We start from the raw sequence: 72,089 nt of genomic DNA, 5'->3' as shown, positions 1-72,089 counted from the left end.
CAAGGCCTCACTGGAAAAGTGCAGCATCACACAGTCACCTTGGAATCATTGGCCAAGAGTGGCCAAAATTGAGGAGGAGCATCTGGGAAGGCATCGAGCACCTTGAGACGTGCCGTCAGGAGGAAGCAGAAGCCAGGCGGAAACAGAAAAATGAGCATGCTGCCACACCAACACCCTACACGGCAGCTGCCATGACCACCTTCTGTCCCAAGTGTAACAGAGCTTGCAGTAGCCATATTAGTCAGTGTAGCTCCACACTGACTCACCCTGAGAGTGAAAGAGAGCCATCCTTGTCTGCGAAGAACTGCCAGTGATGATGATGAAGAGGAGGAGGTTCAAGACAGCATACAAATTATTTGTTCTTCTATGAATGATGCCATGTAGTTTTTTCGCATCTGAACCAATAGGTGAGACAATAATTTAACATCTTATCTGCAAAACAACATCTCCAAAAATGCAGCATTTTATCAGTTCTGCAATGAAGTATCAGTCTAGATGTGCTCATGCTCTTAGAGTGAAAACTAAATCCATCCCTCTGTGCCTCATCAGCTGCAATGGCATTTACTGCATAAAACAGTTATTTAGAGTTTCTATGTGCTTGCTATACCTCAACATCAATTGCTGCAAACTGCAAGAGATAGAGTCGGACCAACTCGAAACCTTTAAAATTGCTGGCCCAGATTTTGTGGTTAGTATCAAAGCAAAGGCATTTAAGCTCACTTAAGGAAAGTTGTCTGTGGGGACGTAGCTATTTTTATGGTGAAATTATGGACTTTCTTGACATGCAAATAATTAATGTATAGATTAATGGTTTTCCAAATGGTGAGCTAAAGTAATAACATCAAGCTGTCCAAGCAGCCAATCAAATTTAAGAATTTCATGATTCGGCACCAAGGGAATGAAATGCATTCAGTTCAAATGACTACAAACTATTTTTCTTTCACAGAGTGAAGTGTATATTGGAACATATACTTAGGGCTAAGTTGAGATATCGCAAGCAAGGTTGAATACACCATATATTCTTCTTTAAAAACATATTTTTAAATTCAAGTAATTAAGCATAATCAGAACATTTAATAACAGTCCCTTCATCGTTGCTGGGTCAAATTCTGGAATTCCCTCCCTGAGGACATTATGGGTTGGCCCACACAAGTCCAAGAAAGCAGCTTACCACCAACTTCTCAAGGGCAACTAGGAACTGGCAATAAATGCTGCCCAGCCAACGATGCCTACATCCCACAAAATGAATTTTAAAAATTACAAATGAAAGAATTTTTTACAGCCAGATTTGCTGTTTAGCTGCATTTATAATCAACATCACAATTAAACACATAATTTCATTGAACAAAACATATCTTTTTATGGAGTTGCGAACAGTGAAATAAAAGCAGAGATCAATTGATTCCGCTGACTGACAATGTGGGATTGGGGATTCAAAGTGCAGTGAAGCATGAGACACAAAATACATCTTCAGAAGTTGTATTTTATACTACATTTTTAATCTCACACATGTACTTCAGTTGAGAGAGGCAATATCCGTGAACAGTGTCAGTTCAGCATTAAAATGTCTCAGAAATTCTGTGCTAATATTAAACTGGCTAATACAGACATGAACTTACCCATCTGCCCTTCACTAGTATTAAAAGTATAACTGTCACTGGGGTGCGTGTGTACCGAACAACAGAATAACTAATGCTTTGGAGATGTGTACTGCTGTTACTTCAAAACTTCCTGCAAAACTGAAGGAAATGTAGAGTATTTATTTTATCTTTTTTAAAGCCATATTAGTGCTAAAAAGGCCTGGATTAGTATTCAGCATGAGTTCTACACATAACAAAGCATCCTCTGGCTTCTGAAACAGTTTGAAAAGAGCATTGCCTGTCGGTTTGGTGTAGCAATGCATTTCAACACCAAATCCCCTATTGAGCCCTTTTACTGAGACTGCTAATTTAGTGCTAATTACTGTTGAATTATGGACAGTTTGTATTGCATACGTATGCCTCTGAGGAGCTGGATTCACTCTGTCCAAGCTTTTTTTTAAACTTGTACTTTTACAGCTGGCAGAGACACTAGACTGTCATCTATCAAATTTTGGATTGGATTCAAATCCAGAGATTTCTAAATGGCTGATAATGCACTGTGATACCTGGACTCTTCACAATGTAAAAAATGAAATTCCTCTAAGTAGACATAATATAGAAACACAAGTACCTGCACCAGTTCCTACGATAATTTGCAGACACTGATACACTGATCCTTTTTTTGGTATTGTCTTTTTGCCTAAAAAAAGCACTTTCAGCAAGTAGGTCTCTGGCCAGGAATCACACAATTACTTCAGCAGGCATCTCAAGTGATGTAAATTAAACACAGTGAATAGTTAAATAGTAACAGCATGAACTGCAATATGAAAAACAACAGCCTTCTGAGTACTGAAATGCTGTTTGTCATATTGTTACAGAATGCCTGTCGAACTAAAACACTGCCCTGAGGATTGTAGAGTGAGCATTAAAGTGAAAGAACAGTTGAAGCTGGAGGCTGAGGACATAATTGCATACAAGAACTCACACATAAAACTGAAGGACATTATTTAAATGCTGCTACGAGAGACTATCGTTTCAACCAGTCCCTCATAAATGATCACCATTGGCTGTATACTCTGCTAAGTGAATACAATAACAAACATTTGTAAGGCACTCTTGACGTGCACGAATGCCTTGAGTGTTTCACAAGGAGCTAGCGATAGAAACTAAAAAGAAGTAGAGGAATGGGAGAAGGGCAAAACTGAGGTCACTGTAAGTTTGGAAGAATGCCAGAGGGCAGGAATGCATATGGCTGAAAGATTAACCTCTGCCACTGGAGTAAAAGGAAAAGCGAATGAACATTAATCTAGAATTAGAGAGATGGAGGGGAATTTACGCAAATTCTTCTTTGCTCGTATTTAAATCGATGGAACACTTTTTATTTTTGGGAGTTGTTTTTACAGTCTATTCTCTGAATACTGACTTGTACTCCCTTTGGAACCTAATTGTCATATGGTTACATATGTAACCCCATACTGGATAGATGGTCCATAGATTTAACGTGCTTAATTTACCTTCTGAGTCATTTATACATGATCAGTGTCCACGGGACTCATCCTGCTCTGCTCATTTCCAGGCGCACGTTACATAAATAGACTCCAGGTCAATTTTAAGTGCGCACTTCCAAATTCTTGTAATTATGATATGGAGATGACGGTGTTGGACTGGAGTGTACCAAGTTAAAAATCACACAATCCCAGGTTATAGTGCAACAGATTTAATTGGAAGCACTAGCTTTCGGAGCGCTGCTCCTTCATCTGGTAATTGTGACAACCACCTGATGAAAGATCAGCACTCTAAAAGCTAGTGCTTCCAAATAAACCTGTTGGACTATAACCTGGGGTTGTGTGGTTTTTAGCATTCTTGTAAGTAATATTTACGATGCTTGGACTACTTAGAAATTTAGAGTATTTCTCCAAACATTAAACAAAATGTTAGGGGCTATGTTTAAGTAACTTAAGGTCAGCTGGTGTAAAGTAACAATTGAGCATGGACCAAAATAAAAGCAAAATAATGCAGATGCTGGAAATTTGAACCAAGCAAAGCGAATGCTGGATAAATTCAGCAGACCTGGCAGCATCTATGGAGAGAGATTAAAAAATAACACAACCTCAGGTTACAGACCAACAGGTTTATTTGGAAGCACGAGCCTTCGGAGTGCTGCTCCTTCATCAACCACCTGATGAAGGAGCAGTGCTCCGAAAGCTAGTGCTTCCAAATAAACCTGTTGGACTATGACCTGGTGTTGTGTGATTTTTAACGTTGTACGCCCCAGTCCAACACCGGCTCCTCCAAATTATGGAGAGAGGGCCAGAGTTTTATCATTTCTAGTCTGGCAGAACTCTCTCAGATCTGAGTTCCTTGCTCCACAGATACTATCAGACCTGCGGTGTTTCTTCAGCATTCTCTGTGTTTGTATTGGCCAGTTGGGCCAAATGGCCTGCTGCTGTGCTGCCTTTTTTAAAGGCAAGTCTTGATAATTCATTCCGATGCAATGTAAAACCACTGGCAGAATTATCTTTTTCCCAAGAGACACAGGTTATCATACAATCCCGAGTTAATGAACGTGTTTCCTCTCCACTTGCTTTGCATTTTGCACAAAATTTTCTGTTGGCCACGTAACCTTTAAAACGGGCTTCATTTTCCATTCAAACACAATGCAAATCAGTGCTTAATGAAGAGACTTGTGAAATTCCTCACTTTTTGCACCACACATGCAGTGAGCTAAGCTTGCATGTTTCCGATGGATTTTAAAGGTCAGCCAAGTTTTTGCCTGTAGGAAACAAATCCTTTCAAACTCGATTCTTCATTGTCTTTTTGCTGACAGTCAACTGCAACATTACAGAGATGTCATTCCCAGTATTTTTAATGGATGAGGGTGAAGAGCAAAGAAAGCATGCCAATGCTATTGAATGGCAGTTGGACTGAACTCATTCCCAATAATTATACCTGCAGAAACTATTTCCATAGGCTCAAGTTCAGCACGTGGAAGTTATAGAACATTACCACCTGCTTCAAAGATTCCTGCACTAATGTTGGGCGTAAAGGTGGCAGTGATAGGGGTCATCAGGTTCACCACTATGACCCTCGATTTTTATGTCAGTCACACAAATGTAGCCAACATGCACCCTACTCATGATCATGTAGTTGGTTAACATGAGAAAGATTTAATTGTAAATTGCAGCTTAACTCTTTGTCCTACTACATAACAACCAAAAGGCTAAAAGAAATTTGAATGTTTCAGGTGTGGCAGCAGTGAAAACTAGCTGCCAATTTTGAGTTTAGCAGTAAGGTTAGCGTAGTCCAATCATATCTGAATTATTGAATTGGATTTACAGTTGGATTCTGAAGTTATTAGGGCCTTCTACCAACCCATAGAATAATGGTATAATTTTGTACATTTTTCACATTTATTTCTTTATCCTTCAATTATTTTTGTTGTTTGTTTTATCCCCATTAGTGAAACCTATCTGCTCAATACACTTCTCCAGCTGCCTGCTCTCAGTAGTCACACCCTATTCCAATTTTAGAAATGTTTTATGTGATCAGAGCTTAATGGTGAGGGATGTCAATATTATTTTCTGGTGTTGTGCATTTGATTCAAGGACTTAGGTGATAAGGGGAATTTGTCATCTACAGAATATAACATCTTGCCATATCATGACTGACTGTATGATACCGACATTCATAGATATACAATAACTGACATCATGTTGTAAATGAATACAACAGAAAAAATGTATTTGTAGTGAGCCCATGAAGCTATAACCCCCTCTCCCTACCTCTCCTCTCTTACTGAATATCATTAATTAACTCTAATATTGTCAAAGCAATTATGACTTCTATTGATTTCAGAATTGCTTTGTCTATGTTTCACAGAGCTAGATTAGAAATGAATTATGAGCCAAATGAAGGACAGGGTTAAGGTCATTAATTCTTAGGCAGCTACATTTTCTGTTAGATGTCCTGTCAAATTGTGGGTTTTTAACTGAGATTGTCTCCTTGTCCATTAATGGAAAGAGTGCTCCCAGATTCGTTAATACTTTACTCATCTGAATTAAATAAGGATAACTCAAGAGCTTAGAAAATGAAATAATTGCACATTTTAGTAATTAAATAACAAGTTGAGGAAATATGTACAAAAACAGTTATCAAGCATTCTTCTAAGTATGCATCAATAGTCTATCATACCTCCAAATTATTGTTCTATTCATAGTAATGAAGTGCAGCATCTTTCACCTTGTAATGTGCCTGCAGGGTTAAATGATTTCATTATTATTAATGAGTCCATTCTAATGCAGCCTGGATACTAGGAATGGGAAATGTACAGCTCTAAGTAATAGTAATTACAAACTTAATTATTTCCTTTCCAACTACATTTATCCTTCAGTAAGGGTGAAATTTTTTTGTGTGTGTCATTTTCTATTTTCCCGTAAGACAAATACATGCTGGAGTTGCAAGATTTAAGTATCTGTTATAGACTGTTATTTATGTCAAACAAAGCTTTATTTTTCTATTTTATTCTCAAAACATCTTGTCGATGCATTTTTTTTTGGTTCATTCCTGAGTTAGTTTTCCTTGCCTATCTTGGCTTTTCATTCTTCTGTTAGCTTGGCAGGTAAATGGTCAGTATAGCTCTTTGTAACTGTTTCAATGCTGGATCTGTAGATGTTCTGTGACCTAGGCACCAGTGTATACCTTTGAAATTTTTATGTGCAATTGCTTTAAACTATTTTGCTTGGATACTTATCACAGAACAAAGCCTGCATGGCACCTTCCAGACAGCTGCATAGATCAATGGAAACATTAGTTGGTCTTTTATTCATACTACAGATGAAACATCAACTTGCATACATAGCTACAAAGCCAAGTGGTTTAACATGGGACACTACCCAAACTATGAGAGTTTAGCTCTAATATCAGACAAAAATTGAAATCAATGTCAATTTAGTTGGTTACATGGAACAAAACCAAAAAACAAATGTTAGCTTAATAGTTAGGATTTTTCTTCCAAAATGAAATGGAGTTCATTCTTTGTAGTTTATCAACTGGCTGAGAGTGTTTAACAGTTTGCATCTGATCTGGATTAGTCTTGGATGGACATTTGTTTAAACAACAGTCATGTGTTTTACGTAACTGAGAATTTTATCGGTAACTTACATGTCTCTGGGTTCAAGTTTCTTAAAGTTTATCCTTTCCTTCAAAACAATTTAACTCTGTTTCTGTGCCTGTCATTTGTGTATTTTGCTCAAAAAATCATGTTATGACATTTTATCTCATCATGTAACTTGCAGTCATACTATACCACATTGATTTTTTCTAACTCATTTAAGAACTCGTGTTCAATGAGCTAAATGTGGGTTAGAACTATGTGCACGCCTAAATATCATGTAAGATAATCTTCACTTTAATACATTTGTTAGAATATTTCCACTTTTGCAAGTTATGGGTCTTGCAAACAATGGGGTGAACTGACTTATTGCTTTAAAGGAATGACACAGGCAGAATGAGCTGAATGACCTTTTTCAGCTCGCCCCTGTCCTCCCATGTTAGAAAAATAACCTGATCTCAGATAGGTCAGGACAAGTTCCAATCAAACCAATCAGAACTACCTTCATTCTCAAAACTTACTAATGAAAGCTAAGCTATGCATCAAGATAGTCAATCCATGAATGCCAAATAGTCAACCTCTTCTACCATGCAATTCCATGGGAATTCAGCAAGGTGCATAATTTCTTCAAAGTGGAGTCACAGGTAGGCAAGGTGATGACGAAGATGTTGAAGAAGGTGTTTGGTATGCTTGCCTTCATAAGTCAGTGCATTGAGTACAGGACTAGGGATGTCATGTTGTTGCTGTACAGGAAATTGATGAGGCCGTTTTTAGAATACTGTGTGCAATACCGGTGTTCCTGCTATTGGAAAGATGTTGTTAAAATTGAAAGGGTTCAAAAAGATGTGCAAGGATGTTGCTGGGACTGGATGATTTAAACTACAGGGAGAGGCTGAAAAGGCTGGGGCTTTTTCCCTGGAGTATCAGAGGCTGCAGGGTAACCTGATAGAGGTTTGTAAAATCATGAGGTTCACGGATAGGGTGACTAGCCAAAATCTTTTTCCCAGGGTAAGTGAGTCCAAAGCTAGAGAGCATAGGCTGAAGGTGAGAGGGGAAAGATTTAAAAGGGACCTAAAGTGCAACATTTTCACACAGAGGGTGGTGCGTGTCAGAGGAAGTGTTGGGAGGCTGGTATAATTACAACATTTAAAAGGTATTTAGATGGGTATATGAATAGGAAGGATTTAGAGGGATGTGGGTCAAGTGATGGCAAATAGGACTAGGTTGGCATGGAAGATTTGGATCTTTGAGTCTGTTTCATGCTGTATATCTCTATGACTATAATAAACACTAAGACATCAGAAATCTCTTTCTGAGACATACCTTTCTGTTATCGTCACAAAGGTTGGTAATATTCGTCCATTTTGTGATTGTTTGCCTACATTATAACGAAGTTAATCACTAAATGTAGTAGTAGATGAATCCAGAAGGACTAATTATTTGAAGTATAGCGTGCTAACTGAAGAAGACCTGGACTTTGTTCCCCTCGTATAGCATTGTCAAAGGTCTTCAGCTTTATTAGATTTACTTAAAACCAAAATTATGAAACTGTATCAAAGTGAAAAATCATGTTTACATAATCACTCAGGCTGGATCAGAAGTAAATGAAATTTATAAACAAATGCTTGTTTAGGTTTATGCAGAGGATACCAGTAGATTTATGGATTTATATATAGGAAGTATATAGACACAAAATACATAATGATAATAATAAACAACTTTCTTTTATGAGGTTGGATTTTTGCAGAATGAAAAAATGTGAACCTTTTTAAAATGGGTGAGGGAAATAATTCAGAAGTCCTATTCCCATTTCTGAAGGATTCCACATTCTTGAATAGGCAGAAGAGAGCAGTATGTAGCTCATGAGGAAAACACAATCTGAGCAAGCCCATTAGAATTTGAGTATTTTTTAAAAAAAAGACTTTTAGCAATTTAACAATAGTGTCAGAATTCGTAGAGTAGATGCTCATGAAGAACTGATAAGATGTATTGAAACTGTGCAATATGAAATTGTTTAAATCCCCAGACCTTTAAAACAAAAAAAAACCTTTTTGTGTCAATGGGAGTAGAAAGACCTTTGTTGTAACAGTCACAATTGGTTTTTTTGGCCTCATTGCCCCATAAACAATAATTGTTATTATTAATGCGTGGTTGTTCTCTACAACCTACAATTATCTGAACAGGGGATACTCTCAGATCATCTGGTTATTAAAGGATTGTTGTCTTCGATGAGTTGTGAATAAAAATGTTTGTTTTTATGATGGGGTTAAGCACTTGAGGAATTTTACATTTTAAATGTAGTTTCATGAATTAGATATTTTTATAACATATTGAAAATTGTAATGGATGTTTAGACCTTTAAACATTTCACTTTAGCATAGCTTTTCCTGGTGGGCTGTTTTAATCTGAAGATATACTTACTAATAAGCCTGTTCAGAAATATTATTACACACCTCTAGAGCAATATTGTGAGAGTTAACATGGAGCATGTGAAGGCAAAGAGTTGTGGGTGTGCATTGCATGGCATATGCTGGCATTACATTAGCTTTGATGTATATGGGCCCAAAAGAGTGAGGGGGGCATGGGTTGGCAAGCTTTAGCATGCAGAGATGGATGTAACATGTGGAGTCACATGTTGATGTGGGAATGTGGGCTAAATGGCCTAAAATCCAGGCAAACAACTGAGATAGAATTCCAGATCATTGAAGCCAAACAGCCTGTCTAAGAATCTGCAAGCTCTATGACTCTCTGATCTGTGTACAGTACAGCAGGCATGACTTACCGCACAGACACCAGTCAACTCCACCATTCAAAAATCGGATCAAATGGGACACTTTCACCTCGGGTGGCTAGAGCCAGTCATGAAATTTCCCAACTCGTGCTGCACAGCTCAGAGGTGAAAATTCAACCTCTAGCCTCTATAATTATTGGGAATAAAACCAAAGACTGCTGCAGGCAATAGTTAGTTTTGGATTAAGGGTGTAAGTCTAAAGGATGAAATCTGGGAAATCAGAATACGATTTGGTATAGAACAGGTATATATCAGGCTTTGTGATACCTTTGGAAACTGTTTCATTTTATAGTGTTTTCTGCTCACCTTAGTATCACCATTTTAAAAAGGAGACGTTTTTCTGATTAAAAATCTGGTTATACCTACGTGAATAGCTGTATGCAATTACCTTGTAATTGGTGGTAATGTTCTCCCACATGTTTGCCTAATTATTTACTTGAGTAATTATTCCATTGATGTGGGTAAAAATATGTTTCAAACAATATTCTCTGAGTATCTGTGAATTGGCTCAGATAGGGATATTTTTTGTTCTAAACGATTTCCTGTATATTTTAGGACTCCTTCAGAATTTTCAATATGCTGTTAAATCTGCATATGAGTCATTCATATCTAAAACGGGGTAAATGGATTTTAATAAAGTACAGATAGCATTCATGAACTATATCTAGCAATTAGGCACACTTACATCAGTGGATCACAGACTAGTTGATCCATTAACATTTCCAAATCACCAACGTCTTGGAATGCATATGTAATAAACACTGAGAAATTATATTTGAACATTTTTTTGTCTGCGAATGAGTTATCTTGCGAGCAATAATTATAGACGGAATTGGCCATTTACATTGAACATAATTACTGAACAGGGGATACTGAATTGCTTTGAAATTGCATTTTTTTTTACTTGAGAGTCTGATTATTGTGAAGCTTGTGGGTGATATTTTGAAGTGAAATTTTTCATTGCTTTGACTGACATGCTGCATGACCTTTACTTAGAACTTTGCAACGACTTTGAAAATAAAATGCAGTCGCCATTATTCCTGCTTACTTGTTAAGAGAACATTCGTTCAGTTCTCTTTATCTGGAAAGAATATCATTATATCAGTTGCTTGCCTGACCAATTATATTTTTTCCCCTTTTTAGGTCAGGGTTGATTGCAGCATAGAACCTTTCAAGAGTACCAGAGACATAATGGGAAGGTTTTTAAAACTTACAAGTGAGGAAATTTTCATCGAGAATTTTTGTTTGTCCCTCTTGAAACAAAATGTGAGATATTTACTCATTCAGGCTCCATCCACTTGCCCAGACTTAAAATCAGGCACAATTAGACTCCTTCTGGGGTTTATTCATGTATGTTCTTATGTGTGAATTACAGCGTATTTCCTGCTGGGAACTTCCCTTGATGCATGTTTATGTTTGCATTAATAATAGAAATCTGGCCAAGGTCATTAAAGGCTGCATTCAGTTCTGCACTGGTCTAATAAACGTTTAACTAATCAATGGTGGGTAGGCAGCTTTTTACTTCCCACTGTCTGCCAATCTTTCATTGACTTTAGGATAATATTGAGAGATCGCCTGCTGAAATTCCAGGCATTTTTGTCAATCTTTTAACTTAAGCACTTCTATATTTAATGTGCACAAGAAAATCTGATATGCGGACAAAATCTGACAGAATAGATGTTAATGACAGAGCTTGAGTCAGCTCTGCTAAAAGCAAAACCAACAACAGCCAGCACAGTGGCGTGGTGGGTTAGGGTGACAAGCTCAAGAATAAAGCTCATGGCCTGAAGCTGTGATCCAATGTTGAGTCCAGAAGGTTGTGAAGTGTCTAAATAGAGCATGTACTGTTCCTGTGGCTTGCCTAGGGTTCACTGGAACGCTGCAGCAGGCCGAGGACTGAAATGTGAGAAATATGATAATGTATAAAGTTGCAAGCAACACATTGGCTCAGTGGTTGGCACTGCTGTGTCATAGCACCCGGAAGCCGGGTTTAGTTCCAGTCGTGGGTGACTGAGTTACGTTGGCATATTCTCCCATATCTACATGGGTTTCCTCTGGTTCTCTAGTTTCCTCCCACAGGCCAACAATGTGCAGGTTAGGTGGACTGGCCATGCTAAATTATCTGTAGTGTCCAGGATGTGCCGGCTGGGTGGGTTAGCCATTGTAAATGTGGGATTATGGGGATTGGGTGGAGTTTCTGCATCTGGCTGGGATGCTCTTCAGTGGGTTGGTGTGGACTCAATGGGCCAATGGCCTCTTCCCTCTCTCTGTAGAGATTCTATGAACTAAAAGTTCAGTGTCATGCTCGCGAACTAAGCTGTAGTGTTCTGAAAAGTTATAATACAATTTGCTTTTGTAGAGGAGACCATGTTGTGAGCAGTAAATACAGTAGACTAGAGTAAAAGATGTACAGTCAAGCAAATTGCTATTTGGCCTGCAAGAAGTGTTTGGGCTCTTGTACAAAAAGGAGGGAGAAGCTAAAAGGACAAGTGCTGTACCTCCTGTGATTGCATAGGCAGTTGGCATGGAAGGGAGATGAAATGTTGGAGATGGTCGGTTTCTCAGATGGAATTCTCCCAATGAAATGCTGTCGGTAGGGGAGGGGAATATGTGATTAGCGGTGGCAAGATGCTGGAACTAGCAAACGTGAAAAAGAATGATCTTTTGAATATAGATACTGATGGGGTGGAATTAGGGGTCCTTTCATGATGCTGAGAGAAAGGGGTGAGAGCCAATGTGCAGGAAATGGGCTGGGTGTGGTTGAGGGCCCTGTTTACCACAGTGGAGGGGTAAGATCCTCAGTTAAGGATAAAGGATGATATGTTGGAAGAACTATTATGGAATGTGCCATCATTGGAACAGATGCAATCAAGAATGGGAGACAGAGAAAGTGGGAGCATGGAATTTTGTCCTGACAGAAAGCAGGGCATACAAAACATTAGTGCTGTAGCTGTGGGAGTTACTGGATTTATAATTAATATTAATCAACAGCCTGAACTACCCGGAACGGAAGCAGAGAAGCGCAGGAAGGAAAAAACATCAAACTTACACCAGCTGAAGGTGACAGAAGCAGTGATGTTTAAAAGATTTCTTAAATTCAGCTGGTAGTGATCCTACAGATACGATATATTAGCATTCCTGACATAAAATTGCTGACAATGTGAGTGTTTAATATTCCTGGATCATGGATGACGGATGAGGTGAGTTGGAACTTTACCAGGTTGGGGCAGGAGTACAAAGGTAAGTCAGCATTAATAAGTAATCAAGGGGCTAAGGAATTTACAGATCATCTGAGTCCAGGTGCTTATAATGAGACAATCCTGTTATAATATAAATACACAGTGACAGTTGGAAATTAATGTACAAATAAGCCACAATTAGTGCAAATGTCAAACATTTGGAGAAAACTCAACTTTGCCCTTATCATACAAGTAATGAAACCATGAACATCAGATGTGAACATCAGGTCACAGTCCAGAAAGTGATAGTGTGAAAAAATATATACATTTTGTGTTTGAAATAGTATTATCATTTTGGCAGAGCATAACAAGTGGTAAATGTTACCATCTGATTTTGAGGTACTACCACTGACTTGACCAGGTGCTCAGAGCAACTCCACATGTGTGCCATTGTTTATCAGCATCAGTTATTTGAACTGAATACTCTGCAATACCAGCATGGGAGTGGCATCAGAAAAATGATTCCAGAAGATAGCTGTGGTGCATCGAGATGCTTGTCTAATAGATTTTTAAAAAAGTTTTATGCTTTGGGTGTGTGTGGCGCAGGCAAGACGTTATATTTTAGTCCATTCCTGGTTGTTCCAAGGTATTGAGTATCAACCGTGCAATGTGGGACTGGACAATGTGCAGGCTAGACTTGTCAGGAATTGCACAGTCCCTCCAGTGATGATATTGGTGAAGCATTCGAGTTACAGGGGTTTATTGGAGCAGGTTTCCCTGCATGGGATCCCACAGCTCTTTGTAGGTGAATCTATGTTCACATAATTGAAGCATGTATCTGTGGCATGTATCACATGATCCACAAATTAAAGAAAGATATTCATGTAGTCATGTACAGGCTGGTCCTCTCCCTACTATTAACCATGCTATATGTTCCTAGGTGCTGCCTTTTCTCAAAAAGAGCTTGCATGACCAATTTCCAGTCGTCCCTGGAAGGATGAAAAAGTCCGGAAATTTACTGAAATTATCTTAGAATATTACAATGCAGAAGGCGTATATTCATCCCATCATGTTTGTGCTAGCCCTCAAGATTTTTTAAAATGTAGATCCACTCCTCTCCTCTCTTTCACATTGTAAAGCTTTTCTTTTCCAGGATATATTTACTTATCCTATTTCATTCCAAATGTGACTGCTGAATCGGTTTTTACTGCACCCTTGTAATGATCACATTTCAAGTGTTAGATTGTAAAGAGTATTTGCATGACTATGACTTGTATGTTTTTATCAAGTTGACAGGGGGTCAAATGAAGGTAGCCTGTTTGAGTAAAGGGGTACAATTTGAAAATTTGATCTGGTGAGATCAGGTAGCACATTGTCATGAAAAGAATAGGAAGCCTCTTTCAAACAATCCACAATATCTCAGAGGAGAGCTAGTGAGCGACACATCCACAAATCACTTTGAAAAATCTGACTGAACATAGACTAGCTAATTGTAAAGTCCCTTTTTAACTATAATACATTTTTCCTTGACTGCTTGTTTCTGTTTATGAAACCTAGACCCAAAGTCTAGGTAGCCAATGTTCACTCCAACAGAATGCAGAGCTGGCCCTGGGTGATGGTAACAAAGGTAAACTATTCTTTCTCATCCTTCTTAATGTGTTTGAAGCCTCCAACATAGCTGATCACATCATCTGTCCCCATGGCTGTCCACAATTATCCATCTAATTGTGACTTTTTAAAAAAACAATCTTATAAATGGGATATAGGTATCGCTGGCCTGGTCAACATTTCTTGCCTATCCCTAATTGCCCAGAGGGCAGTTAAGAGTCAAACCATATTGTTGTGGATTTAGATTCACATGTAACGCAGACAAGGTGAGGATGGCCAATTTCCTTCTTTAATGTGTATGACTGAACCAGATGGATTTTATAATACTCAACAGGGTAGTATGGCCAACGATTTTTGTGCAGACTTTTGTATGGCCAGATATCCTTCATAGGAGTTGCACACTCTGCAGAATCCCTGTTGTAATAGACTTGAAGGGAAAATTTAGACTATTAATCTAATTAACTGAAGAAACTATTCAACTGGCACGTCAGTTCACCCAACACATCCTCAGCGACACCTCCTTGACCCCAATACCTGTGGACACTAATTAGAAATTCCCAGGAACTAGCAACATTCCCCTATCTAGGACCAGATGTTGCCCGCTCTGCCTCAGACTCAACAACATTGTTCCATCTGAGACTCAGTGCCCACCTTTCTGGCTGGGACCTGAAGCCTGGCAACCCTCTCTCCTTGCTTTCTCTTCAGGACCTAACAATACCCCATCTGTCTGCCTTAATATCTTCTTGTGTGACACAGTGCCATATAAGCCTCTGTAAAGCATTTCAATACACAGGTTGTTGTTGACTCTATTTCAATAATCTGATTTGTACTGTATTCTGTGTTGGTGGGCAATGATATCTGTTTCGGAAGAAACGTGGCTTTGGAAATCAGCACTACAAAAAGCTTGCACACTACTGATGATTGACTTTAACAAAATAAATATTTGAAGGTCAGACAAGAAGAGGATGTGTGCTAAGTTCACATACCACTATTCCGAAGAGAAAGAGTATTACAATTCTTTGTGTGTTGCATTAAGTTTGCAATTGTTTTAATGTTTTATAAGATTAAAAGTGGGAAATAACCTGTTCTAAGAGGACTGTACAGAGAGAAGAAACTGTATAAAAGAAAGTTTTAGACTGTATTTGGCTTGAGGCACCCAACCCTAGACTGAGTGAAGTTGCTCCTTTGATCAGCTAACATTGCAAAGGGACTCAGTTGTTTTATAACATTAAGACAGGCACCTATTATCTAGGATCACTGGAAAAGTATTCAAGGGTTTTAGCTTTGGGGAATAAGGGCTGTGGAGACTGACAGCATTGAGAGACAGTGCGGCAAACTGAAAGAAATGGTGCTTGATCTGGAACGGAACGTCGTGGGAAGGATGATTTTGTGGTTCAGGAGGACTGGAGTGGTGGTTGTGAAGTATCAGTTGATCTAGATACTTTCAGTAATGATGGAGTCGGGCCCTGATGGATTGATCTTAGACTCCTTCAGATTGACAGGTATTTCACATCATCACAGCCACCATACAACCAAATCACATTCCACCAAAATATCCATAGTCACTTTTTATCTATCATCATTCTGTTCCTATACTTAAATCTTGCCTTCAAGCATTTCATCTACAGTCAGTTCTGCTGTAATATGTATTTTTTCAACACGAATTGGCTTTAACGCAATTGAAGAATTTAGACCATTATTTGTGGAATATAATGTGATTCCAGTCCCATTAGTTTTTCACTGAAGTTAAGATGCAATATCTCAGACAGCAGGAATTCAACAATCAAAATTAATTTGCCAGTTAGATCTACCTCACTTGAAAGAACAAACTTGAATCAACTTGCCACCAGAAAATGAGAATCTTTTAATCTATGTATTATATTCTAATATAAATTAAAGCATGATTTTAGTGACATTGACAGATCATGAACCAATCATAATCAGAAGTTGGGCTGGGACGGAGGATGATAATAGAAATCTTGTCGCCACTATGATTACGCATGTTAAGAGAATGGATCATTTTAGATACACACACATTCATAGAAAAGGAAAGACAAATTAACTTTCAACAAAAATGATCACAATATTTTGATTAGATTACTTAGTGTGGAAACATCCCTTCAGCCCAACAAGTCCACACTGAACCTCCGAAGAGCAACCCACCCAAATCCATTCCCCTACACCTCACACTACAGGCAATTTAGCATGGCCAATTCACCTAACCTGCACATATTTGAACTGTGGGAGGTAACCGGAGCACCCAGAGGAAACCCACACAGACACAGGGAGAATGTGCAAACTCCACACAAACAGTTGCCCAAGGCAGGAATCGAACCCGGGTCTCTGGCGCTGTGAGGCAGCAGTGCTAACCACTATGCCACCATACTGCCCCTAATTTGCTAACGAAACCTGAGAATGTAATTTTTAAAAAAAATTTGTGATTTACATGTGCAAGGAGTGAAACTATCATGGTCATTCTAACAGATGAAAGTCTCAACAAACAATCAAGCTATTTTTCAATATATAGTTTCAGTTACTGTAATCTTTTGCTATAAATTCTGTGTCTTACTATTGTGTCCTCCATAACCTCCTGATGAAGGAGCAGCACTTTGAAAGCTAGTGCTTCCAATTAAACCTATTGGACTATAAGCTGGTGGTGTGTGATTTTTAACTTTGTACACCCTGGTCCAACACCGGCATCTCCATATCATATATAATATTCATTCGTGGAGAGAGAAAGAGAGCTGGAATTAATGTTTTGAGTACAATGTGACACTTCACAAAATCACACTTTTTTAATGGCACACAAAGAGACATGAAAGAAAGAGGCTATTTAAATAATCATCTAATGTTCTGTTGAATGCCATGATTGAACTTGCCTACACCAGTACCTCTAGGCATTGCATCCAATTCCTAACTACTTGCTGCGAGAAGAAAATTTTTCTCACATCACATTTATTTCTTTTGAAAAGTAACTATCTGTGCTCTCTCATTCTCAATCCATTTATGACAGAGTAAAGTTCTCCCTAGCTCATCCTCAGGTGCTTTTGAAGATTTCATCAAGGAAAAAATAGTCAAAACTCTTCAAATCTATTCTCAAAATTGAAATTACTCATCACCAGAATCTTTCTTCTAAGCCTCTCTTGCACTCTCTCCAGTGCATTTATATTCTTTTCTAAAATGTGACACCCACATCTCTACCCAATACTCTAGCTGAGATCCAATTAGTGTCTTTTATAAGTTCAGCATAACTTTGCTCTTAATTAATGAAGCCTGGGATTCTGTACACTTTATTAACTGTTTGCTATATCTGTCCTGCCATCTTTAATGGCACATACTAATAGAACCATGACTCTGTCCCCCTGCACTTCCTCGAGGGCACACTTTTAGTTTATGCTGAATCTCCATTTTTTTTCCATCAAACTGTATCATTTTAAATTTTCTGCACTGCACTTCATCTGGGTGACACGGTGGCTCAGTGGTTAACACTGCTGCCTCACAGTACCAGGGTCCCAGGTTTGATTCCAGCTTCGGGTGACTGTCTGTGTGGAGTTTGCACATTCTCCCCATGTATGTGAGTTTGCACTGGTTTCCTCCCACAGTCCAAAGATGTGTGGGTCAGGTGAATTGGCCATGCTAAATTGCCCATAATGTTAGGTACATTAGTCAGAGGGAAATGGTCTGGGTGGATTACTCTTCAGTGGGTTGGTGTGGACTTGTGCTGAAGGGCCTGTTTCTACACTGTAGGGAATGTAATCTATTCTGTCACCTGCCTGCACACTACACCAACTTGTCAATTTTATTTTGCAGGTCTTTCTGTATTTACTAGCACATGTATGAGGAGTAATCTGGAGAATTATTACTTTTGAGGTCCTGTTTGAAAAGTCCTGCTCCCTAAATTCTGATTACAAGTCCAGATCCCACCACCCCTCACCCCTCCACCACCAGCAATGCTTCCTATGGCATTGATACCAATGTGAATCATGCCCTCTAGCTGTTCACCATCACTTCTAAAGAATTGCCTGCAGCTGCTCTGTGACATCCTTGACCATGGAGACCATTAGTCATAAGGGCAGATATATGCTGTGAGATCATGACTATTCTGATAATACTCGGTTTTACTTTCCTGCCTTTTTCCCCAGAACACTTGATTCCCTTGCTGATTAACACTCTGTTTACCCAAGCCTCGGATAAAGTGAACAACCTAACTTTCACAGTCCTTGCTATAAACAATTCCACAGATGACTACCATATCAGAAAAGAAATTGTTCCTCATCTCTGTGATTGATCTCACACTCAGAAACAGAATTCTCTGGTCCTAGACTCTCCCTCAAGGGGAAACAACCTTTCAACATCTGCCCTGTCAAGTCCCCTAAGGATCTTCTATGTTTTAATAAGGTTGCCGTTGATTCTTCTAAACTACAATGATTACGGACCCAACCTCCTCATAAGGCAATCTTGCCACATTCGAAATCAATCATTCTGTCGACTGCCTCCAATGACAGTATATCTTTCCTTAGATAAGTCATGCAAAACTGTTCAGTGTTCCAGTAGTGGTCTATCTAGTTCCTTATATAGTTTTAGCATAACTTCCTATTTTGACACTGTATTCTCTTTGAAATAAGATGAACATTCAATTTGCCTTCCCTATTACTTGCAAGCTTTCATGATATTGCATGAATATTCCCACATCTCTGTGGTACACTTTCTCCAGTGTTGCTCCAGCTCTTCTTTTTTTCCTCCACTATATCCCAGCTATCAGGATTTTTCCCATTCTCTTATACTGGCTGTATCTCTTGATCAGGACTCCCATCCACCGTCCAAGGACCCTTCTCCCACCTCCAACATACTTCATTCACTTGGGCACCCCATGCCGGTCTGTTACCTGCCTTCAACCTCTTTATCTCCAACTGCTGCCATGACATTGACCAGCTCAACCTGTCCATCCCTCATACCCACTCCAATTTCTCACTCTCACAAAGCGCAGATCTCCACTCTAACCCCAACCTCACCATTAAACCAGCAGAAAAGGGGATGGGGGCGCAGTGGTAGTCTGGCGCACTGACTAGGCACCAACACACAGACAGCACCTCCCACTGTCCCGTCGACCATGGCCTTACTGCCCATCACCAAACCATCATATTCCAGAGCATCCACAATCTCATCACCTCAGGGGATCTCCCATCCACAACCTCTAACCTCAGTTCTGGAACCCCACACTGCCCGGTCCTACCTCCTACCCAAATTTCACAAGCCTGACTACCCCAGTTGACCCATCATCTCCATGTGCTCCTGCTCCACCATACCTTGATATCATCCTGTCCCCCTTAGTCCAGGAAGAGTCCACATACATTCTCCACACCACCCATGCCCTTCACCTCTTCCATGGCTTTCATTTCCCTCACCCCCAATCTTCACCATGGACATCCAGTCCCTGTACACATCCATCCACCATGGCGAAGGCGTCCAAGCCCTCAATTTCTTCTTCTACCGCCAACTCAACCAGTACCTCTCCACCAACACACTCATTCAATTGGTGGAACTGGTCCTCACCCACAACAACTTCTCTTCTGAATCATCCCACTTCCTTCAGACCAAAGGGAGAGCCATGAGGACCCGTATGGGTCCCACCTATGCCTGCCTCTTCATTGTAAAGTGGAACAGTCCATCTTCTGCAGTTGCACTGGCACCATTCCCCACCGTTTCCTCTGCTGTATTGATGACTGTATCAGTGGCAAATCGTGCTCCCACAGGGAGGTTGAACAGTTCATCAACTTCACTAACACCTTCCACCATGACCTCAAATTCACCTGGACCATCTTGGACACTTCCTCCTCTTCCTGGATATTTCTGTCTCCGGCGACTGACTCAACACGGACATTTATTTCAAACCCACCGACTCCCACAGCTACCTGGACTACAGCTCCTCCCATCCCAACTCCTCCACCTCTGTTGTATCTACTCCCAGGAGGAGCAATTCTACTCCAGGATATCACTGCATTTTCCCCTCCCATGTGGTCAATAATGCCCTCCAGCCCATCTCCTCCACTTCCCCCACCTCCACCTTGAACCCCACCCCTCCAATCACGACAAGAAAGAATGCCCCCTGCTGTCCTAACATTCCATCCCACTATTCTCCAGATACAGAGCATCATCCTCCACCATTTCTGCCACCTACAATCGGACCCCACCACCAGAGATATATTTCCCTCTGCACAACTATCTGCATTCCGTAGAGACCACTCCCTCCACGACTCCCTCATTAGGTCCCCACCCCCACCAACTAACTCTCCATTCCCGGCATCTTCCCCTTCCTCCACAAGAAGTGCAAGACCTGCGCCCACTCCTCCCTCCTCACCTCCGTCCAAGGCCCCAAAGGATCTTTCCGCATCTGGCTGAGATTTTACTGCACATCCAAACACCTCATTTACTGTGTCTGTTGTTGTCAATGTGGTCTCCTCTACATTAGGGAGACAGGATGCCAATTCGCAGAATGTTTCAGGGAATGTCTCTGGGACACACACACCAAATAATCCCATCGCCCTGTGGCCAACCACTTCAATTCACCTTCCCACTCCGCCAAGGACATGCAAGACCTGGGCCTCCTACACCATCAGATCCAGGGGTTCCGATAACTGGAGGAAGAATGCCTCATCTTCCTCCTTGGGGCCCTCCAACTACACGGCATCAACGCTGATGTCACCAGTTTCGCCATCTCCCCTCTCCCCACCTCATGCCAGATCCAACCCTCCAACTTGGCACCATCCTTGTGAACTGTCCTACCTGTCCATCTACCTTCCCACTGACCCACTCCACCCTCCCTTCCAACTTATCACCATCACCCCCCACCTCAATCAGCCTATTTGCCTTCCCAGCTACCGTTGCCTCAGCCCCAGCCCCACATTCCTATTTATCGCTCAGTCCCTTCCCCCTAACATTCCTGATGAAGACCTTATGCCCGAAACGGTGATTCTCCTGCTCCTCGGATGCTGTCCGAGCTGCTGTGGTTTTCCAGCACCGCACGTTTTGACTCTATATCCCTCTGCAAGTTCTTTTGGAATCTTTACCACATGCCATGTACTGTCTACTTTGGGAGGTAACTTGCTATGCTGCAGTCTTGTCAATGGCCACAGAAATTCCTGTCTGTTCCTCTAACTGATGAATTCTGTATCACTAGTGCTCTCCCACTCACTTTCCTTTCCTCCTAATCAACTGGGCCTTTTGTGGTGCCTTGGGCTTGGCATTTGCTGTGCCTCTCTGAGGAACCCATTACCTTCATCAGTATCCAGAACTGGAAACAAAGGTACTCCTGGAATACCTGCATGGCTTACTTTGCCCAGCAGTTACCCATTCCCTATCTGCTCACATGTCAGAACCCTGCTGTGTGACCACTTCACTGAATATCATATCCATATAGCTCTCTGCCTCAAGGATACACCACAGTGAATGCAGCCTCCCCTTTAGCTCAAAATCCTGTCACTTAAGCTTGTGCAAAATGTTGTGCTTCTGTCTCGGCCATATGAAGTGAGCACACCTCCCTACCTAACGCAAGATGGATATTTGAATTCGCCAGAGCCCCTTCCATGTCTTAATCTTACTTTTGTACCTTGTACGACAAATGTATTTTTTTTGTGCTGGTTGTTCTAAGGAAGAAAGACTGAAATGGAATTCCTAACAATAGTTATTCTTAAAAGAACATCTCCCCACCACTTCACTGAACTCCCTTAACAGCAAGCTTAACTACTTGCAATAAACCTTCGCCAAAGCATCTCTTTCCCCTCCACTTTGAATCAAGTTCCCCAAACTCTCATTCTGTCTCGTCTCACTTTGGTGCTGTCAGATCATAGTCAGACTTCATTACTATTCCGGTTATGACTTGGAGATGCTGGTGTTGGACTGGGGTGTACAAAGTTAAAAATCACACAACACCAGGTTATAGTCCAACAGGTTTAATTGGAAGCACACTAGCTTTCCGAGCGTCGCGCCTTCATCAGGTACATCCACTACCACCTGATGAAGGAGCGACACTCAACTGCTCTTCTCTCTCTTTGGTCTCTGTCCCCACCTACCATTTACTCCTTAACCCGTCCCAGCCACCTATGTTCTGCATATAAACCAACATCAATATACCATCAATTCTGAGGAAGTGTCACTTGACCCGAAACATTAACTCTGATTTCTCTCCACATGTGCAGCCAGACTTGCTGAGCTTTTCCAGCAATTTCTGCTTTTGTAGCAATTATCTGGAAATAGGGCATTTGTTTTAGACATCTTAGTAAATTAAAGTTTGTGTCATTCTGTACATTTTACAGACATGATTGGCATTAGAACTCACGGCTAATTTTAATGAGAGACTTGGGGCAAGTGTCATTTTTGATTAATTATAGCTTCACCTCTTAGACTGCATGTTCAAACAATACTCAGTTGAACACACAATTCAGCCTGCAACTCTGATATGGAGGCCATGCTGGAATTCTGAAGTTGCGGGTCTTCAAATCATGGACTGCGTTATGGCATAGAAGGAAGACAATCAGCCCATTGCATCCATGCCAACTTTCTGGAATAAAGCAAAATAAAACCATTGTGAAGGAGGGTTACTGGACCAAAACGTTGTCTCTGCTTTCTCTCCAGCAGTTTCTGTTTTTATCCTAGCTTTCTGGAAGACCAACTTACCTGGTCTCGCTTCCACGCTTTTTAACTGTAACTCTGCACTTCAATTGATACTGGATCATAGAGAGAGGGAGAGAGACAACTGGTGGTAATTTAATCTGAGGATCACCACACCTCAGGCAAGGGGAGAGGTTCAGAAGGAGAGTCCTTCATGTTAACCTCAGCTGGTGCAGGAATTGAACACACACACTGTTGGTGTTACTCAGCTTTGTAAACCTGTCATCCAACCAACTGAGTGAACTGATAAATATATAATTCTGTTTTGAAGGCTTGGCCAAATCTGACTCCACCTCACACTCAAACATAACATTCGTATTTATGAACACAGTGGAAATAAAAATTTCCTTGTGACACCGTTGTTTCTTTTACCCGCTCCATAAAACATTATCCTCTTTTTTTCAATCCTTTCACGAATAGAAACTGATTCTTACTATCTACTTTGCTCAGAATCCCCTTGCATTTGAAAATCTGTAACAAATCTCTCCCAGGAGAACAGCCACCACTTTTCCATGCTATCCATGTAGATTAGATTAGATTAGACTTACAGTGTGGAAACAGGCCCTTCGGCCCAACAAGTCCACACCGACCCGCCGAAGCGCAACCCACCCATACCCCTTACCTAACACTACGGGGAATTTAGCATGGCCAATTCACCTGACCCGCACATCTTTGGACTGTGGGAGGAAACCGGAGCACCCGGAGGAAACCCACGCAGACACGGGGAGAATGTGCAAACTCCACACAGTCAGTCGCCTGAGGCGGGAATTGAACCCAGGTCCCTGGCGCTGTGAGGCAGCAGTGCTAACCACTGTGCCACCGTGCTGCCACACGGTGTAGTAGTTGAAGCTTTCATCCCTTCGCTATTCTCATAAATCTTTTCATCACCCTCTCTAATGCTTTTACATTTTTCCAAAAGTGTGGAGTGCAGAATTGACACAATATTTTAATAGAAACCAAAATAGAATTGTATGCAGGTTCATCATAATTTTCACACTTCTGTGTTTTTTGTCCTTATTGATAAAGCCTAGCATGTCATTAGCATCATTAACCTCTTTCTCGACCTTGGGATTCATCAACCCCAGCAGCAGAGCACAGTTAGCTGTGGATACAGCTGAGATCCATGTTAGGCTGGTCAAAAGGTGGTTTTGATTCCTTGGAACATCTTCAAAGTTATTTTGGGAACATATTTGGCTCTCTAACTCTTCAGCACTTGTATCCCTTCAGCCATCCATCTAGTTGCCATGCCAACACTTGCTCTCCCTCCCCCTAGCACTTTATAGACCCATGCTATATAGCCCTCCAAGCTATGGAAGGTATGATCAACAATGCTGCCAAGCAGCACTTACTCAGTGATGCTCAATTTTGGTTCTGCCAGGGCTACTCAGCTCCTGATCTCATTACAGCCTCAGGACACTGTTGTCGGCCTAACCATCTTCAGCTGCCTCTTAAATGACCTTCCCTCCATCATAAGGGATGTTCGCAGATGTTTGCACAATGTTCAGCACAATTCATGACTACGCTGATACTGAAGCAGTCCATGTACAACTCAAACAAGATCTGGACAATATCCAGGTTTGGGCTGACAAGTGGCAAGTAACATCGATACCTACAAATATCAGGCAATGACCATCACAAATAAGAGACAATCTAACCATTCGGTGATGTTACCATCACTGAATCCCCCACTAGCAACATTCTTGGGGTTACCATTGACCAGAAACTCAACTGGATTCACCACGTAGAGACAGTGGCTACAATAGCAGGTCAGAAGCTAGGGCTACTGCAGTGAGTAGCTCACCTTCTGACCCCCTTCAGCCTGTCCACTATCTACAAGGCACAAGTCAGGAGTGCGATGAATACTCCCTACTTGCCTGGATGGGTGCAACTCTAAGAACACCCAAGAAACTCAACATCATTCAGGACAAAGCCGCCCACTTGAATGGCACCTCACCCACAACCTTCTACCACTGATGCTCAGTAGCAGCAGTGAGTATTATCTACACGATGCGCTGCAGAAGTTCACCAAAGCTCCTTAGACAACACTGATGAATACACAACCACTTCCATCTCAAAGGGCAAGAGCAGCAGATACATGGCAACACCACCATCTGCAAGTTCCCCTCCAAGCCATTCACCATCCTGACTTGGAAATATATCACCATTCCTTCACTGTCACTGAGTCGAAATCCTGGAATTCCCACAGCATTGAGCATCCACCTACAGCACATAGACTGCAGCAGTTCAAGAAGGGAGCTCACCATCATCTGCTCAAAAGTATTGAGGGATGGTCATTATCCCCTCCTCACTGATCTCAAAACTCCGAGACCGAGGAATCAACTCCACCCTTGGCAATTAAATCCTCAGCTTCCTGACCCACAGACCACTATCAGTGAAGATAGACAACTGCACCTTCTCCATGATCACACTCAACACTGGGGGCCCCTAAAGATGCATTCTCGGCCCCCTACTGTACTCCCTATACAGCCACAACTGTGTTGCTAAATTCCAAATGAACACCATCTACAAGTTTGCCAATGACACCACTGTCGTAGAATGGATATCAAACGTCGAGGAGGTAGAGTGCAATGTCGTGGTGCAATAAAACCAGCCTCTCTCTCAATGTTGGCAAAACTAAAGAACTGATCATTGACTTCGGGAAGAAAGGAGGAGAACACACCCCATCTACATCAATGTAGCGGGAATTGAGAGGAATAACAATAACCAACAACCTGTTCTGGACTTACCAAATAGATGTGATAATCAAGAAACATAACAATGCCTCATCTTCCTCATGCAGCTGAGGAAATTTGGCATGTCCTTAAGGACCCTCACCAACATTTACAGATGCACCATGGAAAGAATATTGTCCGGGTACATAATGGCCCAGTATAGCAACTGCTCTGCCCAGGACCATAAAAAACTACAGAAGGTGGTGTGCACAGCCCAGCCCATCACAAAAGTCAACCTCCCATCCATGAACTCAATTTATGAGTCTCGTTGCTTTGGAAAGGCTGCCAACATCATCAAAGACCAACATCATCCCACCCCAGTAATGCTATCCTCCAACAACTTCCATCAGGCAGAAGATACAGAAGCTTGAACACACAGACACACCAACAGGCTCAAGAAATGCTTCTTCACTACCATTATTAGACTGATGACTGGACTCTCTAATGGCAAATAACGCCGATCTTGCTAAAATTGATCTTACCTCGCATACATCCTGTGCAGGGTAATGTTATTCAACCTTAGTCAGACCAAATTTCTCCCACCTTATAATCTGTGTGATCTTGCTTCCAATATTCTGCCCGTTCAGCTTGCAAATGAAGCTTTTCACTATACTTGGTTGCATGTGACAATAAATCAAATCAAATCAAATCAATAAATTCTGGCCAGCCAGCAATGGCCATGTCCCATGAGTGAATAATAAATTGGCAACTCTTGCTCCCCAATCTCACACAATGGCTCCTCATTCTCTCTCATGACAACTCAAACTTGATCAGAAGTCCCACAACACTAGGTTATAATCCAACAGGTTTATTTGAAATCACAAGTTATAAAGTCGTAGAGATGTACAGCATGGAAACGAGTGATTCGTACGTGATTCATGGCTCTTTTATGGCGGGGAGTGTGGTGCTGGAAAAGCACAGCAGTTCTGGCAGCATCCGAGGAGCAGGAAAATCAACGTTTTGGGCAAAAGCCCTTCATCAGGAAGGCTCTTTTATGCCAATTCACTGCATAAACTAATCAAAACCAATGAGCTATATAGACTCAATGGCATGTTTGGAACTGGTCAGAAATGAAAAAAAAAGTCATCACAAGACCATGTTTGAAAAAAGAAACTGCTCTTTCTACAACCCTACACAAGCGTTAATTAGATAAATCATTAAAACATCAATAACAGAGGTTTCAAACACTTCACACCTCCTAATCTTTACAAGTGAACATGAAGACTTTAACACCAATGAACACAGAGAGAAAAAAACACCTTCTAATGAGCTGCAAATGTCAATCATGACATCATGAAGTATTCCTGCAGTTTCCAGGCATTACAATCTGAATGCATGTCATATTATATTTGTCATTTTACTATATATGTTCTACTAATAAAATGCATTAACAAAATAACAAGCCGAATGGCAAATTTACAGACATAAAATGTATATTTTTAACAAACAATTAACGCCTCAAGCATGCCTTAAGTCAGTTACAACCTTTGAGTTTTTAAAAGCTTTTTCATTTTCCCATGTTACTATGCCAAGATTTTTAGCCCAATTAGTTCGATATTGGAGGGCACTGTGCTGGAGACACTGCCAGACCATAATAAGCTTCCAATCTTTAACAGCTGTTGAAAAGTGTAGGCCATCTTTGGACCGATTTCAACATTATGTTGTCAGAGATGAACCATGTTCAAACACATCACATTATCCACTCACCCTCTGTATGAAACAAGTTACAAAGAATAACTTGAGCCATGATACTGATTTAATGGGTTTCTTTGAGTTGATTGAATTGGTTTGAGAAACAGCGCTCTTGGCTGTTCTCTTGGTGATGTTCTACCAGGACTATTTTTAGAATGGCACAGTGACATTATTTGTTTCCTTTTGCTGCATCAATGGTGACAAGGAGAAGGCATTTCTCAAGTAATTGAAGTGAGGTCATTGATGTTCGATATAAAATGGCACCCTTGAAACCCAATAAAATCGATGTAAAATGGCACCCTTGAAACCCAATAAAGCACAAGAAATAAGATGCAGGCATTTAGCTTATTATTACAATGTGAAAAAAATAGTTTTAAACAACACACTGAATAAAAAAAGGAACAACACAGAACAAGTTGACTCTGCTAGAATATCGGTGACCAACTGCTACATTTAAAGAAAAAGAACTTGCAGCTTTTTGTTGTGGATTGCCTTTAACTTTTTGATGATTCTTGCACTGTACAACAGTTTGGAAGCATCTATTTGTTATATTATAAATTAAATCACTATAAATTCATTATTTCATTAATTAGATGACAGAAAAATGTCCAAACACAAATAGAAATTGTTGGAAAACCTCAGCAGGTCTTGCAACATTTGTGGAGAGAAAGCAGAGTTAGCATTTTGAGTCCAGTGACCTTTCTTTAGAAAAGGAATAGGAAAATGCTGATTAGACACTAGTATAGTTGGTTAATACTTTATGCCTTAATTTGTGGCAATGTGTAAATTTGCTTTCATTAATGCAAAAGATGTGTGTAACATGCATGAATATATAAAGAAAAATAACTCTTAAAATAAATATTAAAATGCAAAGTGAGGCTTCTGTTGCATCAGCAGGAACATTATTTGGGAGAGCAGACATTTAGCTCTACTCTGTTTCCCAATATGTAGCCCAACGCAATGGGATTTGGAAGTACCTCAGTCACTCGTCATAACTTTTGAATCACATTAAAGTAAATTTGAGAATATGCATTACAAAATAAAATCTACAGTAGGGTAAATTGGCACAAATTAAAATCATATTGAAATAATTTTGAAAATGAAAAGAAAAATGAGTGCAGTCATTTTAATCTGCCACTTGTTTATGTTGATAAGACATTCTTGTGTATTTCTGATTTTGGTTTCTTTTTCCTCCTTCTTTCTCCTGAAGATATTGACTCCTTCATTTGGGGTAAAGGTCATGAGGGATTATTATCTCCTGGTACCTCATCATGTAGCTATTATTCATATGAGTCTCGACAGTTAGTATTGCCAGCTGTGAAGGGTATCACAGTGAGATCAATCCTGTCCTCATCTGGCATCCGCACGTCAATGCATTGACAAAAGGGATTGTTGTGTAGCAAGTGGGAACCCTGACCTAATTTGTTTTTGTGACCCAGGTGTGCTGTGGCTCTTCTGGGGTCCCTTGTGACACTTTGCTTAATACACAAAATAACTGGGATCTTCCCAGTCAATAGAACTTGGACAAGGTTTTTTTTTATGTCTTGGTCATTGGAACTGTTCATGACCTGCCAATTGATTATCTCTCAAATAACCCTTTGCACATAAAAGCAGATGAAAAAACATCTGAACATATAGTACTGGGCAAGTCTTGGAAATTGGGTTTCAGGTAAGTTGTGACATTACAAAATACATCAGACAATCATCAACCCCTGATGAAGATACATAACTCGAGGATTCTATCTTAGAACTGTTACTTTTCAAGGAGAAAACAGGATATGGTCGAAATAATGTTATTACCACCATAAGCAAGATGACAGTACTTTACAATTCTGTCAAGAGGTAGGAAGACAGCATTGGAAAGTCGAACATCATTTTGCAGTATTGGTGCTGTTTTAAGGTAAATCATTCAGAAAGTGTTTATTGCATAGACCCATGAAAAGAATAATGATGAAAGATGGATATTAAATATAAGGTAAAGCAAGTTTCAAAATGCTGTTTATCAACAAACCTCAAAGAGGAGGTCAAAGGTATCACATTGGGAACCACTCAGCATTGTAATGGGAAGCTGCCATATATTTAGATTTCACATCTGATTGTGCATTTAGTTTATTCCTTTAGGAACTTGGTGCTTTCTTTGAAAATGCTTTGTAACTCTATTGAACAAAATGGACATTGCTGAGGAAGATAGTAAAATAATAATTGCAGTCACTGCTTCAATTCAGTAATACTTCAATTCAGTAATACTTCAATTCAAGGTCCAATATTTAGACTTATGGTAGATTGCAGGTATAAGATTTCAAATTTGAGTTGGAAATCAGGTTAAAGTAAATTACATAGAACTAAACTTATAGCTGTCATAATGTTTAGTTTAATTTATTCTTTTGCCCAAAGACTTCGAAACAAAATAAGCCATTCGATCAATTGAGTCTGCTTTGCCAAACAATAAGACCATGGCTGAACTGATAATCCTCAACTTCACTTTCCTACCCTTTCCCCATTATCCTTACTTCCCTTAGTGATTACAAATCTGTCTATCTCAGCCTTGAATATACTAGATAATCCAGCCTTCCGAACCCTTTTTGGAAACAAATTCCACAGATTGACTACCTCTGTAACAAAAAAAACCCCTCCGCGTTACTCTGATCCCTTACTCTGAGAGTACGCCCCCTGGTCCTAGATTCTCCCATTAGAGAAATAACCTCATGGCATCTTCCCTGTGGAGCCTTAAGTGATCCTTAGCTTGATCTTTAACTTCTCCTGTTAGGAAAATCCTTCTATTTCTGGGATCATCCCTCATGAACCTTTCCAGGACTGCCTCCATTTCGATATACATTTTCTTGGATAATGGACCCAAAACTGTTGTGTGTCCTAGTTTAGTTGGACGAGTGCCTTGTGGTGTGTTTGTATTCCATTCTCTTTGAAGTGAAGGCCAACAGTCCATATTACTTTCTGAACTTGGATGCCAGCTTTTCGTGATTCATGCACAAGGATCTCCAAATTACTCTGTGCTGCAGTGTCCTGTAATCTCCCTCTATTTGATAAATACCGAGGTTCTATTTTTCATTAAAAAGTGGATAACTTCACATTTTCCCATGTTAAAATTTAACCTGTTTGTGCTCCTTTGTACACTTATTGTATCAACGTCACTACTTGTCTCGCCGCCTAGTTTTATACTATCTGCCAACTAAGTTACAGTGTATTCACTTTTGTTGTCTAAGTCATTGATATTGTAAATAATGGTGAGCCCAAAACTGATCCCTATGCTTCTCCCTGTGTTACGTCTGTGTAGCTGAGATTATCCAATCTGTAAGTAGCAAATTCCAGTTGTAAAGTTGGAAGGGATGCATCATAATAGGTTAATTCTTTTTGTACTTATTCTATACATTGGTGGAATATAAATAGTACCTAACTTAACACATTGGCTTGACTTCTCCATTCTGAACAGTACTGATAATAACAGATTTTTCTGAGTCTATGTAAAGAAGGCATATTTTGTTCAACTTGGATTCACGTTTTGTATTTTCTACTCATTACTTGTATTTTGAAAGATCAAAGCTCATGGATATTATCAGCATAATATGTGTAGGAAATAACAACTGAATTGTTCACTGTATTTGCCCTAAGTGCAATAGTGGAGACAACATTAGCCAGAAGCTGCTATAATATTGATTTATTTAAAACAGTAATGAGTTTGATTTGGTGGCATCTTTCAGTGTGTAATTATAATATTGAAAAATAAACTCTTATTTTATTTTGCTCACATTTTCAAACACCACTTGTTTTTGTCTGACTCTTTTATCATCCTTTCCCTTTGTTTTACTGTGTTTATCACTATCCTTTACATCTCCAATTGTCTGGATATACCAATGTTCACAAATGTACTTTCTGTGCAAATCCTTGTGCCAGATTTTTGCCATCAAGTTATAAAGCTCCAGTTAGGAAACTTTCTGACTTGGCAGATCAATTTCCATACAAAGGAATCTGGGTAATCCAAGATGGAGGATGGGATAAAAATTGTGGCTGTAAGAGCTGGTCCTTTTTTTGAGGTATGTTCGGTGTTGGAGGTTATTTCCTTGAATTCCAGGAGCTGCAATTACTGTTTTATAAGCTGTTGCATTGTTTTGGAACTTTGGGGGAAAGAAGATCAGAACAATGGCACTTCTAAAAATAGGAAGACAGACAAAAGGCAGCAGCCACATGGTCAGTGAGGGAGAGAGAGAAAGAAACCTACATTGCTAACTGACACAGTAGTGAATCTGCGCAGTTACTAACTTTAATGTTTGAGTTCATGCATCTCTGAACATTGGTGTGCATCTAGGAAAAAATAACAAATAGTGAAATTTACAGCTGACCTTGGATGAATCAGTGAGGGCAAGCTCACAGCACGGGAACAGATACGTGCATAGTTTTTAACATGTAACCTTGATGTAAGTCTACAGTAGTGATTAGAGTAGGTTCTATCTTGATTATATGTTTTATTGAGATCTGTATCTTGATTAAATTTTAAAAACATAAACCATAAGTACTAAGTTAGCCTGGGGCACAGTGTTTTTACTCTAAAAAAAAGTACTATTTTCTGGGTCTGTAGATTGTGAAAGGGCAAAGATGGCCTTTCATCGAGTGATATGCTCTTCCTGTCAGATGTGGGAGTTTAGGGAGAGCTTCCATATAACTGATGATTATGTCTGCAGGAAGTGTCTTTGGTTGTGAATCCTATCAAATTGCATGGGTTGGTTGGAGCGGCAGTTAGACGCAACGAGGAATTCACAAGAACTAGGTGGTGTGATGGAGGGCAGTTATAGGGAAGGAGAAAAGCAGCAGATACAGTCAGGTGGATGGGTTAACTCAAGGAAAGGTAGGACGGGCAGGAAGTTAGCGCAGGAATGTTCTGTGGCTATCCGCATATCAAACAAATATGCTGTTTTGTAAAGCATAGAGGGTGATGGACTCTCAGGGGAATGTAACGTGAACAGCCAAATTTCTGGCATTGAGACTGGCTGTAATGTAATGAGGGGTACGTCAGTTTCCAAGCAATTGATTGTGTTAGGGGACACACTAGTTAGAGGCACAGACAGATGTTTCTGATCAGAATGGTATGGTGCCTCCCTGATACCAGATCAAGAATGTCTCAGAGAGGGTGCAGAATGTTCTCAAAGGGGAGAGGGACCAGAAGGAGATCATTGTACACAGTGGAACCAATGATACAGAAATGGAAAATGATGATATTCTGAAGGGAGAGTATAGAAAGTCAAGCAGGAATTTACAAAGGAGGTCCTCAAGGGTAGTGATATCTGGATTACACACAATGCTATGAGCTAGTGAGGGTAGGAATAGGAGGATAGAGAAGATGAATGAGTGGTTGTGAAGCTGGTTCAGGGCAGCAGGGTTCACATTTTTGGATGATTTGGAGGGGGGTGGGTGGTGGGACCCAGGGAAATAGTGTGGAAAGACAACAATCTGAGATGGATACAGCTGGGAAAAGGAGCAAGTTAAAGTCAAGGCAGGCAGAAGCAAAGCAGAGAACGAGCTAGGACTGATAAATTAAACTTCAATGCAGGAGGCCTAACACCAAAGGCAGATGAACTCAGGACATGGTGAGGAACATGGGACTGGGATATCATAGCAATTACAGAAATGTGGCTCAGGGATGGACAGGACTGGCAGCTTAATGTTCCAGGACACAAATGCTACAGGAAAGACAGGAAGGGAGGGAAGCGAGGAGGGTGGGGGTGGGGGGGTGGCGCGTTGATAAAGGATTGCATTATTGCTGTACTCAGGGAGGATATTATTGGGAATACATCCAGGGACGTGATTTGGGTGGAACTGGGAAATAAGAAAGGATGATCACCTTATTGGGATTGTATTATAAACCTCTAATACTAAGCGGGAATTTGAGAAAAAATATTGTAAGGAGATCTCAGCTATCTGCAATATTAATAGGGTAGTTATGGTAGGGGATTTTAACTTTCCAAACATAGACTGGGACTGCCATAGTGTTAACGGTTTTTATTGGAGAGGAATTTGCTAAGTGTGTACAAGAAAATTTTCTGATTCAATAAGTGGATATACCTAGTAGAGTAGGTGCAAAACTTGACCTACTCTTGGGAAATAAGGCAGGGCAGGTGACTGAGGTGTCAGTGGAGGAGCACTTTGGAACCAGCGACCATAATTCTATTAGTTTAAAATAGTGATAGAAGAGGATAGACCAGATCTAAAATTGGAAGTTCTAAGTTGGAGAAAGGCCAATTCTGGCGGTAATAGGCCAGAACTTTCAAAAGCTGTTTGGGGCAGATTTTTGGAGGTAAAGGGATGGCTGGAAAATGGGAAGCCTTCAGAAATGAGATAACGAGAGTCCAGAGAAAGTATATTCCTGTCAGAGTGAAAGGGAAGGCTGGTAGGTATAGAGAATGCTGGATGACTAAAGAAACTGAGGGTTTAGTTCAGAAAAAGAAGGAAGCATATGTCAGGTATAGACAGGATAGATCGAGTAAATCCTTAGAAGAGTATAAAGGCAGCAGGAGTATACCTATGAGGGAAATCAGGAGGGCAAAACAGGGACATGAGATAGCTTTGGCAAATAGAATTAAGGAGAATCAAGGGATTTTACAAATATATTAAGGACAAAAGGGTAACTAGGGAGATAATAGGGCTCCTCAAAGATCAGCAAGGTGGCCTTTGTGTGGAGCCGCAGGAGATGGGGCAGATACTAAATGAATATTTTGCGTCAGTATTTACTGTGGAAAAGAATATGGAAGATATAGAATGTAGGGAAATAGATAGTGTGGGGGGGATGAGCTGAGAATAGTTCACAGGTCGGCGCAACATCGAGGGCCGAAGGACCTGTTCTGCACTGTATTGTTCTGTGTTCTATGTTCTAGATGGTGATATCTTTAAAAATGTCGGTATTACAGAGGAGGAAGTGCTGGACGTCTTGAATGACATAAAAGTGGATAAATCCTCAGGACCTGATCAGATGTACCCTAGGACTCTCTGAGAAGCTAGGGAAGTGATTACAGGGCCTCTTACTGAGATATTTGTATCATCAATAGTCACAGATGAGGTGCCAGAAGACTGGAGGTTGGCTAACGTGATGCCACTGTTTAAGAAAGGTGGTAAGGACAAGCCAGGGAACTACAGACCAGTGAACCTGATGTGTGTGGTGGGCAAGTTGTTGGAGGAAAACCTGATGGACAGGATGCACATGTATTTGGAAAGGCAAGGACTAATTAGGAATAGTCAACATGGCATTGTGTGTGGGAAATCATGTCTCACAAACTTGGTTGAATTTCTTGAAGAATTAACAAAGAGGATTGATGAGGGCAGAGCAGTAGATGTGATCTATATGGACTTCAGTAAGGCATTTTACAAGGTTCCACATGGGAGACTAGTGAGCAAGGTTAGATCTCATGGAATACAAGGAGAACTCGCCATTTGGATACAGAACTGGCTCAAAGGTAGAAGACAGAGGGTAGTGGTGAAGGGTTGTTTTTCAGACTGAAGACCCATGACCAGTGGAGTGCCACAAGGATTGGTGCTGGGTCCACTACTTTTCATCATTTATATAAATGATTTGGAGCATAAGAGGTATAGTTAGTAAGTTTGTTGATGACACCAAAATTGGAGGTGTCATAGACAGAGAAAAAGGTTACCTCACATTAAAATGGGATCTTGATCAGATGGACCAATGGGCTGAGAAGTAGCAGATGGAGTTTAATTCAGATGAATGTAAGGTGCTGCATTTTGGGAAAGCAAATCTTAGCAGGACTTAGACACTTAATGGTAAGGTCCTGGGGAGTGTTGATGAACAAAGAGACCTTGGAGTACAGGTTCATAGCTCCTTGAAAGTGGAGTTACAGGTAGATAGAATAACGAAGAAAGCGTTTGGTATGCTTTCCTTTATTGGTCAGGGTATTGAGTACAGGAGTTGGTAGGTCATGTTGCAGCTGTAAAGGGCATTGATTCACCCTCTGTTGGAATATTGCATGCAATTCTGGTCTCCTTCCTATTGGAAAGATGTTGTGAAACTTGAAAGGGTTCAGAAATAATTTACAAGGATGTTACCAGAGTTAGAGGATTTGAGCTATAGGGAGAGGCTAGGGCTGTTTTCTCTGGAGCGTCAGAGGCTGAGGGGTGACCATATAGAGGTTTATAAAATCATGAGGGACATGGATAGGATAAATGGGCAAGGTCTTTTCCCTTGGGCTGCGGAGTCCAGAACTAGAGGGCGTAGGTTTAGGATGGGAACGGAAAGATATGAAAGAGACCTGAGAGGCAACTTTTTTCACTCAAAGGATAGTACGTGGATGGAATGAGTTGCCAGAGTAAGTGGTGGAGGCTAGTACAATTGCAACATCTGGATGGATATATGAATAGGAAGGGTTTAGAGGGATATGGCCATGTGTTGGCAGGTGGGACTAGATTGGGTTGGGATATCTGGTCAGAGATTGATAGATTCTTAATGTCACGAGGAATTAAGGGCTATGGGGAGAATGCGGGTAAGTGGAGTTGAAATGCCCATCAGCAATGATTGAATGGTGGAGTGGACTCGATGGGCCGAATGGCCTTACTTCCACTCCTTTGTCTAATGGTCTTATGGACGAGTTGTACCAAAGGATCTGTTTCTGTGCTGTAATCTCTATGACTCTATATGTGGGCAAACAGAGCGGCTCTGGCAGTTTAGTGGTCAAAAAGGAAATGCATCTGAGTCGGGTGGCAGAAGAGAAAAGGAATGTGTAAAAAATGAACCAGGAAGCCAGAATGACTTAGGTGGATTATAGGGTTAGAAGGAAGGACAGGGATTGAAGTCAACATGGCTTAATCAGTGATATTAGACCCGTCTGGTTCTGGGCAGGAGAAGTTGAGGTTTGGAAGCTGTGACTGGGAAGATAGGAACAATATCCAACAAAGCAATGTATGAGACTAGCTGGCGATTGTGACATTGAAGATGGTTCCTCAGCCCGATGGAATATAGTGCAAAGTTTAAATACAGAGTCATAGTTTTAGGCTAAGTTGTGGCAAATTTTAAAAAGAGAGGAAAATGAATTATTGCTCTCAAAGGGTCATGAATCTGTGGAACTGATTGCCCTAGTATGGTTGAAGGCCAGGGATCTGAGTAAGTTTGAGGAGATAGACTGGTTTTTAATCAGTAACGGCTTAAATGGTTATGGGAACAGGCAGGAAAGTGCAATTGAGGCTGGAATGGGATGAGCAGCAATTGAATGAAATAGCAGAACATCCTCAAGGGGCTGAGTTGTCACCTCCTACTCCTAGTTCTTATGTTCTCAAATGTTCTTGTAAAATTTGAAGTGAAGTTACAATTAGCATGTGGAGGAAAGTGGAATGTTGTGGTCCTTTGCCTTTGAAACTTCTCTTTTTCTTCCAGATAATTGCTTACTTTCTGATGAAGTAAAGCCATTCTGAGCATGGTGTAGGGTCTCAATCACAGAAGGGAAATGATCATTTTAGTGAATGACAAAACATGCTCAAGGGGGTGAATCTGTGCCTGCTTCCATTTGATGTGGAATGGGATCAGTGTGATTTCATTGAACTTGTTTCATGGGACAATGTAATTCACTGCTGAATGACTAAAGAGGAATTTTATCAAGACAAAAACAATTTTTCATGCAGCACCAGTCACGAGCTTCTGTTTCGCTTACAACCCCTATTTTGGAAGCCATCTATCTCAACCAGTCTGGATTAGTTGGCTAATTGCAACATAGCCTTTGCAGTCAGTGATGTTTAAGAAATGTCTTTAAATTCTCACATGTTTGCTTTTGATCAATCTCTACAATTGCTTAAGATTTGGTAAAATTGAATGAAATAATATACTAATTCTTGTACCCGATTTATGAGGGGATATGTTTACACTGCTGCAGTTATGTAATTCTGAATTCTTATAAGCATAAGACTTTACAATATGAAAAATACAATTTGTTTGAAAAATTTAGTATTTAACAATCTGGTTGCAAACATCTTTGTAGTTTTCAAAAGAGGATGTATTTTTGGGAGATAATTTTGTTTTGCAAAGTTAACAATATTTATCCAAATGTGGACCACATTACAAGGTTTTGTTGACAGACGAAAACAAGACATCATTTTCTCAATAGCAATTATATTGCAAACACCTCAGCCTTACAGCAATATCAAGTCCCTGAAGGAGTGGGTAACCCCTTTCTGTCTGACTTCCCTCAAATACTGTTTACCAAAGTATTTCAATGTTCTATCTCCACTCTCAAAATTAATAACATGCTTTAGAGCAGTTACTTTCTGAGAAAATCCAGCATTCATTCATACTATATAATGTCACTGTAGTTTTGAGCACTGCAGTCAGAGCTTCGATACACAGACTGTGTGTGTGTGTGTGTATCCTGACCTCTAGTCTTGTGAAATTCAAAAGCAATATTTAGCATGGTGTCTTAAGGTTGCCGTTTATCCCCCATCCTCCAATGTGTACTTAGCTTTAATCTTAGTGTGTTGCTTTCTAGATAGCACCAAATGAACACACGTTTTTTTTTACATTGTTTCTTCACTTGTAAGATCCTGCTTCTGTTACAAGCCTTCCTTGTACACATATATATCCCATGTACAGAACTTCAATAGAAATGATTCCTGCTTCTATTTCTGTGTCGTATTTTTCTTTCCAAACTATCAGAATTCTAGGAGAAAGTGAGGATTGCAGACGCTGGCAATTCAGATGAGTGGCATGGTGGCTCATGGTTAGTACTGCTGTTTCAAAACTCCAGGGGCCCAGGTTCAATTCCAATGTCAGAATACTGTCTGTGTGGAGTTTGAACATTCTCCCTGTGCCTACATGGGTTTGCTCTGGTTTCCTCCCACAATCCAAAGATGTGCAGGCCAGGTGAATTGGCAATGCTAAATTCCCCGTAGTGTTAGTGCATTAGTCAGGGGTAAACACACAGAAATGGGTCTTGTGGGTTAGTCTTTGGAGGGTTGGTGTGGACTTACTGGGCCAAATGTCCTGTTTCCACACTGTAGGGAATGTAATCTTTGGGAGCTCTTGTTGTGCAGTGGTAGTGCACCTACCTCTGAGCTATGATGCCTGAGTTCAAGCCTATCTGCTCCAGGGGTGTGTAACAATAAGCTTGAACAGGTTGATTAGAAAATCTCATTATATTCCAGAGCTTGAATTTAACTTCCATCAGCTGCAGTTGGTTAGATTTGAATCCATGTCTTAGGCCCTCTGGATTACCAGTGATGTCACCACTTCAACACCATTTGCCCAAATGGCCCTTCCTTTTGTGAAGTAAGAAATCATTTGCCAGCCAAAAATAAAGACCATAAGACATAGGAGCAGAAATTAGGCCATTCAGCCCATCAAGTCTGCTCTACCATCTGATCATGGCTGATAAGGTTCTCAACCCCATTCTCTCACTTTCTCCTTGTAACTCTTGATCCCCTTGGTACTCAAGAACCTATCTATCTCAGTCTTAAACATACTCAATGACCTGGCCTCCACAGCCTTTTGTAGCAATGAATTCTGTATGCACATGAATAGCAGTAACTGGAGGGGTGCATAGGTTAAGTTACTATATTTTACATTAGGATTCAATCTTGATGCAACATCATGGGCCAAAGGGTCTGTTCTGTGCTGTACTTTTCTATGTTATATGTTCTATTCCATTGATTTACCACATTCTGGCTGAAGAGGTTTATCCTTATCTCCGTTCTTAAAGGTCTTCCCTTTACTCTAAGGTTGGGCCCTCGGGTTCTAGTCTCTCCTACCAGCGGAAACATCTTCACAACATCTAGTCTGCCCAGGCCCATTCAGTATTCTGTGTGTTTCAATTAGATCCCCCTTATCCTTCTAAACTCCATCAAGTATAGACATAGAGTCCTCAAACATTCATGTTAAACTTTTCATTCCTGGGACCATTCTTGTAAACTTCCTTTGAACACAGTCCAGGGCCAGGAGAAATTCCTGAGATATGGGACCCAAAGCTGAACACAATACTGTAAATGTGATCTGATCAGAGCCTTATTGAGCCTCAGAAGTACTTGACTGCTTTTATATTCAAGTCTTCTCAAAATAAGTGGCATCATTGCATTTGCTTTCTTAACTACTGACTCAACCTGCAAGTTTACCTTGAGAGAATCTTGGACTAGAACTCCCAAGTCTATTTGCACTTCAGACTTCTGAATTTTGTCCCCATTTAGAAAATTGTCCATGCCACTATTCTTCTTACCAAAGTGTACTTCCTCACACTTGCCCACGTTGTACTCCATCTGCCACTTGTTTGCCCAATCTACGAACATGTCCCAATCCTCCTGCATCCTCCCCGCCTCCTCAATGCTACCTGTCCCTCTACTGATCTTTGTATCATCGGCAATCGTAGCCAGAGTGCCCACAGTTCCTTCATCTAGATCATTACTGCATCAAGTGAAAAGTTGTGCTGTCAACACGGAGTCTTGCGGAAAACCACTTGTCATTGGCTGCGATCCTGAGAAGGTTCCTTTTATCCCTACTCTCTGTTTTCTTGCCAGACAGCCAAGCATCTATCTATAATAGGCCTTTCCTCTAACACCATGGGCTCTTGTCTTACTCAGTAGCTTCCTGTGTGGCAACTTGTCAAAGGCCTTCTTGAAGTCCAGGTGGATAACATCCATTGGCTCTCCTTGGTCTGATCTGCTTACTATTTCCTTGAAGAATTCTAGCATATTTGTCAGGTATGGCCTCCCCTTGATGAAACCATGCTGATATTGCCATATTTTACCAAACATTTCTAAGTATTCAGAAATCCATCTTTCACAATGGATTCCAGGATCTTACCCACATCCAAGGTTAGGCTAATCTGTATGTAATTTTTCATCTTTTGCTTTACTCCCTTTTTAAACAGGAGTGTGACGTTAGCGATTTTCTAGTCCTCTGGGAACCCCCCCCCCGCCCCCAATTCTCGCACTTACTAGATCACCACTAACACTTTCGCTATCTCTTCAGCTATCTCCTTAAAACTCTAAAGTGTAGTCCATCTGGTCCAGGTGATTTATCCACCTTCAGGCCATTCAGTTTTTCTAGCACCTTCTTCTTGCTGATGGCCGACATATTTAGCTCTGCCCCCTCACGCTCTTGAATCTTTGGGATATTACTCATGTCTTCCCCTGTGAAGACTAATGCTAAGAAATTATTCAGTTCCCCAGCACTATCTTTTCAGTGCAATTTCAATGTCCACTTTTGCCTTTATATATTGAAAGAAACTCTTACAGTCTTCCTTTATTTTACTGGCTAGCTTACCCACATATTTAACAATGGGCTGGAAAAGACCAGCTTGTCCACCAAACTTGCCCCATATTTAGAATGCCTGAAGCATAATGAACTGTGTCCATTCTAAATTATTTCCAATTGTGTGCCACCTGTTCGTGTTGGTGAATGTTAATTTTAACATTCTTTTAAGGACACTTTAAAGTGAGGGGGACTGTGAGCAGACTGAATACTCACTTCTGGGTTGGTGCATACACTGTACTTACAGGTTGTATTGATTATGACCAGAAATGTTCCATCTCTTGCAGCCAAGTTGCCTAGGTAAGATGAAAACTTAGACAATAAAATGCGAGAGTACTCCTCTGTGTTTTTCAGGAACTAAAAGCTACTCCTGGAAATTATGTTTATCAGAATTGAATATTTTATCAGCTAATTCATTCTCCTTTAAAATTAACAATTGGCATGAAGACTATTATATTAGCATACACTACAACTTTCCTACAGAATAACTCCTTAAGCTAGAGAAGACACATTAATTTGTAAGTAATTCATGAGCTCAATGATTTCACGTTTTCTTAGCTCCCAGTTAGTTTAGTATTCCTTTGTTGACAGGTTTGAAACTGTTCCCTCTTCTTTGCGACCTGTGTCTCTCTCCGACTGCTATGAAGCCTCTCTTTGTCTCCCACTCCACTCATGGCATCCCACGCCCCATCAATCCCAATCTTCCTCCATCTCCATTGCATCCTGCAGCCCCCTTGTAGAATTCTATTTCCCTCCAAGACCTTCTCCCTTCCACTGTCTCTCCCCACCTCACCTAACTGTTTCAAACTGGCACCATCACCCTATTTATGAAGATGTGTTTTCTCTCATTAATTGCACTGAGTGAATTTTTCTGCATGATTTGGGGACGATTGGGCAGATTCACCCACTGTCATCGAGTATTGTGAACATTGATGTGGAGAGAGGTCAGTTTTATTCTAAAGTCTGGTGCCAATTGTGCTTTTCTTGATGTGTTTCGACAAAGATCAACCATAATCCTGTAATTGAACCTTGAGTATTCTTGTCTTGTGTGACTCAGCAACTTATGGAATAAGCTCAGTAAGTCATCAGAGAGTGCAGGAAGAAATCTGAGCATCTTTCAGATTAGTAAATAAATATTTTAATTCATTGTGCTTTAAAATTGATAAATCTTAGTAACTTTGAATTTAGAAAGTCAATAATTCCTTAAATTTAATTTCAAATTTATTTTATAAGGATGATGTAATGGGACAGTTGTTTAAATGCGTGGTTGAAACATTATTTTCATATGTGTGTGTGGAGTGGGGAGAAGGTGGAAAGGATGACAGAGGAGCTTGTGGTAGGTAGGTGACCTGTCAAAGGCCCTGTGGAATTTGAAGTTTGATGGGGAGATTAGGCACTTTGTATTGCACACAGTGAAAGTGTATTAGATCAGTGCTTCTCAGCCAGTGTGACTCCAAAAACTGAAAGGCTGCCAATGAAATACAACCTCAGTCTTACCACCAATGACTACATAATATCTCATTAAGTTTCTTATCATTTAGCAATACTTAAGATCAGCAAAATCACTGCATTTTTTAATGTACTTTAAACTTGTCAATTATAGATTTATACAATATAAAAATGTCTGTAAATGTAAAAACTTGGTAAACTGTTTTTTTCATGGTGGAGCCCAGTGTTTTCTGGCAAAATGGTTGGTGGCACTTGTGTTATAAAAAGGTTGAGAACTACAGTATTCAGGTAAATTGGAGGAACTAGATGTCAGATGGGTGACTGAAAGTGTGTTGGGGAGGTTGAGTGTCTGGGGACAGTATTTTTGAAGAAGTGGGATGGAGCAGATGCTTCCAGGAAAAGCTGCTTGGAATGCTGCCAAATCACGTGTTCCTCAGACAAGCATACAATATTTGACAGCCTGGATTTACCAAGCCCCCTACTCTTTGAGGTAATGTTTAGAATACCTGAGCATTCACAGTTAAAGTTTTAAAGCTTCCAAATATTTAAGGGTCCAGCCCACGACCTTGGAGAAGGTTATTTGCCCCCCACCCATCGGAGTACACTTGAAATATTGCTTTGTCATTATTAGTCTTTTCGATTGAAGCTGTGGCATTTTAAAATTTGTTGCCGTTTCTTAAAGGGAACAATAGTGAGCAACGCTTGAAATAAACTTCCATATTGCTGCCTGACTCTTCATTTGTATGCAACTTACAGGGAACATTATCAAGAAGCTAGAATTCTTGACTCAGAGCTGAAAATTTGTAGGTTTGTTTTGGGACTCTAATCTTTTAAGACCATAAGAAATGGAAAAGGAGTAGGCCATTCTGCCACTCAAGCCTGCTCTGTCTTTCAATAGGATTATGGTTGATACAGCATTCCTCATGACCACGTTCTTGCCCTTTGCCTATAACCCTTGATTCCTGCTCTGATCAAGAGTGTATCGAGCTGTGAGGGCAGAGTGCACAAGACTCTGCCCTCACAGCTCTCTGTGGCAAGGAGTTCCAAAGACTCATAACCTGCTGAAAGAAGAAATCCCTCCTCGCCTCAGTCTTAAATTGATGCCCTTTCATTCTGAGACTATCCCCTCTGGTCCTAGACTCTCCCAAGAGGGGAAACATCCTCTCAGCATTTATCCTGTCAAGCCCCCTATGAATCCAATATGTTTCAATGAGATCACCTTCTTCCAAACTGCTGTGACTAGAATCCCAACCTGTTTAATCTTTGCTATTAGACAATTCCTTCATACCAGGAATCATCCAAATCAATTCCAAATGTAGTCGTAACAGCACCCTTTACAGTTGCAGTGAGACTTCCCTACTCTCATACTCCAATCTCTAGAAATAAGGGCCAACATTTCATTAGCCTCCTAATTACCAGCTGCACCTGTGTTCTAGCTTTCTGTGTTTCATGCTCAAGTCCCCCCAGTCCCTTTGCATAGCGGCTTCCTGCAGTTTCTCTCAACTTAAGTAATACTCTGTTCTTTTGCTCTTTCTTCCAAAATTGTTCTCCCTTTACATTTTCCTACATTATAGTCCATTTGGCTAAGTTTTTTCCCCAGCTATTTAACTTATCAATATTTCTCTGTAAACTGTTTGTATCCCTCTCACAATTTGCTTTTCTGCCAGTTTTAGTAATGTTTGAAAACTTGGTTAAAGCACATTTACTTCCTTCCTCCAAGTCATTAACATATTGTAAACAGGTGTGCTCCCAGCACTGATCACTGTGGAACCAACCTGAAAAAAATATCCACATTCACTATTCTGCTTGATTAGATTATGATTTTATTTTCCAAATGTTCTTCTCTTCCTTCCTTACTAATTGATTCCAATACTTTCCTAATAATAGATGTTGGACTAATCAGTATATTTTTATCACCTTTTGTCTCCCTCGCTTTTTGAACAGGTATATAACATTAATAGTTTCCAATCCTCTGACACTCCTCCAAAAACCAATGGTATTTGGAAAATTGCAAGCAATGTCCACAATCTCTGTAGCTACTTCTTTGTAGGATCATAGGATGCAAGACACTGGGGTCAGAGGCTCATGTACCTTAAGCCCCATTTGACCTACAAGAGTCAAACCTGTCCATTTGATTTTGATTAACTTTCCTTATATTGTATGTTACAGAGCAGGCTAGGATGTCAGAATAATTTAACAGAACACCACACATTACTCCCAGTATCAAGAAATTATAACAATAAAAGGCATTTTTAGATGTCTTCTGTGACACTTTTCAGGGTTCCTTTTTGTTTCTGCTGATATTGGATGCCTAACTCATTGGCAGTTCATTATTGTTTGTGCCAAGAATTAGTCTTTCACTTAATTCCTAATTTCCTAAGCTTGTCCAACTCTAACGTTAAACAAGGCCATGTTTAACTCAGGAACCACTTCCACACTAAATCTGTCAAAAATCTAATGGAATCTTTAACTTTTGTTTTTGAAGTCACTGAATGATGTTATTCCTTGGGGAAGGCCATCAGCATCAATATTATTTCCAGAAACTTGACAAAGGCCAGAGAAAGAAACAGAAGCAATCTTACTCATTTCATTTTATGGAGAAAATGTCTGTTTTAACTATTAGAGAAGCCTCAATTCCCTACTGCTACCCGTGTTATATGCATATCAGTACATATCGATTTTATTTCTCCCTTGTACTGCTCTGACTGTTATGTTGGCAAAGATATAGGTATTATCAATTCAGGTTTTGCAATGATATTAAGTCTTTGCTTCGGAAAATAATGTAATGTTTCATTTTTATGCTAGTGTGAAGCCAATGTATCATATGATGAGGGCAGTGGAGCTGTTGTTTTGAGAGCGAGATCTGGTGTAATGGCTATGTATAATGCATAGGCTTTTCAGAATTCCTACTGATCATAGCCCTTCAGTGCATGCAATTCACATTGATTTCTTTTCAAATTTTCATCACATTTACAGATGAAAAGAACCATAAAACAATGCTGCATGAACAGACCAATGCACAGGAGTTGGAATACTCACCAAATATTAAACAGCTCAACTTCCTTTTGGTTATACATGTTATTCAAGACAATATGTACATAACAAATGTGAAGCTTTAAAAATATAGTTAATTAGTGTGATTTTTGTTTGCTTTTTGAAATATTATTAAAGTAATCTTTTGATATTTATCTGCTAACATAATCACCCTGAGGCACTATTTTTATTTATACAGTGCACTGATTATTATTAACATTCTAATTATCCACCTCCCTGATTATTCACTAGACTTTTTAGAGAGACAACATCGACTTGCACAGCCACTTTCAGCATTTGTGTTGAATTCCCTTTCCTTGATGTGTGGAAGCCTCACAGTGTTTCCTTTGTTGCCTGCACTCTGCTCAATTTCTTTTTAATACATTGCTATACTATATATGCAGTTAGGAAAATTCAGACACACTCAAATTATCCAGCAATTTTCATTATCCACCAGGAGTCCACACTCTGGTAGTGGATAATGAAGATTCCACTAGGGTATACTTTGTTATTACCATTAAATGCTTCATTTCACTTTCTGTCTTTTTCAAAGTGCTTTCAAAGGTTCCTTGTTAGCAAGCTTTCTCACTCGCAATATCCTTTCACAAAGTCTCTTTTCAGGGAGGAATGAAGTTTATTAACATGTATGTGAAATATCTATTTAACACTGCCAGGTATAAATTATTATTATCAGTAATCCCTTTTTAACAAAAAATAAATTGTGACACATTCCACATTCCTGAGCATTTACTCATTTGGAAATCTCTTCAAATCAATTTATGTCCTCACATAGCTGTTACAGTGTTATTTGTTCCCAGTTTGCTCCATTTATTGATACCAGTCAGAAGGCCAAACATCAGCTTTAAGCCATTATATGAGTGCTCCAAAAACTGGGGTGAGCAATTTGAACCAAACTCTCCAGGTCAGAACTTTATTGGATCAGGTGGAACACAATTTCACACCTTGTCCCATATTTCACAATGATTTCATTGAAGAGCAAAATTGGGCAGGGTGTAAAGTAAGATCACATATCATTCCCTTAGTTTCCAAACTGTTGAAACAAACAAAAAGTGTTCCCATTTGGTGGGGTGTGAAGAAAACATTTCACCAAATCCCAGCGCATTCCCAACAAACGTGTTAGGTCAAAAATGCCAACAGTGAATCCAATATTTTTAATCAAAATTTCTTCCCATTTCCATGACATTCGTATATTCTGCAGCTTTTTCCATTTAATGATTAAATCATTAGATCAATTCAGTATTTTAAGTCTCTTTTGCACAAGGCCTGCCAGAGGAATTTGATTTTCAATTTTTAAGTGTCTCAGTATCTTATGCAAAGATACAGAAGCAAAAAAAATAAAAAAATACAGAGATTGGCAGACAAACAGAAAACTTTGAAAAAGGGAAGCAGAATTTAAAATGCAGTGCAAACAGAATCAGTTACACTAAGAGAGACTTTCAGAAACCTAATTTATTTTTGTCCCTGAGTAATGCCACAAGAGGTCATCTGGTTACTGACATTTTCTATTCGTATTGCACCAGCCTGAGGAGCCAAGCTCATTATGACAACCTGCAAGTTGGACTGAAGGTCATATAGTGCTGGAGAAAGCATTAAAAACTGGACAGCTACAGCCCAACAACTCTCACAGTCTAACTGAGTCTTTCATATTGAAATAATGTTCTTGTTGCTACCAGGTAAACAGTCCTGGTCTCTACAGGTGATACCAGCATGTTGACCTAATCGCAATATGCTGCTGACTGCCCCTGCATCTGGATTCTCACATTGGTAATCTTCCTATCGTATAAACATCAATACAGAGTGATGTGCAGCTAAAATATTCTGGGTGCAAACATGAATGTAGCATAAACTAATTTAACATAATTTCAATAGGAGTTTTAAATAATTATGACACCATGATTATTCGATCCACAATTGCAGATTACTTCATTGTTGAAGTATGAACAGGTATTGTGACTTCTTCCCTTAAGCCTCAGCATTTATGATTTTTTTCCTTGCACTTAAGCTGGGAGTTGTATGATTGCAAAAATCAAACCTTAATGATGAAGTACATAGTAGGTCCATCTATTGATTTTGAATGCAGTTGAACTTGTTAATTCATGGTGTCCACTTATCTTGGTAATGCTCATTCCTGATGAAGGGCTTATGCAGAAACATTGATTCTCCTGATCCTCAGATGTTGCCTGAGCTGCTGTGCTTTTCCAGCACCACACTCTCGACTCTGATCTCCAGCATCTGCAGTTCTCACTTTCTCCAATGCTCATTACCCAGTCTCCTATTTGAGGAATGGACTATTCAGTACAGTGAAGGAGAACCATTTGCAACCTGGATCTTTGCTAGTATCAAAGAAAGTACCTCCAGGAGACAGAGAAAGAGGAAAATAAAATTAAGTGAATGCTGATATTTTGTGTTATTTTATGTAGGGGTCATAACTATAAGAGAGCCAAAGATAATTGTAATAAAGAATTCAGATGCAATTTCTTTATTCAAAGTGCAAAAGATCTTTACTTCCAACATTTGCATGTGGAATTTACAGCCAGCTGGAGTAGTTGAGGTGAGTGCCATAGATGCATTAGGGCAGATGGACTAGTACATGAGGGATAAAAAAAAATAGGAAGATATGTTGACAGGATTATGTTGACAGTTGAAATACTGACATGGACCTGCTGGGACAAAGGACCTGGTTCTGTGCTGTAAAGTTTATGTCCTATATTAAGTCCCACAGGTCTGAGTGGATTTTAAGGATCACACTTGAAGCATATTTTTCCCTGTCCAGCTTGTTTTTAATTCAAGTAACTGCAGGTTTGCTAATTAGAGTGGATGGGTTTGGTTTGCTATCTTAAATGACCTTGGTCCTAGAAACTGTCAGCACCATAGTGTGTAGATATGTAAATAACAAATGCAAGATTGATTAAACTTGACACCAAGCCGTGACACATGTAAATGATATGAGCAGACACTTGGTGTTACTGGAAATCTCGAAATGTAAATATTCAGTAATGTAGTGCAGCCTATTTCCACCCTGACATAACAAAGGGTCCTTGGTGGCATGAAGCACTATTTAATTGTCTTGTTGACTTTTTACACAATGTTCAAACATCACAGTAGCACCTTTCCTCTCTTTGTTTTGATGATTTTACTGTCACTTCTTTTGTACAAATTAGTAATCTGCATTGATCTGCTAAACAGCTTCATTATTTATCGGTGTTTATGTTGCAGGTGTCGAGGTGTCTCTTCAGAAAGTGCTGACTGAAGCCTCGGAGACTTGCACGCAGGAATGTCTGGTCCTTGGTCACTCTGACAACTGCTGGATGCCCCCATCGCTGACCCAGTACCAGCAGCCTAATCCTCCCCTGCCGTCTATCGGATTCCAGCAGAGCTGGGGCAGAAATGGCAGGTCAGAGGGGCGGCATACTCTGGGGAGAGCCAACAACAAGGATGACATTGATAAAAGCCAAGGCAGTGGCAGACAGCAGTTGTACAGCAACTCGGAAAGACACTGCAGCAACGAGGATCCTGTGAAGGTCATTCCCCTGGCAAACTTTACACCAAACCAGCAGGGCTCAGTGTCAGGTGACAGTTCCCCCTATGTCCGGGAGCACCAGCTTTAGAAAGCACCTCAAGGCAACATTTGAGTGGCTTTGAAGTCAGGATATATATAGTCGCTGCTTTTAGTCTATGTTGAGCCTATACATCAAAATACACAAGACTGCTCTGCAGTACTAATACCTGTATACACTTAGTGAGACAGGCCTTTCAAATAAGTTGTGTACAAAGCTGTATATTGGCAGCTTCTCTGTGCTGTTAAAAATTACAATCATTGGAAGTAAATGTTTGTGTTGTGGAATGACAAAGTTGGTATATTTTTAGGATTGAATGTTGTGGACAGTCTGACTGCACCAAAGTTCAGTGGCAAGCCAGAATCATCTTTTTTCTTTCTGGAGCTAATGATGCCAGACAGAAAACAGACTGTAGGTTTTGCTTTCACTGATCTTTTAAGCCAGTTTTATCCCACTCACTCCTGATCAGTGCCAGAAATCTGAAATTCCTTGGTACTTTGCAGTGCAAGGAGGCCACTTCTCAGTGGAGTGATGATTTATGGAAACCATTATTTTTTTAAAAAAATACTGCGGAACACACATGGTCTGTGCTGTGAATGATTTTATAAGTTGTGACACTGCCCCTTAATTCAGGGAAAAGGAACAAGCACTTGCAGTGGGAAAGGTGACACAGTTAAATCTTATCTCTCGCCCAATGATGTGCCTCCCTGAAACAGTGCGCAACCTCATATTAAAGAGGTACTCCAACTTGGTAAGAGTGCCAAACAGATTTGAGAAACAAACAGCCCAGGCCTTAATGCCACAGTACTAGGTGTTTTACACCTAAGTTATCAAGTCACCTAAAACTGTATTTATTCTTTACAAAGTAGGTCATTTTTAACTGAAAAAAGATTGAATGCTGTTATGTGTGCAGCTCATGTATTCCACATGTAGAGTAGTTTGAAGTCAATGTATTGAAAATGTAACATACATTTTATACATAAAGCTTATATACTTATAGTTAATTAGAAGTGATCTGATATACTATTTCAATATTGTATGTTTGATTTCTGAATTAGACTAAATTACAGATTGTCCTTGTTAAAGAATCCTGTAGGACAATCTGCTAAAATCCTATGAGTCCAAATCTTACCTTCTATAAGATAATTTGTTCAATTATATGGAGCATTACTGTGTCTTATAACTGAATTTTCTAGGGTCATTTCAGGTATACAGCAACATATTCTGATGAGAGAAGTGGACAATGTTTGACGTTGGCCCTGCAGTTGTACCTGCAGATTACACTGAAAAATTGAAGAACTACCTGCTCCACCCAGGAATTCAGAGTTAATACCAAATGGCTTGCTACTATGTTGTGCCGTGAAGGGAGGAGCTTTTTGTTTGTTATTATGTTATAATCAGGTAACATGCACAATTTCCAGGCACTCTGGATACATGACAATCTAAGGAAGCATTTAGCAAATTAAGGAAGACAAACATAAAGACTTTTTATGGAGTTTTGTTTCTGGATACTGTACGTAGCATTATCTAACTAGTCACTCAAAGCTGTAAAAACCAATGCATAAATCTGCTGTATGACTGCTTGTAAAACAATGAAAGTTGCTATGTATATTAGATGTGGGGTTTTTTGCACCATTAAAATGGGGATTATGGGGAAAGCTTATTGTGCTGTTTATGTGCTCAGAAGGTATAAGTAGCTTTGTAATTTGTCAAATGTTGTTTCACAGTAATCTGTTCAAATCACAGGCAGTTACAGTGTGCAAAAGAGCGTCACCTAATTAAACAGTTACTTTAATCACCGAATGATGGAAGAGCATTAAAATAAAATCAGTCTTGTTGAAAATTTTTTAGTATTTCTTGGTAGTTCTGGTAGCTGTAGGATATGGGAATATTTGTTATTATTTGTGCAAAGCATTATGGTTGAAATTGCATGTTAACAGTAAACAATGTTAACCCTTCCAGAACTGACTTTGCCTATGAATTGCCTGTAGATGGATGATCATTTGCAGGTATTTTTTTAAGGAAGGGAATAGAAGAAGCAGCATCAATGTTATTCACTGTACTTTGTGTTGATCTGCAGATGTTTAACAGAATCCCATTACTGGCCTGGAAAATGCCAGTAAAACCTAGCACCAGGCTAAACTGAGGATCTTAATCACAAGAGGAAATTGGTTGGCTGCAATGATTGTTAATGTTTTTGCCCTTATTCTTCTCATGCAGTCTCATTTAAACTTCTTCCCATTGCACACATCCAACCCCAAGCAACAATGAGATTACAATGATGTTGCACACAAACCTCTCTCCAAGGAAATCATTGGATTGAGTGAACACATCCAGACTAACTAAATCTGTGTACCGAAGCCACATTTGCTTTCCATTGATCCACCGTGTTCTTGTCTGTGCCATCACTGTTCAATGTGTCAGCCAGGGGTGGGTTTAGTGGTGGTTCACTCTTAGACAATGGAACTTTTTCAGGGGCTTGCTACAGAAAAGAGTGATAAAGCTAGTTGCCCTATAAATCTGTTGTTACGTGTAATAAATGCTTATGCTGCTCGAGGGCAAGATTACTGCCGTTGGAAGTAACCAAGAATTGTGCTATTCATTCTGAAGCCTGTTTCATCATTTAGTTAGACCACAGATGATCTGTAACGTAATTTACACACTTTTGCTTCATAACATTTGACACAGTTATCAAAAATCTATCGGTTTTGAAATTTTCAATTGACATAGCCTCAATATCTCGCTGGGGAAGAGAATATTCCAGATTTTGTCCACCCTTTACATGAAGAATTGCTCCCTGATATCAACACTGAATGGTCTCGCTCTAATTCTAATGTTATGTCTCCCTTGCTCTGAGAAGAACGTGAGGACTGCAGATGCTGGTGAGTCAGAATCGAAAGGTATGGCACTGGAAAAGCACAGCAAGTTGATTCTCCTGCTCCTCGGACGCTGCCTGACCTGCTGTGCCTTTCTAGTGCCTCTCTTGCTCTGGACTAGCTCACCAGAAGGGAGTTTCTCTCTAGCTAGCTTGTCAAGTTATTTAGCTACTATTTTAAACACCTCAATCAAATCGCTCCTTACTCTGATGCACACAGGATCCTAGGCTTTGCAGCCTGTCCTATGATTTAGTCTTTTCAGCTCCACTATCAGGTTGGTGTTTGAGCACAGCCTTCCTTCAAGGTCAGCTTCCGAAGGTACAAGACCCAAAAGTGGATGCAGGGCTTCAAATGGGGATCAAGCAAAAACTTTATATAGCCTTAACATCTTTTGTACTCCAGACCTATTAAGATAAAGGCGGCACACCTTAAGCTTTTTAAATTAGTATTTGCATCTATCCAAAAGGAAGGAGCAAGTTCATTTTCTGGGGAGAGGTGATAATATTCACATGTATTTGACTAGCATAACCAAATATATGCAGCAAGATATGCAAAAGAAAAACAACATTGAACAAAAGTTGGCAATAATTTACAGCACTGTCAAGTAATATGGGAGGAAATGTGGCAATTAGTAATGAACTCATGATCAAGACAACCATTCTGGAATTCACAGTAGATGTCTCATATGCCTTAAAGGAGATACAGTAGTGTGATTTCAGTCCTTTAAGGGTTGATTCTCTAAGATATTTGATTTGTACATTTTTATTTAACAAAAAAACTGTGGGTTTGCAAATCATTAATTACTTGTGGACTGTCATTTAAAGATTGTTTTTAAGAATAGTCATAGCTTTTTATTGTCATCTTTCACTCTCCTGTTCAATATGTTTTGCAAAATAAATGATGTGACTCCATGGTCATGTGTGTTGTGATTGATATTAAATATGTAATGCACAAAACCTGAATTCATAAAGGGGAGAACCTCTTATTGTTCTCTGAAACATCATTTTAGTATGTTTATGGGGTCAACACAGGCAGAATACAGATACTGGTTTAAATTGCTGAAATCTCTGGTTATGGTAAAAGCATTTCAGTTCATTTCTGTATTGCATTTGGTGGTAATCTCGCATGAAAGAGATATGTACTGGCCATGCCTATTCAATACCCATGGTTACCAATTTAGCAAAAGGCAATATTACACTTTCTAATTGTAACCCACTGTGAAAACTTTGAAATGAATTATTCTTTCAAGTGTCTTTCCGATATTCAACTAAATTCTTTTGCTTTTTACCTTGTATTTTGATGAAAATTATGGGCTTAAAGTAAAGCCAACCTTTACAACTTTGCTTAAAATTTATAAGGAATATCTTCCACCTAAATTTTGAGCTGATTTTACATTTTTTTAGGCATTTAAACAAATTTAATACAATGGGTGATAGACAAAGTGTTAAACCCTCAGCATATATATCTAAGAAACTGTGTCATTTCTGCTATCATGATCGCAAGATTATGGCACCCTAGAGAAGAAACAATGCTTTAGACCTTGTGTTGCGTTGTAATCTTTATAGTTAGCATGATGTAAATAAACAATACCTTTTAAATGGACCAGAGAACCTTCATCGTGCATACCAATCTCGGTCTAGAACATTACCCAAAAACAATAAAATGTTTATTTTTGGATGCATTTCTTAACCCCGAATGTGTTTACAAGTAGAGTAACCAGCATATAAACATGTGAAATAGAAACAGAAGTAGACCAATGAGCCCTGGAGCCTGCTCTGCCATTCGATAAAATCACTGCTGATTTTCTATTTTCTGCAATAGCCTTTGATAAGGCACCTTATGAAATACTTTCTGGAAATCCAAATATAGCACATGCACAGCCATTCCTTTATCCATACAGCATATTGTTCCTTCAAAGAATTCCAATAAAATGCTGACTCTTCCCAATTACTTTTAGGTTTCTGAGGGTTTTGATATTCACATTTCCATCTATCCCAATAACTTTTGATTTATCTGCCGAACAAGTGTATATCCACCTCTACCTTACAAAGTATTGATTGACCCCACTGCCACTTTGGGCCAGAGGTTCCAAAGTTGTTCAATCCTCAAACAAACATGCTCATCTCTATTCTGAAAGGATGACCCCAAATTTTAAAGCAGTTATGCTAAGTTCTGGACTGACACCCAAGAGGAAGTATCTTTTGTCTACCTTGTTCAGAATCTTATTTAATATAATTTATGGTTCAAATTAGTCACCCCTCAGTCTTCTAAACTCCAGTGGAAACAAGAACAGCCTATTCAACCTCTTCTTTCTGGTTAATCCACTCATTCTATGTGTCAAATTAATAAATCCTCTGAACAGCCTTGAATACATTTACATATTTTACTAAGTAAGGAGGTCAAAACTGCCGAAAGTAGGTGGTGGCTCACTTACACCCTGCATAATTGAAACACAGCATCCACATTTTTATGTTTCATTCTTCTCATAACAAAGAGCAGCATTCCATTAGCTAGGCAAAAGCGAAGACTGCAGATGCTGGAACCAGAGTTTATATTAGAGTTGTGCTGGAAAAGCACAGCAGGACAGGCAGCATCTGAGGAGCAGCATTCCATTAGCTGCCAGATTTTTTCTGTACTGTTTATGACCCATACACACGAATATCAAAATAACCTGTACCTCTGACTTCTGCGGTCATTTTCCATCTATGTAACGCATTGTTTTCTCATTCCTTCCAGTTTTACAACTTTATGTTATCACACATTAAACTCCATCTGCAAGATTTTTGCCAACCCCCACAACCTACCTATGTCCTCCTTCAAACTCCTTACATCTTCTTCACAAACTGCCTTCCTGCCTACCTTGGTGTCTTTTGGGAATTTTCGAGGAGAAAGTGAGGACTGCAGATGCTGGAGATCAGAGCTGAAAATGTGTTGCTGGAAAAGCGCAGCAGGTCAGGCAGCATCCAAGTAACAGGAGATTCGATGTTTCGGGCATAAGCCTGATTCCTGAGGAAGAGCTTATGCCCGAAACGTCGAATCTCCTGTTCCTTGGATGCTGCCTGACCTGCTGCGCTTTTCCAGCAACACATTTTCAGCTCATTTGGGAATTTGTCTGCCACATCATCTCAGTCATTGATGGAAATTTTAAAATGTTGGAACCACAGCACAGACTCCTGTGCAACTCCAATGATCACATCCTGTCAATCAAACAAAAACTTATTTGTGCATGCTCTGTTTTCTGCCAGTCAATTTACTATTCAGGTTAATGTGTTTCCCTATACCATGAGCATTTATTTTCTGAAATAGATTTTGATATGACAGAAATGGTTTCTGCTAATCTGAATGTAACATGTATACAGACACCCTTTATCCATATAGCATGTTCCTGTCTCTTGCTGGATTTCCTTGAGGTTTCTGAGTGCATAGCAATAATTTCTCTATTAATTGATTCTATTAACTTGCCTATAACAGATGACAAGCTAACTGGCCTACAGTTTCCCATTTTCTGTCTTCCTTCTTTCTGGAATAGAGGAGTTACATTTGATATTTTCCAGTCTGTTGGAACCTTTCCTAAATGAAAGAAACTTTGGGAAAGTAATACCAACATATCTACTAGCTCATTAGCCATCACTTTTAAGACTAGATGAAATCCATCTAGAGTCGTAATTCAATATTTTGCTCAGTACTTTTTGTCCATCATGATTGTTAACTCACTAAATTTCTGTCTCTCTTCCACCTCCTAGTTTACAGTTATTCCTGGATCTTTAAATACCCTCAGTAATAAAGGCTGAAGCAAAATATTGCTTCATTTCATCCACCATTTCCTTTTCTACTTTTAGTTCCTCATTCTCACTCTCTCCAGTAAAAAATATTTGTAGGTTGAAATAGAGGTTTGTTTATTCACTAGTTAATCCTGACTTAGATTTGTCAGTACGCCTCACTCTCTCACACTTTTGAGAAAATTATAGTTAAGTGCACATTTACAGGCCACAAGTGAAAGAACAATTCATAATTCATATAGAGTCATAGAGATGTACAGCATGGAAACAGACCCTTCGGTCCATCCTGTCCATGCCAACCAGATATCCCAACCCAATCTAGTCCCATCTGCCAGCACCCGGCACATATCCCTCAAAACCCTTCCAATTTATATACCCATCCAATTCCCTCTTAAATGTTGCAATTGTACCAGTCTCCACCACATCCTCTGGCAGCTCATTCCATACATGTATCACCCTCTGCGTGAAAAAGTTGTCCCTTAGGTCTCTTTTATATCTTTCCCCTCACCCTAAACCTATGCCCTCCAGCTCTGGACTCCCCGACCCCAGGGAAAAGACTTTGCCTATTTATCCTATCCATGCCCCTCATAATTTTGTAAACTTCTATAAGGTCACCCCTCAGCCTCCGACGCTCCAGGGAAAACAGCCCCAGCCTGTTCAGCCTCTCCCTGTAGCTCAGATCCCCCAACCCTGGCAACATTCTTGTAAATCATTTCTGAACCCTTTCAAGTTTCACAACATCCTTCCGATAGGAAGGAGACCAGAATTGCACGCAATATTCAAACAGTGGCCTAACCAATGTCCCGTACAGCTGTAACATGACCTCCCAACTCCTGTACTCAATACTCTGACCAATAAAGAAAAGCATAGCAAACGCCTTCTTCACTATCCTATCTACCTGCGACTCCAATTTCAAGGTGCTATGAACCTGCACTCCAAGGTCTCTTTGTTCATCAACACTCCCTAGGACCTTACCGTTAAGTGTATAAGTCCTGCTAAGATTTGCTTTCCCAAAGTGCAGCACCTCGCATTTATCTGAATTAAACTCCATCTGCCACTTCTCAGCCCATTGGCCCATCTGGTCCAGATCCTGTTGTAATCTGAGATTACCCTCTTCGCCATCCACTACACCTCCAATTTTGGTGACGTCTGCAAACTTACTAACTGCACCTCTTATGTTCGCATCCAAATCATTTATGTAAATGACAAAAAGTAGAGATCCCAGCACCAATCCTTGTGGCATTCCACTGGTCACAGGCCTCCAGTGTGAAAAACAACACCTCCACCACCACCCTCTGTCTTCTACCTTTGAGCCAGTTCTGTATCCAAATGGCTAGTTCTCCCTGTATTCCAAGAGATCTAACGTTGCTAATCAGTTTCCCATGGGGAATCTTGTCAAACGCCTTATTGAAGTCCATATAGATCACATCTACTGCTCTGCCCTCATCAATCTTCTTTGTTATTTCTTCAAAAAACTCAATCAAGTTTGTGAGACATGATTTCCCACGCACAAAGCCATGTTGACTATACCGAATCAGCCCTTGCCTTTCCAAATACATGTACATCCTGTCCCTCAGGATTCCCTCCAACAACTTGCCCACCACCGAGGTCAGGCTCACCAGTCTATAGTTCCCTGGCTTGTCTTTACCGCCCTTCTTAAACAGCGGCACCACATTTGCCAACCTCCAGTCTTCTGGCACCTCACCTGTGACTATCGATGAGGTAGAGGCCCAGCAATCACTTCTCTAGCTTTCCACAGAGTTCTCGGGTACACCTGATCTGGTTCTGGGGATTTATCCACATTTAATTGTTTCAAGACATCCAGCACTCCCTCCTCTGTAATCTGGACATTTTGCAAGATGTCACCATCTATTTCCCTACAGTCTATATCTTCCATATCCTTTTCCACAGTAAATACTGATGCAAAATATTCATTTAGTGTCTCCCCCATTTTCTGTGGCTCCACACAAAGGCTGCCTTGCTGATCTTTGAGGGGCCCTATTCTCTCCCTAGTTACCCTTTTGGAAGAACTACCTCACAGAATTATTAAACAGCAGCCTTATATAGAAACATTCACTAAATTAGACCTTTTCGAATAAGTTTGTGACTTCTCCATCTAGTAAAAAATGAGGTCTGCAGATGCTGGAGATCACAGCTGCAAATGTGTTGCTGGTCAAAGCACAGCAGGTTAGGCAGCATCTCAGGAATAGAGAATTCGACGTTTCGAGCATAAGCCCTTCATCAGGAATAAGAGAGAGAGAGCCAAGCAGGCTGAGATAAAAGGTAGGGAGGAGGGACTAGGGGGAGGGGCGATGGAGGTGGGATAGGTGGAAGGAGGTCAAGGTGAGGGTGATAGGCCGGAGTGGGGTGGGGGCGGAGAGGTCAGGAAGAGGATTGCAGGTTAGGAGGGCGGTGCTGAGTTGAGGGAACCGACTGAGACAAGGTGGGGGGAGGGGAAATGAGGAAGCTGGAGAAATCTGAATTCATACCTTGTGGTTGGAGGGTTCCCAGGCGGAAGATGAGGCGTTCCTCCTCCAGCCGTCGTGTAGTTGTGTTCTGCCGGTGGAGGAGTCCAAGGACCTGCATGTCCTCGGTGGAGTGGGAGGGGGAGTTAAAGTGTTGAGCCACGGGGTGATTGGGTTGGTTGGTTCGGGCGGCCCAGAGGTGTTCTCTGAAGCGTTCCGCAAGTAAGCGGCCTGTCTCACCAATATAGAGGAGGCCACATCGGGTGCAGCGGATGCAATAGATGATGTGTGTGGAGGTACAGGTGAACTTGTGGCGGATATGGAAGGATCCCTTGGGGCCTTGGAGGGAAGTGAGTGTGGAGGTGTGGGTGCAAGTTTTACATTTCCTGCGGTTGCAGGGGAAGGTGCCGGGGGTGGAGGTTGGGTTGGTGGGGGGTGTGGATCTGACAAAGGAGTCACGAAGGGAGTGGTCCTTGCGGAACGCTGATAGGGGAGGGGAGGGAAATATATCCTTGGTGGTGGGGTCCGTTTGGAGGTGGCGGAAATGGCGGCGGATAATACGTTGTATGCGCAGGTTGGTGGGGTGGTAGGTGAGAACCAGTGGGGTTCTGTCTTGGTGGCGGTTGGAGGAGCGGGGCTCAAGGGCGGAGGAGCGGGAAGTGGAGGAGATGCGGTGGAGGGCATCGTCGATCACGTCTGGGGGGAATCTGCGGTCCTTGAAGAAGGAGGCCATCTGGGCTGTGCGGTGTTGGAACTGGTCCTCCTGGGAGCAGATGCGGCGGAGACGAAGGAATTGGGAATATGGGATGGCGTTTTTACAGGGTTCAGGGTGGGAGGAGGTGTAGTCCAGGTAGCTGTGGGAGTCAGTCGGTTTATAATAGATGTCTGTGTTGAGTCGGTCGCCCGAGATAGAAATGGAAAGGTCTAGGAAGGGGAGGGAGGAGTCTGAGACAGTCCAGGTGAATTTCAGGTCGGGATGGAAGGTGTTAGTAAAGTTGATGAACTGTTCAACCTCCTCGTGGGAGCACGAGGCAGCGCCGATACAGTCATCGATGTAGCGGAGGAAAAGGTGCGGGGTGGTGCCAGTGTAGTTGCGGAAGATGGACTGTTCCACATATCCTACGAAGAGGCAGGCATAGCTGGGGCCCATGCGGGTGCCCATGGCAACTCCTTTAGTTTGGAGGAAGTGGGAGGATTGAAAAGAGAAGTTATTCAGGGTGAGGACCAGTTCAGTCAGTCGAAGGAGGGTGTCAGTGGAAGGGTACTGGTTGGTGCGGCGGGAAAGGAAGAAGCGGAGGGCTTTGAGTCCTTCGTGATGGGGGATGGAGGTGTACAGGGACTGGATGTCCATAGTGAAAATAAGGCGTTGGGGACCGGGGAAGCGAAAATCCTGGAGGAGGTGGAGGGCGTGGGTGGTATCCCGAACGTAGGTGGGGAGTTCTTGGACTAAAGGGGACAGGACCGTGTCGAGGTATTGGGAGATGAGTTCGGTGGGGCAGGAGCAGGCTGAGACAATGGGTCGGCCGGGGCAGGCAGGTTTGTGGATTTTGGGCAGGAGGTAGAAACGGGCGGTGCGGGGTTGTGGGACTATGAGGTTGGAGGCGGTGGATGGGAGATCCCCTGAGGTGATGAGGTCCTGGATGGTCTGGGAGATGATGGTTTGGTGGTGGGAGGTGGGGTCGTGGTCAAGGGGGCGATAAGAGGAGGCGTCCGCGAGCTGGCGTTTGGCTTCAGCGGTGTACAGGTCAGTGCGCCAAACTACCACCGCGCCTCCCTTGTCTGCGGGTTTGATGGTGAGGTTGGGATTGGAGCGGAGGGAGTGGAGGGCTGCACGTTCTGAGGGTGAGAGGTTGGAGTGGGTGAGAGGGGTGGACAGGTTGAGTCGGTTGATGTCACGGCGGCAGTTGGCTATAAAGAGGTCGAGGGCGGGTAGGAGGCCTGCACGGGGTGTCCAGGTGGATGGGGTGTGTTGGAGGCGGGAGAGTCGAGGGCGGGTAGGAGGCCTGCACGGGTCCATCATCAACTCTGGGTATGTGCTGTCCTAGTGCCAGGACAGACTTTCACCAGATGACAATACAGAGGTAAACAGCTCAATGCAAATTGCCCTGGAAGTCCCCAGCATTTACTCTGGACACCACATAATTTCATGACATCAGGTCAAACATGGCAAAGGAAACCTCTTGCTGATTTTGAGCTCCCTCAGGAATGAATTAATACCAATGCATAATAGCAGGTGGAAGAAGCATTGAGCATAGGAAGGTCACACAATTTATTTTGATTGAGGAATCTCCTAAGCTCATTACAAGGGAGTGACTCAATTGCAGACTAATGACCGAGCTGGCTGAGTCCTGAAGGATTTTAGACCAGACCTATAGCAGATGGTGAGGGAACCAACAAGAAAAAGCCTACTTGATCTTCACCGCGAGTATACTCTCATAGGTGTATCTGTCAAAACAATGCTGATAGGAGAAATCACTGCACAATCTTTGTCAAGTCCAAATTAAAATCTTCAGAGTGACACCCTCCACCATGTTGTGTAATGGTGCTCTAATGCTAAAAAGGATAGCTATCGAATCGGTCTAAAAACTCAGGAATCCAGGAGGTTCTTCAGGGCATCAAGAGTGTAAGAATTGTAACTACAAAAATCTATAATTTCATCGCCAAACATATCCTTTACTCTATCATTAACACCAGGGAATTGACCCCAGTCCAATGAGGAGTGCAGCTAAGCATATCAGTGGAAGGGCAAGACATACCTACATTGAAGTGCCAATCTGGTGAAGCTAAACACAACATACATGCATGCTACTCTGTAGAACAGTGCATGATTGAGCTAAGAAAGACCACAAACAGTGGATCAGAACAAAGTTCTCTATGCCTATGACATCCCATCATGAATGTCTGGGGACAAATAAAGTACAAAATAGAAAGATGAAGCTCCACAAACAGCCTCATTATCAATTATGTGAGAGTCAAACATCTGTGTGAAAGACCAGGCTCAAGTGTTCCGTTGGACTCTCTCAAGTTCCCAAATCTGGGATGCAAGTCTGCAGCAAATTTAATATGTTTCACATGATATCAAGTGATGCTGAAGATGCTGAAAAGGTTCTGGGCCCTGACAACATCCTGGTATTAACTACAGTCCTAGCCTAACTGTTTCAGTATAACTACACACTGACATTTACATGACAAGATGGAAAATTGCTCAGGAATATCTTGTCTACAAGAAGCAATGATAGAAAAAATATTTGTATTGGCAGGATTTTGATGACTAACAGACATGCCAAATATCTAATAATGTCTTATATTTCATAATGCACTTTTGCAACATTGTAGTAGTAGTATATGGAAAGTGTGGCAACCAATTTGCAGACACCAAAGTATGATAAACAGCAACATGAGCATGACCAGATTATCTGTTTCTGTGATGTTGATTGATTGAGGGCCAAGTAATATCAGGTATAACTCCCTTTCTCTTCTTTGAAACAATGTCATGCGATTGATTACATCCAACAGACAAATGGAGCCTTGGTTTAAGATTCCATCTGAAAGGCCATACCTGATTTTTGTGTTCAGGATGTGGAATGGGGTTTAAATCTCAAAATTTGTGTCTCAAAGCTGAAAGGGCTATGAACTGAGCTATGGCATGCAAATCCAATTATTGCCCAATCAGTCTATTCTCAACCATAAGCAAACCATCACATGGAAGAGCTGAAAATGTGTTGCTGGTTAAAGCGCAGCAGGTCAGGCAGCAACCGAGGAACAGGAAATTCGACGTTTCGGGCAAAAGCCCTGATGAAGGGCTTTTGCCCGAAACGTCGAATTTCCTGTTCCTTGGATGCTGCCTGACCTGCTGCACTTTAACCAGCAACACATTTTTAGCTCTGATCTCCAGCATCTGCAGACCTCACTTTTTACATCAGATGGAAGATGCCATTGACAGTACCATCCAACAGTATTTAATCAGCAATAATTTACTTCTTGTTGTCAGCTTGGGTTCTTCCAGAACACTTAATTCCAGTCCACATGCGACCTTTGGTCTAAACATGGACAACAGATCTCAATTCCAGAGTTGATTTAAGGTTGCCTGTACTTGACATCAAGGTTACATTTGGTCCAGTGTTACGTCAAGGATCACCAACAACATGGAGTTTGAAATAGTTCACTGATGATTGCATATATTTTCGCATGACTTGTCTCTTCTCAGATACTGAAGTATCCATGAACAAGAAGACCTGGAGATCATCCAGGCTCAAGCTGATGACTGCCAAATAACATAGGTGCCAGATAAATACCAAGAAGGATCATCTCCAACAAGACTAACTCTAACCCTCTCCCCTTGAGATCGAAATTCACAGCAGCAGCAGTGTGTACTGCACCACATCATCAAGGTTTCTTCTTCCTTCTAAATCCATGACTGCAACAACTTCAAAGGATAAGGGTACTAGATGCTTAAGAACACCAGCATCTGCCCATTCCACTTGAAGTCACACACCATCCTAACTTGGAAATATATCATCATTCCTTCACTGTCATTAACTCAAGATCCTAGAGCACTCTTCCTAATACCATTGTGATGTCTATACATAAAACGGACTGTAATGGCTCAGGAAGGTGACTCACCACCAACTTATCGAGGAAAATTGGGCATAGGCAATAAATGCTAGCCTAGCCAGTGAAGCCCACATCCCATGAAAGAATTAACGAAAACTCTTAACAAGATCAGTTAACAATCTGATCAGCTATGATTGAGTGCAGGCTTGAGAAGAAAAATGGCCCATTCTTGCTCTTATTTGTTAGTTATGATGTTCTTATAATGAAGGAGAAGGTGTCCATTATCATTTCAGCTGAAGGTTTTGCTAAAGGAATTCTTCAGAATCGTATTTTTAGTCAACTCATTCAGGGATGTTAGGACACACTCCTGGAACACATGGGCTTGGAACTCTGACTTTCTGCCACTTGAGGCCTCAGAACTCCTAATGGGAAACACTGTTAATGGCTCAGGACTTCCCAAAATAACTTCTTAAACAATCTATTCAGAAATATTTCTGCACACTTCTGGAGCAGATAGGACTTGAACTTAGCTTTCCTGACTCAGAGGTAGGAACACTACCCCCGTGTCATAAAGTCCCTCTTAAGAGTTCTTCTGATTAATATACTTGGCCTAAACATTTTCAGTTGCTTCAAAAATAATCTTCCTTCCAAAAGATCATGAGTAGGTATGTTTGTTGATCATTGAACGATGTTCAATACGATTTGTGACTCCATCGGTATTGAAGTAGTCTGTGCCCTAATGTAACAATGTAATGGACAACATTTGTGTTTGGTGTTAATCATTTTGGGTTTGGAAAGTAACATTTGCAAGTGCTGGGCAATGACTGTTAACACTAAGAAAGAATCTAACCATCTTCTCTTGACCTTCAATGGCATTTTAATTCTCCACTATCAATGTTGTAAGGTTTACTATTGCCTCACCTCTTACTTTGGGTACAAGAACAGATAAGAGGCTGGGAATTGTGCAGTGAGTAAATCATCTCCTGTCTGCTCAAAGTCTACATACTGACCACCGCATAAGTCAGGAGTGTGGCCTGCTGGAATACAACTGCATCAACTCTCAAGAAGCAAGGTAGCATAATGGACAAACCAGCCTGTATGATTGACACCTCTATCTACTACCTATAACATTCACTCAATCCAACAATGATGTATAATAGTGATATTGAATGCTGAATTTAAGACATTCTGCAGTAAGTTTTTTCCTCTAACAGCCAAGCCTCCTCGATCAGTGTCTTTTAAATGGAACCTTTCCGACCTAGAAGGACAAAGGCAGCAGATACATGGGAATAGCATGCCCAAAAGTGACCCTTCGAGACCTAAACAATCCTAACTTAGAATCATATTACCGTATCTTCTCAGTCATCAGGTTAAAAACACCACTGTGAATATAGCCATATGGCATTTATTGCACCAATTCAAGGAAGAAGTTGACAAACATCTTCCCATGAACGATCAGGAATGAGCTAAAAATGACAATTGTCACCCACATTCCATGATCAAATGAAAAGAAACTTTTTAAAAATGTGCCTGGGAATCTTAAAATATTGATCTAGGGTCAGAAATTTGTTTTGGAGGGCTTCAAAGAAGAGTAAAATGATTAAATGTCAAGGAGAAGTGTGAATCCATAAAATTGCATCAACTATTTCAAGATGAGGGGAAGGACAGTACAATTATATTAATTCAAGTAAATATAAAAACAATCTTCAAAAATAAAATTTGAAATAAGTTAATATTTAGGGAGTTCAGAATCTAATTAAAAGCTGAGCTGCATGAATTGGAATACTGGAGGGATGTTCTTGATAAATTAATGTCTTGTACTTGTCCTTGTCTTTTCCTTCTGTTAATTATAGCATTCTGAGACAACATGAGGAAGTAATTGCTTTATAGTTTTACTCTCTGATCCCATGCTACCATTGTTCCCCATGCAGTCTCTCAACATTGTTATCTTGTCAGACCACACATTGACTATCCTGATTTGGTTACTGAGATATAAAGGAAATATTCAAATTGCACAGCAAAATTACATCAGTCCAATCATTAAGGCATGATTTTCTAGTTATACAACAAAGTATAGGAGCGGATGTGTTTGGGGGTAAAAACCACACCACTCCCACTGCCAATTAAAAGCAGAATGCTGCAAATATTGGACATCTGAAATATATTTTAAAAAATCAAAACTATTGGAGAAATTCAGCAAATCTGGCAGCTTTTGTGGGCAGAGAAACAGAGTTAACATTTTGAGTTCCAGTGACTGGGTGAGTTGTGAGGAAATGTGTTGAACCTGAAACATTAATACTGTTTCTTTCTTCACAGCTGCTTCCTGACCTGCTGAGTTTTTCCAGCAGTTTCTGTTTTTATTTAAATCAATTATTCCCCTATCCCAGGGTGGAGAAAAATCCGCTTAGCATAAGATGATTGAGCTGTAAGGAACTGCTTGAGATTTGTGGGCTAATCAACCTTATAGGTTTCTTAGATTTAGATTTCTTAGTTTTAGATATCGTTGTTATGGGTACTCAAATACAGAATACAGGAGTAGAGCAAAAAGTGTACAAAGTTGCCATTTTCTGGCACCATCTTAGTATACAGAAAACAGGATTACAAACAGGAGCAGAAATAAGAGAACTGAGAGACAATCTTCTTGAAATCTATAAAGTGGTCAGTACTATCTTCTTTTGTTCTCTATCTGAAAGTAAGTTTAACTCATTGGTGTCATGATATCCATCATAGTTAGAAGGAAGAGATAGGTTCTAAATCAACCTCAGCCAGACAAGAGAGTGAATCTCATGCTGCGTGGCAACAAACTGCACTGACCGAACAGTCAACTAAAACCAAGCATTCCTCAGGACCCAACAAGAATGTAGTAACATAAACATTTATTTGCAGGTTGCAGTTTGGATCTGTGGACAGTGATGGTTCCAGCTCCAATCTATCCATCTGTCCAGAAATCTTTCCCACTTTTACTGCCTACTCTTGGCCTCCGGGTTGACAGATAACCTGCTTGTTTATATTATAAATGGACAATGGACCAGAGCCCCAAAGAACTGACTGAAGTTTATTTTATGTTTAATTTCAAAACGTATTGTTTTAAAATGAGGACTGCTCCAGAAATCTACATACGTAAATTGAGTGACAATCTGGCAAACTTATGTGAAACTCATAGAGAATTCCACATGTAATTTATTAGGAATATTTCAAAAAGACTGGACTGTGGTTTCTTCTGACTCTCGAGGTACAGAAGAACTGATGATCCCCTGCTCAAAGCAAACCATCCCTTGTAGATAGTGTATCAAGCTAGAGACACATTTTGTGTTATTCTTTTTGAAGAATATACAAAGTCAGGAATTACAAAACCAGATTCAATGCTACTGGAAGGACAAGTAGGACTGAATACCCTCAAGTTTACCATCTTAGATTTGTGCATTAATGTGCTGTGACAATCAGACTTGAAGAACTGTTCCATAGTCACCCATGTGTTTCAAGTAAAGGAAGATCCTCTTTTACTCCAAATGCTTCAACCAGTTAACAAAGAATCAGGACAACAAAAGGATTCTCTCTCACCCTGAATACTGGAATTCAACATGTCAAAAGGCATCAGAACTACAGAATCTAACTGCAAAGCTAAGGGCCATGATGCCAACTGATCACATACTGATGCCAACACTACAGATTCTGCTTTAATGTGCATTTCATTTATAGATATTCGTTGTGACATGATTCATGAATTAGGGACATTATTTCTAAAGTGCAAACTTAAAACGTGTTGGCTGTAACGCAATTACATTGCCTACAATTTAATTGCTGTTTCTAAAGCATGGTTTTTCAGTAATGTGGGGGTTACACAAGTACACAACCATCGCATTATAGAAGAACTACCTGCACTGGAAACTCCCACTGCAATGGCTGTATGCTTAACTATCCACTCTTCAAAAACTCTTCAGAGACTGACCCACATTACTGATTTTTTTTGTATTTAGCTTTTTGATTTCACTTCTTATTTCTAATCTCTGTGGTTGTTGCATTACTAAATCTTCTCATGTTTAGTAATGCATGAACACACTCTGAAAATTCAAGGAAACATATTTAAATTGGCTTCTTTTAAAACTGTTAGTTCATTTGGGCTCGAGGGAAAAAAAATCCACAAGACTATGTTTTTAAGTTAGCTTGTCGGAACCAACTGAAGAGATGAGTGATTAAAGAAAGGGAACTAGTTTTTCCCTCCTTACCCCAGAGTTTAACAGTTTGGAAAATCCCATCTGGAACTGTAATTAATTTGGGAACCTTGCTCGGGGTTAGTTGCTGCACCGTCAAGTCTTGGAAAAGTATTTGAAACCCAGTGCTTCTAGCTCAGAGAAAATAGTAGTCGTAAGGGTGAGAATTTGGACACTTTTAGAAACCAGCAAAGGATAACCAAAAAGTTGTTAAAAGTTAGATATGTGGAATAAGGAATAAACTAGATGGAAATATAAAACAGATTGTAAGTAGTTTTATAAGTAAATGAATAAGGAGAGTCACCAAAGTAAATGTTAATCCTATGGAGGCAAAGACAGGAGCGGTTATCATGGGAAATAAGGAAATTATACAGATGTTGAGTAAATATTTTGTGTCTGGCTTCACAGTTGAAGACTTGAATTACATAACAGATAATAAATGCATGATTTTTGAAAATTCCCTAGATTTTCAAACAGTAATAATACAAGTTGACAATTAAAATACTGCATGAAATGAAGGAGAAATATAAAAGGAACTACAATCTAATAGCCTAACATCAGTTATCAGGAAGTTCTGGAATCTATTATTAAGGAAGCCTTAACAATGCATTTAATACCTCATTATATGATCAGATAGTGTCAGCATGGTCTGTTTAACAAATATATTAGAGTTTCTTTGACAATGCAACCAGAAAGGGAGGTGAAGGGGAGTCATCAGCTGCAGTATACTTGAATTTCTAAGAGGCATCCAATAAGGTGTCACATAAAATGGGGGTTTGTGGAGTTGGAAGTAGCTAGAATGTAGGATTTTCAATGGACAGATACAGATCAGGATAAACAAGATTTTTTTAGCTGGCAGGCTGTACCTAGTGGACTGCTACAATAATTGGTTCTGGGACCTCAGCTATTAGTAATTTATATTAAAGATTTCGACAAAAAACCTAGAGTAATTTACCTAAGTTTGATAATAATGCAAAACTTTGTGGGGATGTAAATTGTGAGGAGGACACAATGAGGCTGCAAAATGATGAGGAGAGATTAAGTAAGTTGGCATCAAGGTGGCAGAATACATAAAATGTGAGGACCTGTGGACAGATTTACTTTGGCATCAAAGATAAAGTTTTTATGATCCTACTTCCTCATTCAACAGAGATGACAGCGGTTTAACCGAAGGATCACCACATCTCAAGTGGTGAGGGCGAGGACACAGATGTTGAGGAGAGTCCTTCACAATAACTTCAGCCAATACAGGTACTGAGCCCATGCTGTTTGCATCACTATGGATCAGAGACCAGCCATCTAAGCTAAACTGCCCTCTATATTGCCAATAGGAATGGAAAATCATCATTTTCTTAAAGCCATGTGACTCTTAAATATTGACTTGCAGAGACTTGGATGTATAAAATTAAAATACTGTAGATGATGGAAAGCTGAAATAAACAAAAATAAACAGGAGTGATACAGCAGGTCCAGCAGATTCTGTGGAGAGAGAAACAAGATTAACATTTCAGATCATGACCATCCATCAGAAAGTAGGCATACTTGTACATGGCAGACAGACATTTAGGATCAAATACAGCAATGAGGAAGGTGAACTGGCATTTTGGTCTTTACTGTAAATGTATTGGAGTACAACAATAAGGATGTCTTGCTGCAATTAAAGAAAAAGGTGAGGGGATTCAAGATGGCGGCGACCCAGCAAGTCTGAGTCTGTAATGCTCTGCCTAAGACTCGGGCAAAGTGGGGCACCTGCCTCCACCTCACACTTTAAATCATCTAAAATAGCATTTGCCCAGCGTAGTTAGTCATTTTACATCAAATTTGGACAGTTTGGTGTTGTTCCTAAAATAACTAAAGGCAAAAATTCCGCAGTTCGCAACAGACAGGGACCCCTCCCGCAGCAGCAGAGACGTGCACAGCCGCCTGGGGGGACTGACCTTCAGTGGGGAGCCTGCTCTCCAGGATCCACCAAACTTCAAGAGAAGTTCAACGCTCTTATTGAGGAGTCCCGGTCCAGGTGGGAGTTGATCTTGGTCATGCTGCAGAAGCATGACCGAGAAATCGAAAAACTTGAGCAGCGCGTCGGAGGGGCAGAGCAACGGGCCGCGGCCTTGGAGACAGCTGCCAAGGTGTCCGTAGGTCAAGTCCAGGCTCTCGAGCAGCGAATCCGGACCCTGGAGGAGCGCATCAACGACCTCGATAATGGGGGCCGTCGGAAAAATATTCGGTTGCTGGGCCTTCCCGAACAGGAAGAGGAAGGCCAGCTTTAGACTTTTTGAAGTGATGGCTCCAACACTTATTGAAGTTGGAGTCTGGACCAGGCCAGGTACAGGTGGGGTGGGTCCACCGGTTTGCGATACGCAGGCCCCGGTTGGACCAGCGTCCCCGCCCAGTTCTAATTCGACTCAAATGCTACAAAGAAAATCAAATGCTCCTGGAAGCTTCCAGAGTCCTGGGGAAGGATCCCCATGCCATGATGCACAAGGGTTCCAGAATAACGTTACTTCAGGACCTCTCTCCAGCAGTGGTCCACTAGAGGAGGGCATTTGAGGAGGCGACGAAGCGTCTGAGAGACTTAAATATCCAATACTTCATGTGTTATCCGGCAATGCTGCACTTCAGCCATGGAGGATCCAGTTACAACTTTGGGTCACCAGAAAGAGCAAAACAATTCTTGGACTCTCTTAAATAGATTGCGGGACCTGAACCATATGGAAAATGACTTTTATGTACACCCCCCCCCCCCCCCTTTGTTTGCCGCCCCCTCTCCTTATTTTCTTTTTTTTTCATCCTTCTTCCACTCATTTTGTTCCCTGGGGGTGGTTGGGGTGAAGGGGGTGCTTGTTCTTTAATCTTCCTTTGGTTTCCTTTTTATAGTTTGTGCAGATTACTCGATTTGTTGGTGAGAGGGGTCTGTTTTGTCTTGCCCTTTTCTTAAGAGCAGAGTTTTCTTCTTTCCTGATTTTACTTAGTTGCCTAATAATTGCTGAAGTTGTAATATTGTAATTTTGTAATGTTATATATTTCTATTTTTTTTACTGTGTTCACAAAATGGACCCAGATGTTGGCGTGGGGAGTGAGGGTGGGGGGTTACTCACTTTTAAGGAGAAAGTGAGGTCTGCAGATGCTGGAGATCAGGGCTGAAAATGTGTTGCTGGAAAAGCGCAGCAGGTCAGGCAGCATCCAAGGAACAGGAAATTCGACGTTTCGGGCATAAGCCCTTCTTCAGGAAGCTGCCTGACCTGCTGCGCTTTTCCAGCAACACATTTTCAGCTACTCACTTTTAACTCTGTTTTTATAAAATATTTGAATTTGTCTACTCCATTATATAATGCCTGGGCCGAGGGCAGGGCCCCAGCTAGGAGAGGTTATGGTGCGGTTATCGATAGGTAGCCATGCCCCCTGAGAGCAAGGGGGAAAGTCTCCTTTCAAATATGTTTTGCTTTTTTTTTCACTTAGGAATAGCTTTTAATCATGCTGGTTTAAAAATGTTTTTTAAAAAGTTTTGTATTTGTGAATTTCCTACCGTCTTTATTCAAGGTTTTCTGAGTAGGGTTCTTCCTCCTGGGGGGTCTCAGGCTTGCTTGGATGATCATGGCTAGCCATTCACTTAGGTGGTGCACCTGGAATATCAAAGGGAGTAATTCACCAATCAAAAGGAAAAAGATATTATCAAGTCTCAAAAAAAAGGGTTGATGAGACACATTCAGCTGACAAAGAACATATAAAGCTACAACAGGGCGGATTTGATCAGGCTTTTTTCTCATCTTTCAGATCAAAAAGTAGGGGAGCAGCCATTCTTATTCAGAAGAATCTTCCTTTCCAAATGTTAAGCCAGATAAAAGATGAGTCTGAACAGTATATATTGATCAAAGCCCTAATACATGGAGAGGAATATGGAATTTTGAATCTTTATTGCTCCCCAGTGAACCCCTTTAAATTTGTAATGAAAGCATTCTCTGAGTTGATGGCTTTTGGAGTACACCATACAATTATAGGAGGAGATTTTAACTGTATTATGAACCCAGAGACAGATAGGATACCTAAAAGCACGACTGAAATCTAGACAATTGGCGGATCTGAATAAGGAGCTAGGGCTAGTGGATGTATGGAGGTGCCTTCACCCCTAGGGGTAGAGACTTTACTTTCTACTCTAACCCATACAAGTGCCATACCAGAATTGATATGCTTTTTGTCCCCTCTACCGTTTTGAATTCCATACTGTCTTGTAGAATAGGTAATATAGCTATTTCTGATCATGCCACAGTATATATGGAAGTCAAGATGAGGGATGATGTGATAGCCCCCCGATATTGGCATATAGATCCCTTCTTATTGAAGGATAGCAAATATATAAAGTATATTTTACAGGAATTCAAAACCTTCTGAGAAATTCATTCAGATACGGCCAGTAACCCGTCATTGATGTGGGAGACCATTAAGGCTTGTGTGCTAGGCCTGGTCATCTCATAGTCTGCATCCCGGAAAAGACAAAAGGGAGAGCAACAGCGCCTGCTCGAGGCTTGCTTGAAGGCAGCTGAGACAGTGTACCTTAACAGACCTTCTGTTACTAAGCTACAAAGGATCACAGTCTTTCGGGCAGCCTTGAATACTGCACTTAAGAGCAAAGAGGGAAATGTTATTCGCAAAGCGGAGATTATATGAATATGGCGATAAGCCTGGCAGATACCTAGCTTACCTTACTAGAAAGAAAAAGACTCCTCAAGCCATTACGTCCATAAAAGAAAGTGCTGGTACCCTGACTTGTTCTATTTTGAACTCTATAAATCACAGGACTATGAGAATTGAACCAAGAAGATGGAGTCTTTTTTTAAAAATCTGACCTTCTGGGCTTAACCTCAGAGCAGGTGTCGATCTTGAATGCTCCCCCTGACAACCTAGGAAGTACTCGACATGGTTAGGCAGCTTCAGAGTGGCAAAGCGCCTGGGCCAGATGGATTTCAAATCGAGTTCTATAAAGAAATTATAGGGGAACTGGCCGGGCCACTCATAAATATGTATAATTATTCGCATAGTCAGAGCTGCCTCCTGCCTTCATTGAGAGAAGCAAATATCTCTCTTATTCTTAAAAAGGGAAAGGCCCCAGAAGATTGCTCATGATATAGACCCATATCCCTACTAAATGTGGATTTCAAAATTATATCTAAAATGTTAGCATTAAGATTGGAGAGGGTCTTACCATACATCATAAAAGAGGACCAGGCGGGGTTTATAAAGGCCGCAGGTCAACTAATAATATCATTTGTTTGGCTGAACTGGTTCTCACCCTTAATAATTTCTCTTTTGAATCCTCGCACTTCCTCCAGACCAAAAGGGTAGCCATGGGCACCCATATGGACACCAGCTATGCCTTTCTCTTTGTCGGTTATGTAGAACAGTCCACCTTCTGTAGTTACATTGGCATCACTTCCCACCTCTTCCTCTGCTACATTGATGATTGCATCAGCGCCACTTCATGCTCCCGCAAGGAGGTCCTCACTTTCCATCCCATCAACCTTCGCATTAACCATATCATCCGCAGACA

This window comes from Hemiscyllium ocellatum, chromosome 11 (assembly GCF_020745735.1).
Source record: "Hemiscyllium ocellatum isolate sHemOce1 chromosome 11, sHemOce1.pat.X.cur, whole genome shotgun sequence".
Lineage (NCBI taxonomy): Eukaryota > Metazoa > Chordata > Chondrichthyes > Orectolobiformes > Hemiscylliidae > Hemiscyllium > Hemiscyllium ocellatum.
Note: the sequence above shows the minus strand (reverse complement) of the source record.